Below are 66,197 nucleotides of genomic sequence, written 5' to 3'. Positions count from 1 at the left end.
AAAAATATGTGTCAATAGTTTCTGGTACTTAGGGTTACTGTCAATGGGGAGTCAATATCAGATGGAGGCCAAAGACTTCAAGGAAGAGATTTTGAAGACAGACTTGAAGGACAGGAGAGGTGGCATTTATTGGTGACCATGACAGATGGCCATAGACCCCCAAATGTTGATTACCATTTCCAAATGTTCATGCGTGAGAATAGGAGGTGGTTAATATCATTACTCTCACAGTTTGGCATAAATCTCTCATGCAGAAGCATGTGCACACTCACACAGCATGTATCCAGAAAAAACACCACTTAAAACAGCAGATCAGAGCCATTCACTGCAACATAAAACACAAATTTTGATGTGAACACCACACTTTGTGCTTAATAATTGAAGGTGTCCAGCCCTCCTTGCTTAAATAAGTTCTCCCTGTTGCTCTGGCCTATTACAGCACTGTCTGTCCTCCAGACAGAATCAATTTTGCTCAAGGCATATTCCCCTCAAGCTATACTTTCAAAGCACGCTGCGGACACCGTCAGCAGTAACTCAGGCACAGCTCAGAGGCTCACAATTTCAAACTAATCGCTTGGCTTCAGTGAATTGATTTTGTAGCTGTTCCCCTTTGCAGGTGGCTCTACCCTTTTTCTTAAACAACAGCAAGTATTCTGAGTAGCTCCTGAAGTACTGTGAAAGGCGGGGGGCGGGATTACCTGCCAGTTTCGAAAGAAAGGGATGCAGCAGACATACTCAGATAACACCAGGCAGGGTGAGTCTGTAATTCTGTGTCACAGAACCTGCCTTTACCACAACTGACTTGCCCCATATCTGGATTTGTCTGGCAAACAGCTCCAGATGAATCAGGAACTTTCTGGCCCTCCAGGTGTTACTGAACTACAACTCCCATTAGCTCTGACCATTGACCACGATTGCTGGGGCTGGTGGGAGTTGTAATTCAGCAACAGCTGGAGGGCCAATGGCTCCCCACACCTGTGTTAAATCCCATATTTCCTAAACATAAACGACTTGCCTTCCATCCCCTCCGTATCCTTTTCCTGTTTCTCCTTTATGCAGCACTTAGCTGTGGTTCCTGCATTGCAGAGAGCTGGACTAGATGACTCTAAAATTCTGCAATTCTACTTACACGAAAAAGTGTGGGGTTGGGAGTACTGGGGCCTGGAAGGCATCTTAGTAACAGCACAAGCCTGTACATATATGCTCAGATATAAGTTCTGTTGAGATCAGTGAGCCTTGCTCCAAGGTAGGCAGATGCAGGATTGCAGTCTTAGTGAACCTTTTCCCCTTTCATCTATCTTGCTGCAACAGCGAGAATGAACCAGTGGAGGCTGCTCCACTAGGGTGAATGCAATACTGCCCAGGCAATCTCAGCCTGGCTTTGGTCATTCCCCACCTATCTGTCTTTGTCCAGTCACGTTCCTCCTTCGCAGTCTTCATATCATCCTTGCATTAATTCAGGAGGTAGATGGGGACAAAACTAGAATGAGTTGGCTCTGCCTGTGACTGGCTCTGTCTGTCTCCTGTTGGCTTCTCTGCCTTCTACCCTATCAGTCCTAATAGACACTGGCCACAATTAGGCATCCAAGCACTGTATTGCATGATGTGCGCTACCAGTCCTGTTACTCCTAAACCAATCACACGCTTGCTTAGGGCATGTTTACATTGCACCATTCATCTGATTTCATTGTCATGGCCTCCCCCTCCAAAAAAATATGTAATCTGTGGGCACTGTTTTGTTAAGGTACTGAGAATACTGTTAGAAATCTCCTGATCCCTTTATATAGCACCAGCACTCAGGGCTTCTTGAGTACAGAAGCTAGCTTTGAAATTGGTTTAAATTGCATGAATTGAGGCCATGCAAGGCAGCCTGCCTTTGCTAAGGAAGAAGGCAGATCCAAGAGGCAATGCAGTTTCATGGATTACAATCCCATCCACTTGCAGCCTCTATCCATAAACTAGTATTAAGCTACTTCGTTTGTTTATTGTACTACCCATCTGACTGGGTTGCCACAGTCACACTGGGCATATTCAGTTGAGTTACAGTCCAGGGCTGGCTCCACTATTAGGCAGAGTGAGGCAGATGTTAAAGGGCGTGGAGTAGATACTGCTTTGAAAATCACGTGGCTTGCCTCGCACCTCCCAAGCTAGCATGCCTCCAGCAAAATATAGAAACACAATAAAACGTTAACAACTTCGCTATACAGGGCTGCCTATGTATAGAACTGCAACCTTAATCCATCTTTGTTTCAGAAGAGCTGTGAAATGAGACAGATAGGGCCAACTTGTGCAGTGTCTCCAGTAGGGCTCTCATCCGGGTACAGATAAGGTCCTTGTCTGTTTGCTTTGAGCAATGTCAGTGCTTTTTTTCCAACAGGAACTCACCGGAACTCAGTTCCAGTACCTCTCAGGTGGGTACTATTGCCATTCTAAGAGAACAAAGGAGGCATTCATGGTTAGTTCTGGCACCTCTTTTTCTAAAAAAAATAGCACTGAGCAATGCTACAGAGTGGTGACTGGGGCAACCCAGTCAGATGGGCAGCATTAGAAATATATTTTATTATTATTATTATTATTATTATTATTATTATTATTTATTACCCACTGAATTAAATGAGGTTCAATTTGGAACAGGCACCCCCAGAAGGCTTGTTACTTGATTTATTGCTTGATTTAGGGGTTAACTTTTTATTTCCTGTTCATACCATACCTATTCAGTTATGGCATACTCCAGGCATAGGCAAACTCAGCCCTCCAGATGTTTTGGGACTATAACTCCCATCATCACTAGCTAACAGCACCAGTGGTCAGGGATGATAGGAATTGTAGTCTCAAAACTCTGGAGGGCCGAGTTTGCCTATGCCTGGCCTACTCAAAAGCTTTCAGGAGGAATTTACAGGGTTGAGAAACTCTCACAGCTGCCTGGAGACAACTTTGATACGAAAAGGTAGGACAGTTCCAGTCAGCCCATCAAAAAAACCCAGCAACATAGGTCGCAATCTATAGTGGCATTGCTTGGGTAAAACAATCTTCTGCTCAAACATTGGGGCTTCCATTTTCTCTCCCCACCCCTGCAGCAGCTGTATCAGCCGCTTTCACCCATAGCAGGTAAGAGTGACAACAATGAAATACGAGCTATGATCAAACTAGAACAAAAATACATAAGAACTTAACATCCCAATGGATTTGGGGCTGTTCATGAGCACTTTGTGAAGAGACACGGTGTTGCAACTTCTTCTGAGCTTAAGAGTGACACTTGGGTTGAGTCAGTTTCAGATCAAATCCATACAGCTAGCATCAGGAACAACGAGCCAAATGACAAGATCAGGAACCTCACCCAATTACTCCATCATAGAGTTTGATAGCCACCTCTCCCCTATAAAAAGCTCCTGGCATTTATATGACTAATATGTTAAGGAGACATTTCTAATATAGCTTTGTCTTAGAGCAGGTATATCCAACTCCCAAGAGACTGCGATCTACTCCCACTATAAAAAAAAAACCTGGAAGTGATCTATCCATTGGATTGACCAAGGTTGTTGAGCTTTTTTTATTTTTATTGGGGGGGGGACCCCTAAGGGTCATGCGGTCAACCAGGATCGACCAGGGGCACTCCGCAATCATTAGATCACAATCAACCTGTTGGACAGCCCTTAGAGGATTCTTATATTGGCAGGATGGTTTTGTTTTGCTTCCTTGTATGTTTATTCCAAATGCATTCACAGGTATGGCCCAGCAGCACCCCTCCTTTACTCAAGCAACCCTTAAGACTCTACCCCATGCACTTCAGGACCAATTCCATCTTGCAGCAAAATATGCAAGTCAGTTACGCAGAAACATACCCCTGCAAGTTACTGTCAGGAGCTCATCCCACTCTCGAGTAGCATTACTCATTGTGCAGGATTATAGACTTGCAAGTTGTGCACTTTACAAGGCGTTTTGTTTATTTAGTGAACTGAAGCTGAGGGGAGTGGGGAGAAAACCCTCTTTCAATTCAACAGGTGTTTTTTTCTGATACTCAACCTCAACCTGAACTAGTTCTACTGCAGAGGAACTGTTAAGGTTCTGGGAAGAAGAGTGTGTTACACATCAATGTGAGACCTGAAATTAATTTGTTAAGCAGTGCCAAATGTATAGCTTGGGAAAAGATCTCTTCCCTCTAGCACCATGTTTCCTCCCCTCAAATGAAGTGCCATATTTTATATAAACAAACTCACCCTACTGATGCCTCCATAATACATGGCCGAAGTCATTCATAAAAGAGCAGATCCAGTCTACTTAACAGGAACACATCACTGGGAATCCATAGCACAGAAGTGGTAAAGTTATCATGTGCCCCAAAAGCTAGGAAAACATTACAAAGCCTTTGCTGGGCAGTGTGGGGAAACTGTGGCCCTCACAGATGTTGCTGGACTCCAACTCCCATCATCCCATCATCCAACGCCCATCATCCCACGCTGGCTGGTACAGATGGGAGTCTGAGTCCACAGCAGCCAGGGGCCACCAGACTGGGGAAGTCGGGTCTCGAATGAAATGAACTAGTTCAGCCCAAACTCCAGATTAGGTCTCCTACACACAAACAACACAGAGAAACATAGGAGCTCTTTCTCCTTGAGCCTGTCCACACAATGAAACCGCCACATGGACTGAGAAAACCACACAGATCCTTCCCACTCAGCCAGGACACAATTGGGTAAGAAAGATCCATGCAATGGGTCCCACCCACATAGCTATGATATGCACATTCTTGCTCAGGCCGCAGGGAATCTGCTCCCATGTATCTCTCTCTCCGTATGTGTGAAGTGCACCTTAGTCAAGTGAATCCTATAGTCACGTTTAATCCATTAAAGTAATAGCAAATTGACAGTGCCAGTACACAAGTCCTGCCTATGATAAGTTAGCACTAGGCCAACTATCAGTTGCACCCCAAAATACGACTCAGGTGGGAAATAAAGCAGTGGGGGGGGGGGAGTTTGTTTTTAATGCCAATATTTTCAATCTAGAATTGTTTGAACACTGAAAACATGCACTTTAGGAGGTATTTCCTCAACTGAAGGACCTTCCAAAAAAATGAAATCAAGTCAATGTGAAACACAGTCTGAGTAAACGATGTGGCTTATCGTTTTATAAGGAAGTGAAGGACTGCCCTGCCTTTTCTATGTGAAATTTGTATGTATGTGTCCCATTGGTATGGCCTTAATGCTCCATTAAGGATGTGTTTTGCTACATCGGACCCAGAGAACAAAGCAACTGCTTCCTTAAGAGTAAACATTTTTACATCATGATAACCTGTAACTTATATGAAGTACAGCTTGCATGAACACACACAAGGAGAAAAAGAAAACATTCAGATATCAATGGCAGATTATTTTTTTGGCTTGTAAAAATAAATTTTAAGAGAAAAAAATCTATTTCAGCAGTTTGAAGATGGAATGTAAATTTCTGTTAAGTGTATATAAAAAGTATATTTATTCAACCATACATTCATGCCAATTCCAATTAAAAACAAAAATAAACATTTTCTGACATTTTTGTTTGTTGTGTGTTACTGGCTGTGGTGGCGTCAGCCCAAGACCTAACTATGGTTCTTAAGCAATGTTCTTCTGACTTTTATAAATATGCTGCCTCACTCTCCACACTGGTAATCAGGCAATCTGTATCCTGCCTTTTCAGCAGACAAAATAAGCATAAGGTTTGTGTTTGCTGCTCAACTTCAGACTTCCTTGAAGACGACCCATTCCAGTCAGGCTTTCGGCCTGGATGTGGGACCAAAATGGCCCTGGTTGCCCTAACAGATTGTCTCCTCCAGGAGAGGTGGAGATGGGCTGAGACAGGGGATTGTCCTGAACCACTTTTGATACCATTGACAATGGTAACTTATTGGACAAGACCTGGCAGTTGAAAGCAGTTACATTGGTTCTTACCTACAAGGCCAGTTCCAGAAGACTGCATTGCGAGACATGTGTTCAACTCTGTGTCGGGTGATCATGGGGTCCCAGAGGATTCAGTTCTGCCCACAGTGCTGTTCAATGTCTGTATGAAGCTGCTGGGCAAACACAAATGGGCTTTGGGAGCTGGGTGTTATCAGTATGCGGGTGCCACCTCACCTGAGGGCATCAGGTTGTGGACCAGTGTCTGGCTGCTGTAATGGACTGGATGAGGACTAATAAATTGAAACTGAATCCAGATAAAGCAGAGATGTTGTCTCTTGGATCTGGGAATCAGGTGAATGGTTAGTCTTGACAAGGTTGCACTCTCCTTGAAGGAGCAAGTTCATAGGCCAAGACTGCTCCTGACTTCTACTGTTACTGGAGCCTAAAGTTTCTTCAATGGCATGAAGAAACTTTTTGCCAGTTTGCCAGCCTGGCCTCAGTAATTTATGCTCCAATTCCTGGCTGGATTGCTGCAATAATAGGATCTCCAGTATGGCACCCATGCGCAACACCCTTAGACTTTTCCTGATGTCCACAAAGTCTCCGTGATCCTCTCACCACTCCCCCATTTATCATGTGGGGGTGAGGGTAATTATCTTCCCCGCTCCTCTTTAAAAATACATGGAACTGAAGTCCAAAGAACGACACTCAGATTTCCCGATTTCTGTTTTGTAACTTACGTGCTTCTCAAGGCTCAAATCAGAAGTGGAGTAACCAAAAGTGGAAAGGGGCAGAGACTAGAGGGTATGGAGCAACTAAGAGAGGCGAGTGGGCCATGAAAATCTGAGCATCTATGCCTTGATTTGTGGTGCTGGCAAGCACCAGAAGTGATTTTTACAGAGCAGTGCCATATAAAATCATGCAGATTCAAGTGGATCCATTTTAGTGCCACTGGATCACTTTCACTCAGACCCCATGGAAAGCCCAAGCGTGCACATGTGCACAGATGTGAGCACACTTTCTCACCGCAGGTGGGTGGGGAGCGAAGAAACCATAGATAATGGTGCACATGGTACTTGCTCAAATTTCCCAGTTCCTACAGTATCAAAAAGTTTGGTGACCCTTGCAATGTGCTCTAGAGGCTACTTGGAAACTGCAGCTAATGCAAAATGCAGCAGCACAGCTATTGCATAGAACCACTAGTAAAGAGTTGCACTGCAGTAGTCCTTCAAGGACAGCACTTTGTGCCAGTATGTTTCCAGTTTAAAGTCAAGGCTTTGCGACACAGAAAAGCCTGAACAAGTTGGGACCTTCTTACCTGGAGTACCCCACTTTGGCTGGAAGTTAAGCAGCTCCACAGTAGAGAGGATGCAACACACAGGTGGGCCTTCTCCATGGCAACCAGTCTTTGAACTCCCCAACCCTTGAATTCACACTGGCCTCTTACGTTGCTGTTGAACAGAGGCTTTTGGAAATTGGTGTTCAGTTGAGAATTATGTCTCCTGTTCTACTTGTTCGTGATTTTTATTCTGCGGTACTGTTTTATTGAAGTGACTGTTCCCCAGAGATCTTGAGATTAAGGGGCACAATAGAAGTATTTTAGATCAATTTTTAAAGATGCCGTTAGGAGCACAGATACGGAGAAAAAACACTTATGCACCTATGATGGGACGGCATCAAAGTAAAACAATTCTGCATTGCAGTGTTGCATAGTCAGCCAGCTTTTGGTCCCAGATCTGATGTTAACATTACTCTCAGCTTAAAACAATCGGAATCCCTTGTTGCACCATAAAGAACTAGCATCAGTATTGCCAACAGCAGCTCGGATGGAGGCAGCTAGATGGTTGAAGGCCGCAAAGGCCCCAAAAAGAAGGGTGGTGGGTCAAATTATACGACGTAGCTTCCTTGGAACACTTAATCCATCAGAAATGTAGCAGAACATGGTCATGTTTGATACGATTGTCATTCATCAGCTTTAATTAAGAGAATTAACACCTCCTATCGGTGCCCAATGGGACGCAGGTGGCACTGTGGGTTAAACCACAGAGCCTAGGACCTGCCGATCAGTGAGAGCCAGTGTGGTGTAGTGGTTAAGAGCAGTGGGCTCGTAATCTGGGGAACTGGGTTCGTGTCTCCGCTCCTCTACATGCAGCTGCTGGGTGACCTTGGGCCAGTCACACTTCTTCGAAGTCTCTCAGCCCCACTCACCTCACAGAGTGCTTGTTGTGGGGGAGGAAGGGAAAGGAGAATGTTAGCCGCTTGGAGACTCCTTCAGGTAGTGATACAAAGCGGGATATCAAATCCAAACTCTTCATCAGAAGGCTGGTGGTTCAAATCCCCGCAGCGGGGTGAGCTCCCGTTGCTCGGTCCCTGCTCCTGCCAACCTAGCAGTTTGAAAGCACGTCAAATTGCAAGTAGATAAATAGGTACCGCTTGGGCGGGAAGTTAAACGGCGTTTCCGTGCGCTGCTCTGGTTTGCCAGAAGCGGCTTAGTCATGCTAGCCACATGACCCGGAAGCTGTATGCCGGCTCCCTTGGCCAATAAAGCGAGATGAGCGCCACAACTCCAGAGTCGGTCACGACTGGACCTAATGGTCAGGGGTCCCTTTACCTTTTTATCGGTGCCCAATGACTCACATCGTGCTATAGCGGGGATGGCTCTTGGTGAGACCATTATAGTATTGTTATGAAAATTATGTACTTGGCAATTTCCAGTTGTGCCAAAGCTGGAAATCTTGGTAAGAATTCTGCCATGCTGCTGTTTTCTTAATATTTTGGCAAAAAAAAACCTGATAAAACTTTGGGGGGAAAGAGCACACACAACTAAACAACAGAAAACCTTTTTGTTGCTTGTATGCTGCTTCTGTATTGAAACCAAGTGGCTTATGTTAAAACAGACAAGATAAAAAGTTAATATATCTAATAGAATAAAGCCTGTCAGGAATTAGTGCAATTAAAATGACAACAGGAAACGAACAATTCCAGCCAATGGAGATAACCCAACTGGCAATGTTATTACGACTGAAACTGGAATAGATGCAGCCTTTGATAAAGCAGTGGTCATAGGTCTTTAAGCCCCTGTGTAGCACAGGTAGTTCCACTGGAGACAGGTCCCATGGTCCCTTGTTATTTTTGGAGCCTCAAAATACCACCACGGTCAAGCATTCTGGGTCAAAGCAGACACTACATATTGGTCTGGTTTTGTTTTCATGGGGGGGGCTTGTAATGTGTGTCAGCTTGCAAATTTAGGACACAATTACTAAACACCACCCTGAGATTTAAACATTTTTATTGACTAGTTAAAAGCATTTTGTTAATCCATCATTGTATTATAAACACTGAGATAGTTCAAAACTGTCCTCTCTTATCACTAATCACATCCCATTAACTGAATGTACTAGATCAGATCCAAGATTATGAATGTCCTGTGCTGTAAGAAGCTAAAATAATTAACTACCGAGAGTAACTTTTCCACTGTCTCACACCTTCCATATACTCTCAGGAACTAGCCAAACTCAGAATAGTACAGCTGGATTATATGCACTATACCGAACAGCTTATTAGATACAAAAGCTTTAAAGCTTGAGCAGGAAGTGATTAAGCATCTCCTGGAATAGTACTCTCAGCTTTGCAGAGTGAAATGCAAGAGACTATAGAGAAATTCAGATTCAGATAATCTTTTGAATCACGCATTACGCTAGCAGAGTGAAGCTAGTGACCAAGAAGAAGTTATTTATGAGAGATCTCCAAAGCCAGAGGAAGTGGCTCAACAAAATTTAGTTAACCCAAAACAATGCAAAGTTGGACTATTGGTCCATCCAGCGTATCATCAAAACTGAATGGCAGTAGCTGTTGGGTTTCAGACAGGACACTTTCCCCGCCATACCCGATATACAGGGGACTGAACCTGGAATCTGACACACATCCTACTCCTGACCAAAGGACCTTTCACAGCATAATAATAAAGCCCAACTGCGGCTTCAAGGTGGACTCATGAAGATTTATAAAAGTATTACTTCGTTTAATGAATTCAAGCCGAATTGGGATTAGCTATTCTGTATCAACAGAACAGCTCGAAACACTGAAACCCACGCACATTTGTGTAGCCCATTGAAAAAACAAGTTACTTACCTTAACTGATGTTTGGGCACATTTGATAGTCCATGGTATCCACAAGTTATTTATTTGAACTTTACAGTCAATTTATTAAGCAATAAAATACTCTAAACAAACTTTTGGGTTTATTCAAATCACACAGACCCTAATTTCCCATTAAAAAAATTCTAGTCCTTAAGTTACAGAGATGCTTGAAACAGTTTAACAAAAAGCTAAAAGGTTGACTTTTAACAGAAATGGCTTAAAAGTCTTCTGAGGTTTGGCATTTCTTCACATTATCAATTGCAGAATGCAAACACTGCATAATTCAACTGCAGCACACCACAACTGTGCCATCATATTTGTGTGAAATAGGCAAGTTTGGATTAAATGCAATTTAAAATTGTGGCCCACAACATTGACCCAATTCCTACCTACATCACAGCCAGAGTGCTTCTAAACTGGGAACCCCAGTTATTCACCTAGATGCCTTGCACATTGTCTTGTTCTCATTAAGTTGTGCGCAAGACCATCAGCAACTCCAACAGCTGCAATGATGTTTCTGCATTTTATTTTATTCTGTATATACATTCAACAAAAACAGATGTCTTAGCTTATGCAATACCATGAATATATCACAGTGATAAAGGTTATCATCAGAACCAGGGTTTAATCATTTCACCCTTATTTGAATGGCATTTTAAAGCCAATGATGAGTAACATCATCGCAACATACTACATATACTGCATATGTGCATACTGTAAAAATAACGCACTGTAAAGATTTAGGGTGTCATTTCCCATAGTCACATATGGAAGGCACTCGCTTCAGAGCTAATGACAGTATCAATACATAGTTGGGAAGTCCTCAGAAAGTATTATAAAATGTTACAGAATTCCATGAGGCTATTAAAAAACAAAACGTGCAACTCTAGAAAACATATATACCCATGAGGAGACATGAAGGACAAACAGATCTCTTGAAAGACTTCAACATACTCCAAAAACTGGATAAAGCAAATCTAGACTTTTTTATTTTTTTTTAACAATTTGCCAAGACTGGAATGAGAGATAAATAGAAGGCACAACAATTTTGTTTTCGTTTTAATACAAATACAAACTAAACATGAAAAAAACTTCCCTATTTCAATAAAAAAAAAAAATATCACAAGTTCAGGAACAGTGTTTTAAAGAGTCAAGTTCTAGACATTTAAAACCTATCCCACAATCCTTGTAAGTGGTAAAACAGTAGTGAGAATTCCTTTTCGTGATCATGTACCAAAAGAGAGCATTCTATTGATACCCTTTATTCCACTTTTACAGCGCCACAGAGAAAGGGTAATGTCAATTTTCAAGCGGCAACATCTCCAGACCAAGGTCCAACAGGTCATGTGACCCCACCCCCCCAAAGGGGTGACGGATTTCCCTGCCCTTGAAACGTTTGTCACGTACTAGTTTTTCCTATAGGCTCCTGAACACATGCAGCTGAAAAGGTTAATTCCACTGACTGAAGCGCACCCCATTTCAGTAAGGAGGGGAAAAAAGCGCCACACATTCCATTAGGAAAAACAACAGGTACAAAAAAAAAAAATCCAGTCCACATGTCTGCAGCAAGCAAGGATTCAGTTCTTTTCTTTTTTTAAAAAAATCCACTTTTTCCCGAAATATTGTTCCACAAAGCTGGAATCTGGGACAAAGACTAGAAAAAAAAATATCACGAAACCAAACACAAACAAAATGGGCCAAAATAGTATCAAACGTAGCAGTCTATAACAGGGTAGGGCCACATTCCAAGATACCCAAGGCTGAAATTCACAAATCTGCAGGAAGAAGGGTTTGTCTCATCATGTCATCCATTAATCACTGGCGTTGCCCGATGCCCCTTCCAGTGCCAAATCCTGGTTTCTGAGACATTCCTCCACGTGGAGGCCCTCGGATCCCACCTCCCAGCCCCCCACGGGGGCCACCAGGCCCACGGGGTCTGTTGTCTCGGCGATCACCCTCCCTGGCTGCTCGCGTTTTTTTCTCTTCCACATTTAAACGCACTTCTCCTCTGAACATGATCGGCTGGAAGAGAAAAAGTGGTAAAGTGGAATCAACAAACAGGTAAGAAAGTACTAAATACGTACAATAATACATTGAAGTGAATTATTGCACGGAACAGACATTGCAGAAAAATAAGATCCTGATCTCCCAAAATGAAGCGTCTTTGTTTACTCAAGTTGTGAATTCTTCATCCACCCCACCCATATTTGGCAAGGATAGTTTAGAACTGTTGTGTAGGCCATTATTTTTAACTGTAACTGCAAATTAATATTGTAATCTAGCCAAGAGCACCAACAGCTTTGTCTATCTATTCCCACTTCAGCTGCCACCCCCAAGTTAAACGAAGAAGCCATGCTAATTGGCTTCTCTTGGTTTTTTGTGTTTGCTTTATTTCAAAACATCAGTTTTTAGTACACTTCAGTATAACCTTTATCACTTTAAATATCATTTAATGTACCCTATTGGCAAGGATCTTCTGAACGGGCTCTGGATCGTCAAACACCACAAATCCAAAATTAGGGAGCTTTCCTCCACTGTTGATACGGAGTTCCACAACATTCCCATAACCTGCAAAAGAATTTCCAATTTCTTTGATCACACATTAGACTGTTCTGTAGAAATAGGCATGTACTTTTAGACACAACCCTGAAGCCCCACCACTAGGCAAGCAATATTCAAGACTTACGTTGGAAGAAATCCTTTAGTTCTGCCTTATCCACATCATGAGGGAGATTCCCAACAAACAGCTGGTGACTGTCTGGGTACCTCACAATACGCCTAGTTTCCATGTCACCTGGCTCTCCTTCCCGCACTTAAATTAAAAAAGATAGACATAAATCATTCATCATCTTTTGCTTTCTATAAACACCATCATAAGCTTTGCCTACTGGAATAATGACAGAAGTCAATAGACAATAAAGCTTCAAATAAAACACAAGAAATGAGTGACTTGGTGCTTCCATTCAAAAGCATGTAAGCAGACTGAAGTGTCCACTTAAGATTAAGTTGTGGCACTTCAGACTTTTGAAAGCATCTGGTTTAAATTATTCCCAAATTCTTTCCAACTCTTACGACACACTCTTATTGTATATAGTTTAGCATCTTTGAGTATCACAAAAGTTGACTTTATCTGTTCCAACAGTGAGCGCTGCTTTAGTAGCTATATTGTTATTACCAAGTACACCAGATTTCTTACTTGGTCTAGGGCCTCTTTGTGGTGGGATATTTGTCCGTTGTTCTCTCACCCTCTGGTCTCGCTGAGGTCTCTGCGGCGGAGTCTGGGATTCAGGCTTTGATTCAGGACGGGGCTGCAAAAATGGACCAGCACAAATGTAATGCATCTAAGTCATGGGTAGGCAAACTAAGGCCCGGGGGCCAGATTCAGCCCAATTGCCTTCTAAATCCGACCCACAGACGGTCCAGGAATCAGCGTGTTTTTATATAAGTAGAATGTGTCCTTTTATTTAAAATGCATCTCTGGGTTATTTGTGGGGCATAGGAATTCATTTATTTATTTATTTTTCAAAATATAGTCCAGCCCCCCACAAGGTCTGAGGGACAGTGGACCGGCCCCACTGCTGAAAAAGTTTGCTGACCCCTGATCTAAGTCAAGCAAAGCTTTATGTCAGCATCCTCATACCCTAACCATTCTAAACCTGGGAACCCCAAGGAAAGGGAAAAACACAAGTTTAGATGCCAGAATAGAGGAAGATTTATCGGCCCTTTCACTTGAAATCGCATGCCAAGCAAGGAATTTCAAGAACATTTCCCCTGAAAAGGATGATTTTGCAGAGAAAGAGATGACTGCATCATCAACAAAAAATGATCATGTCCTAAAAAGTAAAAATAACGCTCTACTACTTGAAATACTATCAAATTTGCAATTAACCTGACAGTTGTTGATCCTGGTTCAAGTTCATTAGTTGGCTGGTATATTTTTACCTGTGATGCAGGTAATTTGACAACGTGAGGTGGTATGCCTGAAACTGGAACAGCTCCACTAGGTGGGAGATTCTTACTGGTTACAGATGCCCATGAAGATGTCTAACAGGAAAAAACAAGATTTCATTATTTCTGAGTAACATCAGGTATCTGCGCTCTTCAAAATTACAAAGTTTCTTGCACGTGTACAAATTTTGACATCTTTCTTCAAATTATTCTACAGCCACAAATGTTTTTGTCAGAGACAGCATGTGGGCAGACTGCACCTTACTTAGAGGCTTTCGGTAGATTTTGCTGTGACTGCTGAAACTGCACCCCCCCCCCAATCAAATTCATGCCACCAAATTGTGCCCCTCACTTGCATGGCAAGCTGAGGGGAGCACTGCTTTCACAGGATGGCTCTCCCTGCATGCCTTTCTACCTTAGGAAACTGCACTTTTCTAAGCCCGAACGGGTGTTTGGTGGCCTGGGGGAGTGTGATTATGTCCGTGAGGGTTATCCGTGATGTGTTTCTATCCTTGGAAACTGCACTCCCCCAACCATGCTGTTTGGCATGCTAAGGAAAACTCCATATCCATGGGTAGCTGGAGCACAAAAAGCCCCACAAAGCCCACGGCCTGTGGCTACTAGAAGAAAAAAAGACTGCCCATTCATTTTTATGTCTTTAAAATATTTATAAACTGAACTCACACAAAAATATATTAGAAATGTACAAAAAAAAATCAAGAAAGCAGAAAGGCTATTTATAAAGAGCCTTTATATAAATAGTATTTAATCCTTGGAAATTAAAGTTCCTTTCAATATCTGGAATGCAAACTTAAGGTGTGTCTTACAAACTGTCCTAAAGGTCTACAAATGGCTAAACCTACACAATTTATGAATGGCTGCTATTGTCAGGCTCTTTTTGCCAGCAAGAAACCCAATAGACTAAGAGTATTTTTCCAGATACTACTTAGAGCAGTTATGGGGAACAAAAATAGAGAGAGGTTTTTTGGACTTATACAATTCTTATGCTACAATGTGATATAGGGAATGCTGTAAAGACTGAAGCTCTACAACTTGGCAACTTACAGTACAGTCTGAACTGTACTTGTTATCAAGATACCTGCCACTGACTTTCTGCTAAGAGACAACTGCCTTTTCTTCAACTAAATGTGAGTACACAGGAATTATCTTGAATGTCTTGACAGCTCTTGTAATCTTTCTCACTTCAAACTTAAAAATACACATGAGTAAATGTGAAAGGGGATATCATCATTAAAATCATGCATGTTACCCTTGAGTCCTCTTGCACTACGGGAGCAGGGTCCACAGGGACTGGAGAAGGACTCTTCTCTACAGTCTCTTCGGGTGCTGCTTCCTCCAGCGCTGGCTCAGTTTTTTCTTCCTGAGCCTCTGGTTCAGGCTCCTGTTCAGGTTCAGGTTCAACTTCTTGTTCCGGCTCTGCAACTGGTTCCTCCAAATGTTCCTCCAAGTCATTGCTGTTGGTGGAAAAATATTTTCATTATGGTAACAATGCATTTGCAGAGCTCAAGCACCAAGACCATAAATGGAATCCCAATATTGTGCTATTTCAGTACCAGGGTTACAAACAAGCATCCATCCAATCTGAACCCTCATACAACAATGCTTTGTTAAGTCAGCAATGTTCCCTTTTTAATCAGCATGGATTATACTCATTCATGTCCTCTCTCTCTCACACACACTCCCCTAGAAATCTGAACTTCAATGCTCCCACCTCAGTAAATTTTAAGAAAGGGCTGGTGGACTTTTAGTTATGCAAAAAGACTGCAGCATTGTTGTGTATATTGATGGACACTTGTTAGAACAACAGTTTTGAGATCAGGCCCTAAAAAAAATTTTTGGCAGTAAAGTCAGCACTGATTCTGCAGGAGACCATTATTAAAACAGAAATGAGATTAGGTTTATAGTCTGAAAAAATAGTACTCTACAGAATACTGGTCTCCTTCCTACATTTCAGCCAGCAGTTATAGGCAAACTGGTTAGAAGCAGTAGCATAGTTATGATTGCAACCGTGTCTGAGTTACCTGACAGACTGCTCATAGTAGGCTGCTGAATCATCAGCAACTGCCTCAGGAGTCTGTTGCCTATCCTCAGGTTCCTCTGCTTCCTCCTCAGATTCTGGTGAGGGGGGAAAAAATAGATTTTACACCGATCAAGTACACGACAAATTTCCACATTGCAGTCAGAATGTACACACAGTGGCTGCATTCTCATGTTATAGTAAGCCGTGCTAATGGTTGACCATGAACATGCAGACTGCTTCTATCTCGCTCCTCTCCACTAGCAAACAGGACATCACTAGCACACCACAATGCTTACCTTCATGTTTTGCCAAAACTGGAGACTGTTGCTTGTTTCAATCAAATAAATTATGACTGGTAAGCCAAGAACAAACCTTGGCTTCAGATTGGGTTTGGATTGAAACAAACCTCAGCCCCCAATCTGGACATTAACACTAGGCCAAGAATTTTGATTCGTTGCTCCTGCTCGCTAGCAAGGAGTATAGGAGGGACAAACTCTGCATTCCTGGTCAGCCACTTGCAAATATACTCAATGTTTTACATATTAGGTATGGGGAATTTTGATTTTAGTTTGCTGAAATATCCCCTTACCTTGACATTATTTTAATTAAATATTTAAGATTTATAGCCTGCCCCCCTCCAACAATGCTAATACCAGGCCAGGTACATTATAAAACAGAGTATGCAACCAAATATATACATAACCAACAGTAGAATGCTAATAATCTAGTTGTTCACATCATTGCACAAACAGCTGATCAATGCTCAACACATATTTCAGAGGCACGGTTCTGACTGAAGCTTCTAAACTTCAAGCAAGTACAAAGCACAGGGTTACAAAAGGTATGAATGACAGCTGCTAAAGTTAAGAACTGGTTTTAGCCCCTTAACCAGCAAGTCTGCTTCTATGTCTTGGCATGGCAATTACAGGAGACTGAAATGCTGAAGAGAGTAGTGAATCCCAGTAGTAAACCTAAACCATGACCAGCAAAGGCCATACCTCCAGTGACGTGTTCACTATTTTTTCTTCTGTTTTACCATACAACTTAACAGCTCACACCAGAAGCCATCTTAGATAAGGCAAGTGACAATTTACGGATGGGATTAAAATTACATAAAAATGGCAGTGAAACTTCTCAAGACTGGTCTTCAGTTATTGACCAAGATCAAATTCCTACATTTGGTAACTTTAAAAACTCTTATACAGATGTAAATAAAATTTGGCTGGCTCAAGTTTTAGCACTGCTGCTATTAAGGTTTTAGCGTGTTCTGATGTTGGCTCCCAGTCTGGGGAAAAGGTGGGATATAAATATATTAATAATACTAAGTTTATTATTTGTAAGCAACTTGAATTTGACTGGGCAAATCGTGTTATCATTTTTTCATCACAGAGAACTAATTTAGGAGGAAAACACATTGACAGTCTTGGTACTTACCCTCTGGAGGTTCAGCATCTAAATCACCAAAAACTTCATCCTGGTAACGGAATATGTCATTATGGACATAAAACTTGTTCGCAACAGAACCCTGAAGACAACACAAGGAGAAAAGGAAGTTTAGCCTACTGCATTCAGTACCAGTGTTCATGTTTAATCTGGCAGCACAAACCCACTTTGCTTATGTTTGAAACAATCTAACCCTGCTTTACCTACTTGCACTATGCTACAAATATAGAGGGACACTTCAATTGTTACATAAACATTACTTCCTGAACCATCTCAGAAGTACGCTCTACTCAACTAAAAAGCATTCATTCAAAGTATCAATGATTAGAAGAATGCTAAAAAACAGTTTTTAAAAACAAAAACATAATAGCTTTTAATGCATAATTTATTTATTATGATTTACTAAATTTATATGCATCATGATAAAGGATTATCATGGAAGCAGAGATTTTTAGTAACTAACACAGCCAACTAAACAGTGAGACGTCAGGATTAAGACAATGAGTCTACCAAGGCCAGCAAAAATTTTAGGAGCCGTCACACCCAGACATTTAGAAATTTCTTATTTATAAATTACTGGAACCAGGCCTTATGACAAATAGTGCTTCTCAGTTATGAATGCTGATAATTATCCCTTTGTCTATGGTATGCAACAAGAACAGAAAAAGGACTTAACACATGCACAAATGCTAGGCTTATTCTGGCAGAGCCACATATCCAAACACAAGTGCATCACAGTTGTTAATGACTCTAAAGTAAAGAAGTTCTACAGCCAATGACAGAGGGGAGCCAACTGAACCTTCCTGGCATCCCCAATCCCACTGCACTGATATAAAGTCACACACTGATGTTGGGCATACTGGTTCACAGACTAAGATTCCCACAGGCTACATACCTCAGGAGCAAGGACAAAAGTCTGCATGAATCTCCGCATTGGCTGTGTGTTATTGGAGAGCTCACCCATGACCTGTACAACAACACCATCATTCAGAGTGGCATGAGCGTCCACGTGGTGGATCTTCGTGCGGCAATCCTTAAAATTCAGTGACAAGACCTTCTTGTGGATATCCTACAGAAATCATATTGAAATATGTATGAGCTACTTTAAGGATTCAAGCAGAGATGAACTAGAAGTGTTATGAGTTTAGTACTGTAAAGCAAAGACTTTTAAAAAAACAAAAACCTGAAACCTTGACAGGCCCAGACTACCTGCAGTCTGACTTAACTGAAGTCTTCCCTTTCTTACAACAAATAGTCTTCTATTTTATGAAAGCTTTCTTCATTTAAAAAGGGACTTGCCGTATTTTTCGCCCTATAGGACGCACTTTTTCCCCTCCAAAAATGAAGGGGAAATCTGTGTGCGTCCTATGGGGCGAATGCAGGCTTTCGCTGAAGCCTGGAGAGCCCCAGCACCAGCCCCACAAGCTCAGGGGACAGCGGGGAGGCGGAACGCCGCCATCCCGCTGTCTCCCGATGTGGTTTGGAGGCTGATGGCGGGGAGACGCGTGCTTCTCCCCGCTGCTGTCCCCCGACCTGGTCTGAAGGCTGGTGGCAGGGAGAAGAGCGTTTCTCCCCGCTGCCGGCCCCACAAGCGCCTGGGGGGGAAATAAAAATTTTTTTCTTTATTTCCCCCCCAAAAAACTAGGTGCGTCCTATGGGCCGGTGCGTCCTATGGGGTGAAAAATACGGTAATTATTAAGAACATAAGAAGAGCCTGCTAGATCAGGCCAATGGCCCATGTACGCTAGCATCCTGTTCTCACAGTGGCCAACCAGGAGAAAACCTGGACCCGAGCACAAAAACATTCTCCCGGTCTGTGGCTTCCAGCAACCACTATTCTAAAGCATACTGCCTGTGGGAAGCGGAGCATAGCCATCATGGCTAAAAGCCATTGACAGACCTCTTTTTTATGTCTAACCCTCTTTTAAAGCCATCCAAGTAGGTGGCTATCATCAGCTTCTGTAGGAGCTAGTCCCATAGTTTAACTATGGACTGCTTGAAGCAGTACTTTCTTTTATCTGCCCTGACTCTTTCAACATTCAGCTTCATTAAATGTCCTCAAGTTCTAGTATTATGAAGAAGAAAAAACTTTTCTCTATCCACTTTCTCCATGCCGCATCACTCCTTACTCGCATTTTCTCTAAACTAAGAAGTCCCAAAAGCTTCAACCTTTCTTCGCAGGGAAGTTGCTTCAACCTTTCTTCGCAGGGAAGTTGCTCCATCCCCTTGATCATTTTGGTTGCCCTCTTCTGAATCTTTTCCAACCCTACAATATTCTTTTTGAGGTGAGGCGACACAGTATTCCAAATGTGGTTGCACCATAGATTTGTATAATGGCATTATGCTACTGGCAGTTTTACTTTCAATTCCTTTTCTGATTATACCTAGAATGGAATTTGCCTTTTTCACAGCCACTGCACACTGGGTCGACATCTTCATCGAACTATCTACAATGACCTCCCATTCTATGACTGCTAAGCTTACTCATGAGTCTTTGGTAAGGTACCCTGTCCAAAGCTTTTTGAAAGTCAAAGTACACAATAACAACTGGATCACCTCTATAAGTTTGTTGACACTCCGAGAACTCTAATAGGTTCATGAGACAGGACTTGCTGTTGCAGAACTCATGCTGTCTCCCACTTCAGCAAGGTTTGTACTTCTATATGCTTGATTATCCTATCTGCAACAAAACTTTCCACCAGTTTTCCTGGGGCACATATTAAGCTAACCAACATATACATTCCAGCATCCGTTCTTAAAGACTTTTGACACCTTACCTGAAAATACATGACCTATAGAAATCTAGCAAATATCTACTTCAATCGAAGTCCATTCACTTAATACCTAAGGACTAAGAATTCAGATAGCTGGCACAGAAATCTGATGCAAGTTTCCCACCTCCTCAAATTCTACTTTCTAATTTTAAGTATTTTTCCTCAGACTTTACACTGTATCTTGACTGTGCCTCAGTCAATCATAAAACAATTTTGCAAATGCTTACAGACTGCCCGTGGACTGCATCAGCTGGTTTTCCATTCGAATCCAAGCCACCATGGACATAAGAAGAATTCTTTCCATAGAACCTGTGAAAGAGCAATTTACATCCATTTCATCAATGTACAATTCCATCACATGGTCCTTTGCAGCACTAAAATGTTAGCCATATTGTTGACTTTAGGCGTAAGCAATCTTTTGTTTTGATGTGGGCTGATGGAAAGCCAGCAAGTTATCAAACCAGTTTCTGCAGCTGCTCGTTGTCAAAAACAAGTCTTTTAATCGTCTGTCTCCAAGGAACACAATCCCAACTTTATCACAATTACCTGGCCACCACTGGTAACTAGAAGTTCCCTGCAGGTAACAATCTACATACTGGTGGCACTCAGCTCCCAATCACTACTGGTGACCTTATTCCCCAGTGCCATAATACTGATGTTAAAAAGCATGCGGGACAAGATGAAACCCTGCAGTATACTACAGTCAACTGCTAAGGAGTTGAGTAGCAGTCCTCTGATGCCTCTTCTCTGGTAAAGGTCCTAAAGGTCATCAGCCTGTGCCTCAAGGCTCTTTCGGTTCTGATTTTAGGCCCAAAGCCAGATTGAAATGAGGCCAGATAATCCTTTTCCTCCAAGCACATCTGAAGCTGACCACCACTCAACAACCTTGCCCCCCGCCCCACATGGTTTTCTCAATATATAGTGCCGTGCAAGTGTCTATAGTTCACATAGTCACTTACGCTTCCATCCACTGCAGTATTGCAAAACAATGCGTTTGATAACAAGTGGATTTGCTGTGTCCTGTTGGTGGTTGTTCTGGAGTAAGGTTCCATATGACTGTGAAGCACCATGGCAACAATGAGCTACTATGACTTGCTAACTGAATTGTATTGTTTTGATTAATTTGTTGCTGTTGCTTGCTTTATTTATATGCTATTGTGTTTGGTATTATAATGAATGCAATGTTTGGAGTTTTAAAAAATGTTATTGTGATTAATGTGAGCCACTTTGAGCTCAACATTTGTTGTTGGAAAAGTGGAATACAAATATTAAATCAAATAAAAAACCAGGTTTTCACAGATTGCTAAATTTGCCACCTGAGTCCCTTATTTTGTTAAGCAGTCCTTTCATATTAGAAGCCTCTTGATGTTTGGATAAGAGCTCTGCTGTATGTAGAAAAGAGCTCTGCTTTTTGTGTAGTTCACTGTTCAATAAAGATGATGCAGTCCACATATTGCCTGTAGCCTGATGTGGTCATCGCAAGGAACTCTCATCTCAGGCATAGGCAAACTCGGCCCTCCAGATGTTTTGGGACTACAACTCCCATCATCCCTGACCACTGGTCCTGTTAGCTAGGGGTGATGGGAGTTGTAGTCCCAAAACATCTGGAGGGCCGAGTTTGCCTATGCCTGTCTTGTCTCCTTATATTTGCATTTTATTTGCCCGGAGACTGGATTATAGGGGGAAGATGAGACTGAGGTTTTGCTGATCCTCCAGGAGCTACAACTTCCGTGGAAGAAACCAACCTGGAAACAACTTTTGTATGGAGTTTTATTATTACTATTTTAGGGCAATGCAAGAATAGTGAGTGACAAGAAGAATGTTAAAACTCAAGATTATAGGCAATATCCAACTAAATCATATTCAGAGAAGACTCAATGAGATCAATAGGCTCAAGACCACTGATTTCAATGAGTCTTTTCTGATATTACTAATACTGAATATCAACTTATTACTTCACAGTGGTGATAGAAGAGGGAATCTGGTCCTGAAGCATATACAACTCGGCTCAAATTTAAACTGTGGGGAGGACAGAGAACGGAAGAGATGTAGAAGTTTATCTGCAAAGATTTCATTGTGCCCATAATTTTTGTTTTGCTTTTGGCAAATTAAACTTGTGAAGAGGAGCCAGTATTTCTGTACTACAGGGCCCCTGATTCTGAAATATTATTTTAATTAATTCAAATAGGAGACTTTACCTGTGCAAGAAGTCTGGTGCTTGGTTCAGCAGAATATAATACTGTCTTACGAACTCCCGCCCAACCAGCAGGGGACTTGGCTTCTCCATCACCATTTCTTTGGTCAACTGAAAACTGAAGACCAAAACATTTGTGAAAATATATCCAATACTCATCCTTGCCAAGGAAAGCTTATATGAACTATAACCAATTTCTCACACAGTTGCCAATTTACTGCACACACGGCTAAATTTCTTGAAATATTTCAATGGTAAGGAAAAGAAACAAGACTATAATTCAAACATAGCTTTTTGAAGTGATTATATAAAAAAATACAAGTGCCCAAAATTTCAAGTATAGCAGCAGAAAATTGGTGGCAAGCAAGTAAATCTTGTAGAATTTAACAGGCTATATATGGCTGCACTAATTCCCATTAACCTTGTCTGACTTCAGTAGCTGAACTGAAAGGCTTCAAGAAAAGGTGCAATGACCTTTAAGTTCACATACAGTAAGTCATCTAAGCAATAAGCTGGGACATGATACCTCTTATCCAGGAACCCAAATTTTTACTTGATTGGCTCTCCACCCACCCATTTTGCCAAACTCTTTGTGCGCGCACACACCTCACAAACACCCCCCCACAAGAAAACATTGGAGTCCAGAGCAGAGTAGGGTAAGGTGCACAAAAAGGTTTTTGCAGTAGCAAAATTTGGGCACCATCATTCCTTCACCCACCTTTCAGTAAGCTGGAATGTTATTTTTTGTACACAATGTTCTTCACTTGAAAACACATTATTTTATAGGAATGATCATTCCCCTCCATAACAATACATCTGTTAAAGTCAATATTTAACTGTTTTCCATTGAAAAACAGCCACTTCACAATACAGTACACATATCCTAATGCATAAATTTGAATCCTATGCTCTTGTGTAGTATGAACCCATGTGTAGTATGAACGCAGAGGGAAACTTGATCACTCACTAGCCCACCCCACTGCACATCGATAAGAAGCCTAGCAAGGGCAAATGTATTCCTGCAGACCATGTTCTTATCTTCATCCAGCACAGAGGGAACCTGACCAGCCAAAAGTGAGAAACAGGGCTTTCTTTTCTCAGGAGCGGGGTGGGTCTTTAAAAGCTGAACTGCCATTGGAGCTTTGTCCGTAAGAAGTTACTCTTGTTGACTGAACTGGAAAGACAATAATACATTCACCTTCATGATCATGGTTATTTGGCTGCAGGAGTTGCTGGAAGGATGTATACAAGGTGCCATACAACAGTCTTAAGGACCCCACTCCGTATTTGCGTAGGGTTTGCTCCTTAGCCTTTTCTTCTCCCAAAGACAAGGCAGGGGATGCTTGGGATCAGTGTTTCCCTTCTCCTAGATGGGCTACCTTTCCAGGTTGACAAGCCCCATCTGTCCCTCACTTCCCTGTACAGCAATTGCAGAAACCGCCTTCTTGACAGAGGGACACACTATTTGTCTCATCCACACAATCTGCCACAACCTGTATTTGCATGCATAGCTGAGTGCATTGTGGGGACCAAAAGTTGACGAACTACTCCAAAGGAGCAGTGTCCCCCACCAGAGGTACTACCCCCTCCCCTAACATCCCATACACCAGTAAAACAATTAAATACCAGTAAAACAATTAAAGTTGATGTTTTATTGTCTTATGGCTGTATTAGGAAAAACCCTGTGATCCTATTTGGATACAAATCTAAAAGTGATACAGTCTAAAAGTGGGGGGGGGGACTGTCTAAAATAAAATGAAGATTGAACCTTTATCTCAGCTACCAGCTAAGCAATATATCATAAACTTGGGGGAAAGAGTGGATATAAATACATCAAATAAATAGATAATATCACACACAGATGTTGTAGGAAGAGTCAGAGTGGCCTAGTAGACAAGGCCTTAAATTTGGATCCCCCTTCCATGTTCCAAGAAATATAAACATATTGGTGGTCTTAGAAAACTACAAGTCTGAGTTTTTAAAATGGAAACAATCATCTACCACACTGAGTTATCACAAGGAGTATAAGTGCTCTACAAAGGTCTGGCTACATCAAGCATCAGCACATTTGAGAAAAGCCAGCAGTTAGTTTTATGTTTACACTATGAAAGAGTTTTGATGTATAGTGAAGTTAACCATAAGAAAGAAAGAAAGAAAGAAAGAAAGAAAGAAAGAAAGAAAGACAGAAAGACAAATCTTTGGAGGGCAATAAAGAACTAGGTTTTCTAAAAAAAAAATTAAGACACACCAGGTGGTATCCAACTAAACAGTTCTGCTAGTGCAACCAACAAAACAGAACTTCTCTCCATCTCCTTTCTCCATGCACTCCCTAGATCTGCTCCTGAGGGTTGGGGAACCCCAGAACAAATTTAGTGGCAGCAGGGGGGGTGGAGTCTTGTAGCACAGCCAAAATTGCCTACACTACCATAACTGTTTAGTTGGCTACCACCCAGTCATTTAATGCATAGTCACTAAGAAAGATCACCAGGTGGCTTAGGTAAGTTGGTCTGTGTACAGTACTTGCAATTTGTAAAAATGTTTATGCAAATTGCTCCAGCAAATTATACCTTCTGAATAAATCAATTCAAGATAACTAAGGGTTACTTTTTAAACCTGAACTGCTTGTTCTACCCCCTTAGTTTAAATCTGCAATAGGCTAACATGGCAATGAGAAAAATGTTTGTTTAAGATGGTTAATACCTGCTTTCAAATTTACATCAAACTTTAGTGCATGAACAGTTATGTATCATTCAACCACTATTTTTAATGACTTATCTGAAAACAGGCCATAACCCCCAGTGCTTAAATTACTAATATGCCAACATTTACATTCCCAAGCACACTGAAGTTTGACATCTGTCAGACTTGAAACACATTTGTTTAGAGCTGCTTCCAGAGAGGTGGCTCCTAAAATTAATAATCACCTTTCTTTCAATGTAAGATGCAAGTGGAATTGCAATTGGTTTTCCATGCTATTAGGGATATTGCACTTCTATATGTTCTGTTCACACTAGTGGGCGTGACATAACTGCTATAGATGGGAAGAATGTCCAGTTCACCTGAGCAGCCATCTGAAGCTCAGCACATCTTCACTATGTGTACAATTTTATCACCCAGCCTTTTAAATTGACCTTTAATCAGCATCAAGACTTTTCTGCTATATTTCCCCCCAAAAAAGTAACATATTGTTGAAATGCAACTTAAAAATGAACATGTCAGAGCACTATAAAACCACAAGAAGGAATTAGCTTTGCAGAACATTATTAGTCTGTGCACATATTAGCAGCAGAACAAAGGTCTGTGACCGATAGAGCAGAGCATGTCATTTACTTCCAATACATTACTCAACACTTTCACACAGCAGTCCAAGGCATGCCGGTTGTGGTGGTGATGGGCCGGGGGGGGGGGATTTTTCAAGATAAAATATTGCAGTCTGACTACTGCAGTGCAATCAAATTATTAAGTCTTTCGGATTTCTGGATTTTTCAATGGCCTGGTCTCGTCTTTATCAAACAGTCAATATGTATGTTAAGTTTCCCTTGTGTTGAAGAAGAGTTATCCAGGTTTGGTGACTGTTTAATGTTTTTATGTCTGGAATTATTAACACAAGCAACTCAGAATTGTGGAAAACTAGTATAATCTCTTGCAGCAAGGAAATTACACCTATACAAAAACACACTTAAAGGGAAGGGCATGCTTTTAAAGAAAAGCACATGCTTTCATGAAATACGGTAGGTTCTTGGTTCAATACCTGAATCTCCAGCTTGGGAAGGAATCCTATGAGTGGGCCAATGGGATGGACCAATCATCTGACTCAATTAAGTTAATTTCCTATGTACCTACTATGATTCCCAACTATAAAGAGCCACAAATAAAAGCAGAGTAAGAAAAAAGTATATTACTGTACGTTGCTTCACAAAACAGTGGCAAATATCAAGCTCAGTGAATCCACTGACACCCTAATGCAAATTATTCTTGTATCCCCAGTCCCCATTGCACGTCTGCCAAAGTCACCTTACAAAGACCCTTTTTCCAGGCTAAAAGAGGTCCAGCCATTTAAGCCCTTCCTATTATAGACTGAGGAAGGGGAATCATGTGATCAAAGCTGCTATATTTGAGCTCATCTCCTTAAAGGGAGATGAGCAAAGTCTACAACTCTTCTTGTACAGTATAGCCATTTTATACCCAAATTACACTACAAACTCAACAAAAAACCCTGGAAGCATTCACTTGTTTCACAGCTACATTTCATTTCAGTCATGTTGCAAACTGAGAAATATCCAAGAATCCTTTATTTCTGTCACCTGTTAATGAATGAATCAGCTGGAAGCTATAGAGGGTTCTTATTACCATAAACACTTTGTACGATTAAATTTCACCCTACATATTAAGTTCCAGAATAGGGCTGGGCGATATCTGGTTTTCCACATTGTGATATATCACCAGCTAAACATCACAATATACTGAAATATCATGATGCCTGAAATAAGGATGGAGCTGTGTAATCATTGGCTGGCTTCATGGATTTTGCATTTGATTTTTGCATAGTGCACACGCACACACGCGCGCACACACACACATTAATGCTAGGCAATGTATCAATACATAGTAAAAAAATCGGTTTAAAGTCTACATTATGGTAACAGTTTCATAATATTCAACATAGTGATATATTGTGAATCACGATGTGTGCGCTTTGTAAAAAAAAAATGTGATGTGGGAAAAACCGTGAAGCCAATCACCGCTTCTCTCATGATTCCTGTCGCTTTGTACTGTACTATAAAATAAGTTGTAACAATGTTACAGGTAAGTAAAAATGTATCAATTTTAGACTCCTAAATAGTAGCAGTTGTCAGGACATTACCTCGTGCACCTCTACATAGAGCCTTATTTCAGACATTGTGATATATCGGGTATATTACAATAAGGCTGGTGATATTTCACAATGCTGAAAGCCATACATTGTTCAGCCCTAACACACATCATGATTCGCGATATGCCAGGTCAAAAATTATGAAACTGATCTCAAACGGACTTCAAACTGGTTTTGGATATATCAACATATTGCCCAACGCTACCACCTGTCCTACTACAGCTACCTTTCCTAACCACACAATTATCTCCGGCACACACAGAGGTTAAGTGCCCATGCTGTTTTTGGCAGCACAAGTACCACTTTACACTAAGGTGCTTACATGGCACAACTGGTCATCATCTCTTGCATTAAACCAACTACAATTTGTCTATCATTTGTGTAACATATACTTATCTACAAAGCAAGAGATATGACTTCCCATATTCAGCTATTCTCATTGATTCTGCTTTTCCAATCTCCCAATATTAAGACAGACACTATGAGCAACCCCAGCCAATATGAATAATTCTGGAGATCTCTTGATTTGGACCTACGTTTGGAAGTTGGAACAAACTTTCAGTTCTGCCTCCCTTTTACCACTGTTGCACCTTGGGCTAAATGAAGGACACTGGCTGATGTACAGAAATTCAATATTTACGTGCTCTGTAACTCACTAACCTGGCTCCAACAGATACTCAGAACTGAAGGTCACCCTTTTTTATGACGAGCCTGATTGAGAGAACATTTCACAGTCTAGCAATTACTGCAGACTTAAGACCTATTATATTTCAAAGACTTACAAACTAATTTGCTTAATATCAAATAATGATGCTATAACCACATTAAACATTTCTTACTGCCCGATTCTCTGCATGTTTACTCAAAATGAAGGCCCACTGTGCTGGATGAGGCTTACTCCCTTGTAAGTATATGTAGGACTATCAGGCTGCAGTTGAATACTCACCCAAGAATTAGCCCCCTTTAAGTCAATGTAGCTGAGCACAGGGATGGCACTCCTAATCTCTGTGTTTGTGCCTGAGGCTTACACCATCTCAAACACCAGAATTGATTTTAACTCATTGGAAATATTGTCTATTTTCTCCAGAGTAAAAATATTGTGCTTTGCACAAACAGAATTGGGGGATCCTATGCTCCCAGAGGACGGGGGGGGGGGGGGACTCTTAAGTCCAATAGCTTAACCTCCTCCATATCCTTGGTAGGAGGTATTAATAAATAAGAGGGCAATCTAACACGCATAAATGGTATTTGACTTGGGGGGGATCTAAAAAATAATAATTACCTCACATTAAGTATAGTTTTCTTTGTTCATTTGATAATGTATCTTTATTTTTCCAGCTCGAATAAGTCCACAAGAAGCCTTCAAGGAATAAAGTGTTATAAACCACAAACTTTAACGAAAAACAGGTAAGTCCAGTAGTAGGACCAACACCCTTCATCTGAGTAACCTTAAGTAAGATGCATGTGGCTTAGATTCAATGTGTGATCTTAGTTGCTAAGAAACTGATCTCAATGACTTAGAAATCCAAAGTTATATTTAATATTGATGGTTGGGTAGCAGAACTGTTAGAATTGCCATCCCTAGAGTGTGTGATGTCATACAATTACCTTACACAAATTTAATGCCATGAGAAACACCATTCCAGAGTGCATTGATGGCTATTGTATATTGCTCCAAGCAAGAAACATAGCGACCCAATACTTTTATCTGGCTCCTAGCCAAACTGACAACAAAAATTCCCTCCCAACATTTATACTGAGTCGCACCTTCCTACTGACAGAAAACATTTGAACTGTGCATTCACAGAAGTGAGGCAGCATACAAGAACATAAATTATTAGGAGCTTGTTTTCTTTTGAATAATTTTGTATCATGTGAGAAAGGCCTGGTTCGTGTCACTTTAAACTAAGCATAGGCAAACTCGGCCCTCCAGATGTTTTGGAACTGCAACTTCCATCATCCCTAGCTAACAGGACCAGTGGTCAGGAATGATGGGAGTTGTAGTCCCAAAACATCTGGAGGGCCGAGTTTGCCTATGCCTGCTTTAAACAATAAATGAAACACTGGGATAAAGCAAGCAGCATGCTGGTTCACAGCACTGTGGCGCTCCTCTTCCAATTCTACCCACAGGACCCTGGAGAGAAAGCGAGAAGCTGACTTGGCATTATATGTCAACCAGTGCTCATGCCTTGTAACTAGTATTCTGAACATTCTTGCTATATCACATTTAACTTTTAACAATGATTTACTGTAATGTGCCAACTGGGCCACTGAATTTGCTTTCTTGGGTTCTAAGATTAATGTTGTTGGGTTTTTTTAAAGAAAACTATATTGTTATTTGTAAAGAAAATAAATTTTAAGACATCAATTGACTGTGATTCCTGCTATTTTTAAGCTTTAGCATGAGGGTCCCAACATTAAATAATTCAAAAGCAAAGAAAATATTTGTGGTGTCAATTACAGGTACCACAAAGTTCACACATCTACTCAGAAGTTCCATTTTTGCTCAATTTGTTGGAGCTACAGATGTGACAATGCCAGGCTAGTCTATAAAGAAGTATGAGTTGCTTGGATCAATTTTGAATATATCCCCCGTGAATGCTGACAGTTTGCCATTATGAAAACCACCACATGTACTTTGGCTCTTGAACAGCAGTTGGTGAAGGTCAGTGTCAGCAAACAATGGTCTTCTAGCCAAGACAGTGAATGTCTTCCTGGAGAAATGGAAGGTTTCTCCTTCTTTAAAGAAAGTCCTGACCATTAGTTAAGTAATTTATATATATAGCTTTTCATTTCAGAAACCTAAAAAGCTGCCTTATTCTGAGTCGGATCTTTGGTCCATCTTCAGCTTTGTACATACTATACCTTTAAAGCACACTCAAAGCATATCCTTTCCCTCTAAGAATTCTACTCATGCCTCTGTAGCTTTGCATTTGCTGTGGCTAACCAAACCACAATTTAAAACCATGGTTAAACCAAAGGAGTTGGATTAGCTCATAAGGCCAAATCATACTTCAAACAAGTCACTGTTTATAAACCAACAAACCACGGTATCACATAATGGTTTGTTATCTGAGAACAAACCATGATGAGCTGGCATACTTCAGACATTTAAATCAGACCTCACTTTGACTACCCCAACCATGAGAGTCAGATCTATCTGAGCAAACCTTGCAAACCTTTCGGCAAAATGCTACTGTGTGCCTTCTACTGAATACTGGCTAATACACATTCAACCTGTGTTACAGCAATTTCATCAGATACTACTGTTTCTGAGCCCAATTAAAAGTATTAGTTTCTTTTTTTAAAAAACATTAGTTTCTGTGTTAAGAACCCTTCAAATCACTGTACACCAACTTGGACTAGTTGCATTCAGAAAATAAAGCCCTGTTTTATGTCCCCTTCATTACCTGAGCTTTGATTTCCTGCAGCTAGAAGCAGAGCACTTGCAGCAGTGGCTCTGCATGTATGGAGCCAAGTTCACATTCAGACCTGCTAAGACTAAGTAGTGTATCTGTTCTGATCTTTGTATGACTAATCTTCTGGCAGGCTTTTGAATGAGTTTAGCTGCCATTATATAATGGTTGAACAGTGGATTTCTGGATTTTCAGTGGCTGTAAGCATCTTCAGCCGCACATATCAGTATTGCACTCAAAGTAAAAACCTCTCTTAAGCCAGGGTTAGCTTAAACAATTGCTACCTAATAAAAACAAGAAAGGAAGCAATACAACTGGATTCTTTTGCTAGCTCAGACCTTGATGACCAGAAATATGTAGTCATAAAGCAGCACATATTTACGTAATAAAGAAAATGTTTGCACATAGAATTCTAGGTGCTGTCTTTTTGGGGGAGGGGGACAAGCCAAACAAGTCCCAAGGATTGAACAAAGGGAAATTCATCGTCCCAAAGCCCAATTTTGAACTAAGCAGCCACCTTATTTCAAGGATAACTTGCACAAGTTAAACCAAAATTTTCCCTCCAGAAAACTTTACATGTACCGCTGAAAAGAAAACATATGGGAAGAGGAGGCTTATGTCCATATGCTCAGCTGGTATGATTTCATGTACAGTACTTTGGTTCAACTATTATTTCTGTAGCACTGACCCAAACCCTCCCACAAGTGTATATGTGCTTAGTACACACAATAAAACTAAAAGTACTGTATCAGGACCAATTTAAACAAAATCCTATCAAACTATTTTATTATATTTGAGAAGCAATTCTACACCACAAACTTTATCCTCTCTTCTCCTACATGTTGAAATAGCAGCATCCTATTGAATGCAAAAGGGACGCGGGTGGCACTGTGGGTTAAACCACAGAGCCTAGGACTTGCCAATCAGAAGGTTGGCGGTTCGAATCCCTGCGATGGGGTGAGCTCCCATTGCTCGGTCCCAGCTCCTGCCAACCTAGCAGTTTGAAAGCACCTCAAAGTGCAAGTAGATAAATAGGTACTGCTCCGGCGGGAAGGTAAATGGCGTTTCCATGTGCTGCTCTGGTTCACCAGAAGCGGCTTAGTCATGCTGGCCACATGACCCGGAAGCTGTACGCCGGCTCCCTTGGCCAGTAAAGCAAGATGAGCGCCGCAACCCCAGAGTCGGTCACGACTGGACCTAATGGTCAGGGGTCCCTTTACCTTTTATTGAATGCAAAGGGATGCAGGTGGCGCTGTGGTGTAAACCACTGAGCCTCTGGGCTTGCCAATCATAAGGTCAGCAGTTCAAATCCCTGCAACGGGGTGAGCTCCTGTTACTTGGTCTCAGCTCCTGCCAACCTAGCAGTTCAAAAGCACATCAAAGTGCAAGTAGATAAATAGGTACCACTCCAGCAGGAAGGTAAACAGTGTTTCTGTGTGCTGCTCTGCTTTCACCAGAAGCAGCTTAGTCATGCTGGCCACATGACCCAGAAAAACTGTCTGCAGACAAATGTTGGCTCCCTCGGCCAGTAAAGCGAGATGAGCATCGCAACCCCAGAGTTGTCCGTGACTGGACTTAATTGTCAGGGGTCCTTTACCTTTGTATTGAATGCAAACTAGGAAACTGTAGGTTAATCTCAGACTACAAACTCAGATATCAAACCAGGATCACATTATGGTTTGAAAACAGATTAAGCCAGTTTCCCAGTTCAGATATAATGGAAGACTATGGTTTAACAAACCCCAGACATTGTCAGCTGCCGACACACAAGAGAAAGGAGGACAGAACAGAAGCACAAGGCTCAGTCAAATAAACAATGGTTTACTGGGCAGAGATCATTAGAAAGCTAACTGGGCATCAGTTGTTCCCTTCATGTCTGAAGAAAATCAGAAGACAGATGGGCCTTATTAACCTGGAAAGGTAGCCCATCTAGGAGACCTTAAACTCTGACCTCAAACCTCTGCTGCCTTGTGGCTATACTCATTCGTTAGAAAGGCTTCAGGAGTAAACTCCTAAGGAAAAATCCTTATACGCTACCTTGTGGGACATCTCCAGGAGAAGGAAAGGCTAAGGACTAAACCCTACACAAATCCAGAGTACCCAAGGCAGTAGGATGGCACTTTGCTCGCCTCATTCTGGCAATTCCTGCAGCCAAGCTAGTGCCACATGTACTGTTTTGCTTTCCTTTGAACTACATCAGCAAGGCTGGGAGTGGCAGAGGTGGCGTTGTCATCTGGACAGCTGAGAACTTCCATATATGCTGCCAAGACTTCTACACTGGAGTTTTTCAAATGGTGCATTCTATTCTCTCTCAAGACAGATGGATGCCAACAACAATGTGTCTCATTGCTTCCCATCTTTCACACAGATTAGCAGAATAAAAAAATACATACATACCCTATTTATTCACAAGTACTAGAAAACTAACAGAGGAATTTGTCCTACATCTTCTATCCCAGGCACAGTAATTCTCAACAATGGGCAGCACTGATGTAAGGTAGAGCACTTTCCAGTTCTTTATTTTTCTATGGGAAGTGTTCTAGCCCTAGGCCGGTGGTTTTCAACCAGTGTGATGTGGCACCCTGGGGTGCCTTGAATGATGGTCAGAGGTGCCATGGACAACACTGGCCTCTGTCCCTCTTTCCTTCCCTCGTTCCTATGATGCCCTCGCGTGTCTGCCTCACAAAGGCTTGCACAGCTGTTTACTGCAACAGCCCTAGCTATAACCTCTGCAGGCGAATGGTGCCTCTGGGAAGCACCTGGGGGGGGGGCAGTTCAGAAACCAGGGACAGCGGCAGCAGCAGCTGTCTGGAGGACTCCCAAGGAGAAGGGAGAGGAGAGGACTGAGGGAACACTCTACCAAGGGAGTGAGGCTGCCAGCTCTGCAGGCAAGAGGTGACATAACTGGACTTCTGAGCCCCACAGGGGTGTCGCAGAAAGAATGTAGTTGGTTAAGGGAACCGTGGACTCAAAAAGTTTGAAAACCTCTGCCCTAGGCATCAGAAAACTTTCCAGCAAACCCACATCACTGTCGTGCAGAGAATCTTGAACTTCCTGTTGGGTATCAAGATCGAGCTACTACCAGCATGCTTTCATCCCATACTCACCTTTAAGTCTAGAAATGGGCTCATGTCAAAGAAAGCCATTTGTCAAAGTCCATGTGCAAATATGAGTGTTTTATTATTCTGGCATACCAATATTGATGCCACAGCAGGTGCAGTGTTCGAAACTCCCATTGTTCTAGGCACATTTTGAGACAGGGAATTTCATTAGCACGAGCAGTTTCTGAGCGCAGTATTGTGCCTAAGATTTCAGATTAAAACTGCATAGTGGAAGGAAAGGTGGAGCTTTTTCTGCCTCCCCACTTCCAGCTACTCTCTGAAGACTGGAGGAGACCCTCTTAAGAATATTAGGGGGGTGAGCAGGGGGAGGACTATACCATGTGAAAAATGAACATATTTTAGCTGAAGTTCATTTTTAGCTTGATATTTAAAAAAAACACACCTACACGCGCCTATTACCTAGGTTTAAGGCGCCATTTAGCTCCTAGCTTTCATCTCTGTTTCTAACACTGAGCAGATGTGATAAGATATGCGGCTCTACTCTGTTAAGAGACTGCAACTCTCACCATCCCCAATAACCTTCTGGCTGGGGATGATGGAAGTCATAGTTCACAAACACCTGAAGGACCACAGGTTCACTCCCCCCCCCCCAGGGCTTGCAAGGTTGTAAAGATGTTGATGTAACGGGTAAGAAATACTTTAAACATTAAACGTAACTTTTCTTAGGCAATGTTAACATTTAAGGTGCTGAAAACATTCAATCCTTAAAATTCCTTATTTTACCTAAATGTAAATCATAGTGGTTTTCAAATAGAAGTGAAATGCAACTGCTAAGCTGATTTGCACTTTCTGGATTTAACTCAAGACTTATTTTATAGAGTACATAAGATCCAGAAAAGTGTTTAAACTGTCCAGTCTGTACTTAAGTGTGGTTTTGACTTAAACATCACTGAAGGTAGGTGATATCACGTTTAAAACACAGAATAACATTTCAGAAATGAAACTGAATTCAGAACTATGAATTTGAGTAACTGTCACATGCAAACTGTTTGGAGTGTGGGGAGAGGTAAAAATGTGGTTAATCCTAAACAGCTTTATGTAAAAGCTTTTTCAAACTCATATTCCACAATTATTTCTTCAACAGCAGGTTCGCCGTTTGCGTGCTTCTGGATCCAGCTCTATCTCTGGAGGCTTAGGTAGCCTCAGTGGCTAGAAATGCCTTTTACCAACTGCAGCTGGTTTGACAGGTACAGCCATTCCTGGACCAGGAAAGTCTTGCCACAGTAGTTCATGTGTTGGTTACTTCAAGACTGGATTACTGCAATGCACTCTATATGTTGGGTTTCCCTTGTGCTTGATCTAGAAGCTGCTGTTAGTGCAGAATGCTGCACCATGGCTACTGAGTGACGCCTTGTCAGCATATAACACCTATGCTCAGAAATCTGCACTGGTTGACAATTTGCTACTGGGCAAAGTTCAAGGTGCTACTATTGGTACATAAAGCCCTCAACAACTTGGGACCAGTTTACCTACAAGATCACCTTATCCCCATGTGCCACCCAACCTCTTCAGTCAGCAGAGTGTCACATAATGCCCATTCCACATTTGTAAGAACTTGGTCACTTAATGTGACACTCCCTGCACTTTGGAATTCACGGCATATTGAGATCAAGCACTAATAAATTTATGTATGTATAATCAAGAACATGTATGTATAAATAAATGTATGTGTTGTTTTCTAGTTTGAACAGGAGTATAATTTTCAAACCTACTGTAATTTTGTAGCTGCTTTTCCTGGCTATCTATGGATTAGCTATTGATTACTACAACCCTACATTTTTTCCAATCTTAAAAAGCCAATGTCAGTTTAGTGAAGAGATAGGAAACCTTATGCCCTTCAAATGCTGATGGAACTCCAATCCCCATCAGTTCCAGTTAAGTATTACCAACGCTCAAGAGTTCTGCAGTGTAGAGGGTAGGGTCACAATTTTATTTACTTTATATAGAAGATCTCAGGGCAAGTTACAATTTAAAAACAATAGGCCAATAACACACAGTTAAAATTTTCCAGTACAATTCAACAATGCAACAAGGATTTGAGATGGGATAGTTGAATGTAGTTATACGTAACTTGGATGGCCTGGAAGCAGATAAAAGTTCATTCCAGTGGTTCCTATCCAAACCTCAAGGGAAAGGATGCTCTATAATGGAGCTGCATTGCCAAAAAGGCCTTCCTGGCCACCTTATGGATCCTCTGACCTCAACTCAGTGATGGCACTGCCAGAAGGGCCTCCTCTGATCTGAAAGCCCATACAGTTTGGGGAAAGTAGCTTCTTCAGGTAACCTGAGCCTAAACTATTCAGATCTTTATTTGTCAAAACCAGTATCTTGGTCTGGAATGGTTTGCGTTCTGGTTTAGCAATATCTGGAGTACGACAGATTTCTCACCCCTAAGTTTCCGCAAAATAACCCTAAAATTCTACTGCAACTTTCAAGCAGCGGACTATGAGTGGGTAAATTTAGAGAGCATTAATCCACCACATAATGACCCATCAAGGCATTTCTCTTGTCTTCATGCTTGTTTTATTCCTAGACTTTTAAGTCTAGGTGAGTGAGCAGAAGTACATCGTAAGGAAATTTATCCGACTACCTTATTTTCTTAGTTTGTCTTTGTTAAGGTATTCTTAGCTTAAATGTCAATAAGCCAGTAGAATATCTGAAATATGTAAGGCTTCTCCATATAAAAGAAAGCAGAAGTTTGTTTCATGTAGTTTGTCTTTAAAAATGACCTGTAGGGAATACCTATTATTAACTCCTTTAAATTATTAGCATATGAACAACCAAAAAAGGAATCTGTTAAATCCAACATTTCATTACCCAAGACCCTATTGATTATACATATACAATCTAAAACTCCTGAGATTGTTTTATTCAAATACAAAAAGTTCAGTACACCAGGTGAAAATTTTAGTCTAAAATGGATTCTACCACCAGGGTCTGCTATTTTTAGATATAATAGTTCAAGCAGCACTTCCAGTTAAGTACACAGAAGAGCATGTCTGGACAGCACAATGCAAACTTTACCATTGCTGTTTTGGCTGCTACAAACAGAAGTGCAAAAAAGATTTGATGCCAAGCAATTGATAAATTCATTTAAGTATCATTTATGGATTTAGCAAATTTGAAATGGTTGGCATCTTTGTGAAACCTTATGGGAACACATGATGGTATTTTTCCACTTAACCATACAGAACACCTTAGCAGCGGAATTATCTTTTACTTAATGACTGACCAGAGCCCTGCAAGTGCCCCCAAAACAGTAGTTCTTAATAAATGGGCATTTTTCTATAGCTTAGTAGTCTGCCTGCATTTCCTAAACCTAGCACTGTGTCCATGGGAGAGGCAGACAAAAATAGCACAAACTGGAAACATGGCTACTTGCTACAAATACTCCGCAATAGATTATGATGCAGCCACCTGACACAACCAGATTTCAATTATCAGAAAAACATGCCCGTGAACGATTCCCTTTAAAGCTATTACATAATAATAATAATAATAATAATTTATTATTTATACCCCGCCCATCTGGCTGGGTTTCCCCAGCCACTCTGGGCGGCTTCCAAAAGAATATTAAAATACTATGTTACATCAAACATTAAAAGCTTCCCTAAACAGGGCTGCCTTCAATACAATACAAAAACTAATAGATTTTAGTAAGATCCTGGAAATTACTAGAAGCTCCAGGCATACTCAATCTAGTTTCTATGAACACGTCAAGACTGACCTTGAGCAAGTGTCCTTACTTTTCTGCCTTTATTACTTTATTTTTTACAGGCAAAAACTTGTTGGGAGGGCTTTGTTTTTTGGCTTTTAGGCGTCCACAGCACAGGGTTGTTTAAAACACTGCCGATTTCATCTCTCAAGTGAAAGGCTACGCCACTTTAAAACAAAGCTACTTAGCTCTCTATATTCCAGCCTGCTTTTTTGCCTGCGCGCTAGGGAAAAGCAGGCTGCGTGCGGCAAGGGACAAAAGCTTGCAGCTCCGTCTGCCTAGGCTTGCACAATGAAGCACAGCTCACTTCCGCGGCCCCTTTTCACAAGCGTCTGCCCCACTGAAAAGGAGCACCATTATGCCCCGGTTCCTACGCAGCTACTCCCGCGGACAAGTCAACGGAGCGGCGTCTCGCACCTCCCGTCGCTTTCCTCCTCCTCCGCCCCCCTACACCGGTGGAACGAGCACCGTTCATGCATTTCCGCTCTTTCACAAAGCTCGCGGGTTTTTGTTTGGTGTGGTGGGTGGGAGGTTCTGGAGGCGCGAGAGAAGCGCGGGGAGGGCGGCAACGGCGCTTCAAGAGGGTCCCGTTCCCGCTGCCCACCCCCTCCCTTTTGTAGGCCGCTTTACATGCACGATCAGGAACCTTCCTAGTTAGTTATTCATAGCGCGGGGCGAGCAATCGAGGAGGGAGGGAGAGGACCGCGCCGGGGCCAGGCTGGGCGCCGCCTCCTCCGCATGTCAGAAAGGAGACCCTCGTCGTTAAGCCAGCACCGAGTTCCCTTCGCAGGCCAGCGCAGCGACCCGTTAACAGCCGCCCAGCCGCTCCTCTCTCTGCCCCCTTCTTCAAGATCGCGCACTTCCCCGCACGGGCGGATCCTTCTCGCCTCGCTTTTGCTACCCAGAGGGCTCAGGCCCGGCCACGCCGAGGGAGCCCCGTTATGCCCCAACCTCCCCTTTCTCCCCCCTCCTCAATATACCGCCAGGCCGGCCAGGCAAACGTCCGCCAGCCCCGAGCGCCCCCTCGGCTCAGCGGACACCCCCACCGCCTGCCCCCCCGCCACCGGCGTCCCGCTCCCGCCCCGAGGCTGAAGGCCGCGGGGCGAAAAGCGGCGCGGGACAAGGAGGGGGAGGAGTGCCGCCGGGACCCCGCGTGTCTATGGCGACGGTGGCGGCGGCGGAGACGCCACAGGGGTACGAAGCCCCCTCGACCCCCGTGAAGGACGTGACCCCTCTGCGCCCCTCCCGCACCAACCTGCGGGCGAGGCGGAGCTGGACGCGGAGGAGGAGGAGGCGGTTTCACTCCGTACAAGGCGGGCAGGCAGGCCGAAGGGGACGAGAAGCACCTCACGCAACAGCGTGCTCAGCCACCGGCTAAATATACCCGGCGCGCAACCTAACCCTATGGCATGCCCGCAGCCAGTTAGGAGCCGGCTCGATGCCCAGCTCGGAGAACGATAGGCCGTAAGGGAGGGAGGGGAGGCGGTTGACATCCAGAGAGGCCAATCGCGTTACAGCGAGCGCAAAGCCGGTTAGTAGGACTGACGTCCGTATTAATCAATAGCTGTTGCGGAAAGACTTCTGAAGGCGGAGATGGTCATCGCCGATTCGGACGAAGACCAATGAGGCGACGCTCCTTTCGTTATTAGGAGAAAGGTTCTGTGGAGGTGTGGCTACTTTGCCCGCCAAGGATAGGTGCGCTGCACAGTAGAAACCCTGGAAACTGAGGCCTAGAAACCCCGTGTGAGGAAAGGCGTGGCTCCAGAGCGGCACCGGGCATACAGTCCAATTACGAAGGACGTTACCCTATGACGGGCAGGCGAGGAGCTCTGGCTTATTAAAGAAACACACCTTGCCTTAAAAGAAACAAAAACCCTTTTCTTCAAGATTCCTCTTAAACCTCTCAAAGTCGCATTGCCCACTATAATCCCCCTCACCAAACACCACTAGTTACCCAAAACACACCCACTCTAAAAATAAGTGCTTGAAATCAGCTGCCTTCCTTAATAATCCCATAATTAGCTTCCATAAAGGAGATGAGCCCCGCAACCTCAGAGTCGTCTGAGACTGGACTTAACTGTCAGGGGTCTTTTACCTTTACCTTTTAATTGCCATAACATGAGTATCTTCAGTCACATTGGATTAGATCAGTACAATGCATTGTGTGGGGGCTACGCCTGAATACATTTTGGAAACTGCAACCACTATTGGTACATTTACATTGGCTGCCTTTATCAATCAATCAATAATTTCATTTGTGTGCCTCCTTTCCAAAATCAATACCTTGCTCAAGACAGCTTACAACATATGTTTGTAGTTATGTAACTTTAAAAAACAACAACACAAAAGTAGTCATAATAAACAAAAGACCAAAAAGAACACAACTGAACAATTTCCACATAAATCATAAGATACAAAATAAGACACAAAAAATTGACCACAACAACAACCGTTTCCCAGCAAAAACCTCTAAATAATACCCCAGCCTAGGATTCTGGTCAAGAGCCTCAGCTTTTGTAGCTGGAGTCAGTCAGGGCCTCACCTTCCCAGACCAGGTGGAAAAGGTGCTACTTTACTGAAATTTGGCAGGATTCGTCCCCTCAGAAGGAGATACTCTGCTTGAAAATTTGATCTAATTCTGCTAAAAACAAGAAAGTGAGATTATTCTTTTGTTAGAGGAGGTGTAAATTTTGGAAAGTGTCCAGTACAAAAAAAAAACAACCCTCTGGACCTATTTGTCTATAATTTGGCAGGTCTTACCTACTAAGGAGATGTCTGTATGCCTGCTAACTTCATCCACTTGTGTCAAAAGCAAAACAAGGGATGGAGATATTTTTTTCAGGTTAAGAGTTAGAGGTTGTTCCTATGAAATCTCAATAATATACATTTAAAACAGCGAGCACTGAATCCTAGATAAAGGCAGCCTTCATTTAAATAGGATGGAAATATTGAAGCCCTTTTACAGTACTTTCTCTTTTCCTAGAGTAGCTCTCTAAAGACGCCTTCTCCCTGTGTCAAGAGAACTGCAGTCACTAAACTGGCATTTTGGCATCCTCACATTTTAGTCCTCCCCTCTGCCTAGCTATTTAGGAAAGTGGAACCACTGTGCAAGCTGCCAACTCATAAATCAGCGGCTTAGGCGAAGCTTTTGTAGAACTGATATGAAATAAATGACCAAACAAGAGAGATTCTTTTTCAATAAGCCAACTCCCACACCCAGCTAGTCTTCCAGGAAGAAACTTATTGCACCCAGCCTGAAACAACAGCCATGGTGACACACACAACACATTCCCTGCTCTTGCACTAGTCATCTATAATTCCAGGGAAACAGTATCTTCCTACACTTCTGTTTAGCGGTAGTGCAGCTAAACTGGGAGAGGGAGGAAGGGATCTGGATGGCTTTATGAATTAGCTGAGCTAGCAAAGGCTAGCAGAGAAAGAAACTACTGATCCCTGCCTGTTCATTATGCTTCTCCCTACCCTGCAGATGAAAATGATTTTCCTTCTAAGGGAAAGTTGTTACAGCAGGAAAACTGTGGGGCTCACTAATATAACAATGCATTTCAGGCCAGGTCAGAATCCGATCTCAAGACCCTCTGAAAAGATCTGCTAACACAGTGGTTCCAGGTTAAATAGAAGAGGTGCCTCCCTTTCTTGGAGAGCTGTTTTACTGGGGTGGGGGGAAGCACACACGAAACTGTCCCTGGCACTTTTGCCGGGGGAAAGCACAACATAGATTTCTGCCTGTCACGCAGAAGTCACAGTTTCTCTGAGCGAAGATGGTGGCAAGCCTAGACACTAGAGTCAGCAATGTCTCTCATGCAAAATGAGAGACTCATAGGGAGTCTGGAACTACCATTTAGAAGACAGAGAAGCAAGGAACAAAACTGATATTTTTGTTGTATGTGTCTGCCTGTACGGTGTTCTGTTCTGGTTGCCTCATCTCAAAAAAGGATGTTGGTGAGCTGGAAAGGATAAAGAAAATGAGAACTAAAACTATCAGGGGGCTCAGCCATCTCCTGTAAGAGGTTACAGGTTACAATGTTGAGGTTCTTAGCGCGGGGGGGGGGGAATTTAGGTGGGGGGGCATAACAGAAGTTTATATAACTGTCCATGGCAGAAAGAATGTAGATAGGGAGAACTTTTCTCTTTCAAAAATTTTTTACCACCTGGAGCCATCTTGTGAAGGATGAGAGATTCAGGACAAACAAAGGGAAAAACTTACAACAGTACATATATAGGACTTGTCCACATCTGAGCATTATTTAGCTATAAATCCCCTCCTCCCCCCACTTCAACTGCTACTTCGACTGGAGTAGCACACACCAACAGGTTATTTTGTATATGAGGAACAACTTTGGTGTTTCCTATTCATACTAGTAGCTTTCCCTTTTGTGTTTGTCCATGCCTTCTAATTTGTTAAATCTATTATACCAACTGAATACCAACTGTGTATGGGACCAGATAGGTCCATGTGCACTTTGTTTTTTAAAAGTTTCGATTCTACCAAAAATAAATAAAATTGAGAACAGTAGAGCAGCTCAAACATGCAAACTAATATATATGAATGTTGGCATCTGTCTCGAGAGACAATGGAATGAGCCTTTGGGGATGAGGTCAAACCTCTGTGCTAGCACACTGACGTGACCTTCCTAGGGCACAAGCTTGGGTGGTGTGTATGGAGGGGCTGGGCTCCCAGACAACAAGAACCCCCTCTTGGCCTCACTGATGTGGACCAAAGGAAAGCAGAGCAATATATTTGGCACCAGCCTGGCTGCAGGAGTTGCCAGAAGGAGGCATGTAAGATGCCATCCAACCATCTTAGGGACTGCACTCTGGATTTGTGTAGGGTTTACTCCTTAGCCTTTACTTCTCCCGACGATGTTCTACAAGGCAATGGAGGTTTAAGATCAGAAATTTCCTTCCTGTAGATGGGCTACCTTCCCAGGTTGATGAGCCCCACCTGCCCCTCAGAATGAATGAAGAAGAAAACTTGCACACCCAACATGTTAATTCCCCAAGTTTCTACCATCACTCTCTTACAGATCTAGAGTTAGTGAATGTTAAAAATTAGTAAAATGGTAGAATTTAGATAATACTGTATTTAGGACATTGAAGAGAAAATACAGGCTGCAGCAGCTCTCCTGAACTGTGCCAAACATGGGAATTCCTGGGGTTAACCTATGCAAACTAACCTGGCAGGGCTAGCTGAGTGCAAGCTTATGAAACAATGGTCAGTCATTAACACATTAAAGAAGCACCTTTGGGACTGGGCAAAACAGAGTTGCCTTGGTTACTGTGGAGGGAGAAAGGTTGGGAGGAGGCAGGCAGTGCCCACAAGGAGAAAAAGTGTCCTTTTACACAGAGGCGCATGGCCAGTCGTCCACAAGAGCAATGCAACTGACTTCAATGATATCACTCCTAGTACACCATTAATTATGGTAACTATGAAGTCTGTTTTTCCTTAGCATAATTTTGAAATGTAACACCCCCAAAAAATAAATATTATGCAGGAAACATAACCAAACAATATAAGAATAGTCAAAAAATAAGGAAGGACAAAAATTTCAGAGTTCACTTTCGAACCATTGGCATATCAGGCAAAAGAAAATAAGGATACATTACAAAATGCAATGTTACATTATAAAGCATAATAACCAATATTTCAATCTTTAATGAAACCATTCACCTGTCTCCTTGATCCTTGCCCATCCTGGCTTATAAAAGCTAGCCGGGAAGGGCTGGGCAATGGGCTTTGCGGGGTGGTGAATGCTTCTCTCTGTGAGGGAGCCTTCCCAGACCCGCTGTAAGAGGCGGTTATCAAACCGCTTCTTAAAAACCCATCTTTAGATGCTGCCAATATGGCCAACTATCGCCCAGTCTCAAATCTTCCATTCTTGGGCAAGGTGATTGAGTGAGTGGTTGCTGAACAACTCCAGGCACGCCTGGAAGAAGCAGACCATTTGGATCCCTTCCAGTCGGGATTCAAGCCTTATCATGGGACTGAAACTGCCTTGGTCGCACTGGTCGATGATCTCTGGCGGGCTAGGGACAAAGGTGAGAGCTGTTTCCTAGTTCTGCTGGATCTCACAGCGGCTTTTGACACCATCAACCATAACATGCTTCTGGACCGTCTTGAGGGGCTGGGAGCTGGGGGCACTGTTAGACAGTGGTTCCGCTCCTTCCTCCTGGGCCGTGTTCAGAAAGTGGTGGTGGGGGGATGAGTGTTCAGACCCCTGGGCTCTCACTTGTGGGGTGCCTCAGGGTTCTGTCCTCTCCCCCTTGCTTTTCAACATCTACATGCAGCCGCTGGGGGAGATCATCAGGGGGTTTGGGCTGGGTGTTCATCAGTATGCGGACGATACCCAGCTCTACCTCTCTTTTAAATCAGAACCAGTGAAGGCGGTGAAGGTCCTGTGTGAGTGTCTGGAGGCGGTTGGAGGATGGATGACGGCTAACAGATTGAGGTTGAATCCTAACAAGACAGAAGTACTGTTTTGGGGGGACAGGAGGCATGCGGGTGTGGAGGATTCCCTGGTCCTCAATGGGGTAATTGTGCCCCTGAAGGACCAGGTGCGCAGCCTGGGAGTCATTCTGGACTCACAGCTGTCAATGAAGGCACAGGTCAATTCTGTGTCCAGGACAGCTTTTTATCAGCTCCATCTGGTACGCAGGCTGAGACCCTACCTACCCGCAGACTGTCTTGCCAGAGTGATGCATGCTCTAGTTATCTCTCGCTTGGACTACTGCAATGCGCTCTATGTGGGGCTACCTTTGAAGGTGACCCAGAAACTACAACTAATCCAGAATGTGGCAGCTAGACTGGTGACTGGGAGCGGCCACCGAGACCATATAACACCGGTCTTGAAAGACCTACACTGGCTCCCAGTACGTTTCTGAGCACAATTCAAAGTGTTGGTGCTGACCTTTAAAGCCCTAAACGGCCTCGGTTCAGTATACCTGAAGGAGCGTCTCCACCTCCATCGTTCTGCCCAGAAACTGAGGTCCAGCGCCGAGGGCCGTCTGGCAGTTCCCCCACTGCAAGAAGCCAAGTTACAGGGAACCAGGCAGAGGGCCTTCTCGGTAGTGGCACCCACCCTGTGGAATACCCTCCCACCAGATGTCAAAAAGAAAAATAACTACCAAACTTTTAGAAGACATCTGAAGGCAGCCCTGTTTAGGGAAGCTTGTAGTGTTTAATAGGTTATTGTATTTTAGTGTTTTGTTGGAAGCCGCCCAGAGTGGCTGGGGAAACCCAGCCAGACGGGCGGGGTATAAATAATAAATTGTTGTTGTTGTTGTTGTTGGCATGTGCCTTTGACAGCTGTGTGAATGGCAGAATTCAACAATTGCAATTTCCCCTGGCATACAAATACAATGATGGAGCAAACCACTTCTTGAGGATCTGCTTGTCACACAGCTATTAAGGACATAGGCGTTGGGCCAGAAAAAAATGTAGTAACCTTAACAGAGACTTCTGTCAGTAAAGTTGATACTTTTTCATTTGTCCTGCTCCTATATGCCTCAAATAAGAGCCTGCAACTTACAAAGTCAGGAGGTAAAGCTTTTCCTGGGAAGGATATTACAGTCATACCTCAGGATAAATGTGCTTCAGGCTGAGCGTTTTCAGGTTACGCTCCGCGGTGACCCGGAAGTAACGGAGTGCGTTACTTCCGGGTTTTGCCGCTTGTGCATGCGCAGACACTCAAAATGACGTCACATGCATTTGTGGAAGTGGCGAATCGTGATCCGTGCACACGCAGACAAGGGTTGCGTTCACTTCAGGATGTGAACGGGGCTCCGGAAAGCATCCCGTTTGCATCCAGAGGTACCACTGAAATGGCTGAAAAAGTTTCGCTTTTGTAGAGTATCATCCTGGACATGTTTGTTCCAAAATCAATCCCATGGAGTCTAAACAAACTTGCTCACAGAGTCATAGAGTTGGGGGGGGGGCTTGTTTGCTATCATCTAGTTCAAGGTTTCCCAAGCTTTGAGTTCATTGAGTTCATCAACCCCAAACTAAAAAAATTTCAGAATGTCAAGAAATATCAATATATAATCAACATTCATCAATCACCATTACTCACCATTACCAGATATCATTTTTAAAAATAAAAAAATAGGAATTTGTGAGATGCATACTTTTTCCAGAATGATCACAGGAAAAGATGTGGCAAGTATTAAATCTCCAGCAGATGGCACCAGGTACCTGTCCTTAAACACTGTGGCATTGGTAGTAGCATCTCTCCCTCTAAAGAATAAAGCCTTGCGGTACCAAAAAAAAACATTTATTTAATCAGTTTTGCAAACTGTGCGTGGGCGTGACTATCCAGGTATCACAACCCAGCAAAGTGGAAAAAAATTAAATCAGCAAGGCAGGCCAGACTGGGGTAACTGTGCCCCTGAAGGACCAGGTGTGCAGCCTGGGAGTCATTTTGGACTCACAGCTGTCCATGCAGGTGTAGGTTGGTCAATTCTGTATACCTGAAGGAGCCTCTCCACCCCCATCATTCAGCCCGGAAACTGAGGTCCAGCTCCAAGGGCCTTCTGGCGGTTCCCTCACTGCGAGAAGGGAGGTTACAGGGAACCAGGCAGAGGGCCTTCTTGGTAGTGGCGCCTGCCCTGTGGAACGCCCTCCCATCAGATGTCAAGGAATAAACAACTATCTGACTTTTAGAAGACATCTGAAGGCAGACCTGTTTAGGGAAGTTTTTAATGCTTGATGTTTTATCGTGTTTTTAATATTCTGTTGGGAGCTGCCCAGAGTGGCTGGGGAAACCCAGCCAAATGGGTGGGGTATGAATAAATTATTATTATTATTACTACTACTACTTTTTTCTGGGGAGACACAAGGGTACACATACCCTTAAACATTTTGTGAATCTAAGTTTGGCCTCTTTGAGGGGCAGTATTTCAATATGAGTAGGAAAATTGTTGTTGTTGTTGTTTAGTCATTTAGTCGTGTCCAACTCTTCGTGACCCCATGGACCAGAGCACACCAGGCACTCCACTGCCTCCCGCAGTTTGGTCAGACTCATGTTGGTAGCTTCGAGAACACTATCCAACCATCTCGCCCTCTGTCATCCCCTTCTCCTTGTGCCCTCAATCTTTCCCAACATCAGGGTCTTTTCCAGGGAGTCTTCTCTTCTCATGAGGTAGCCAAAGTATTGGAGCCTCAGCTTCACGATCTGTCCTTCCAGTGAGCACTCAGGGCTGATTTCCTTAAGAATTGAGAGGTTTGAAAATTAGAAAATTAGAGTGTCCCTAAAACACTCTAGGAAAATTAGAGTGTCCCTAAACATTTTCTTAGAAAAAAGCAATGATTACTATACCCAGGAAGAATCTGCTTTAGGAGGCTTTTAATCTCAGAGTCGTGGGTTCCTGCCGCACGCTGGGGCTTGGACTAGATGACCCTTCGTGGTCCCTTTCTCTCTCTTACAATTCTAAGATGCTACAGACTCGTGGAATTTCTCCTCCTAGCGGCGCAAAGTGTGAAGAGCGCGCGCGTCCCCGGCTTCCCCCCGGCTTCCCGACGCCGACTCTGCCGGAGAAGGCTTAGCGCAGGAGGGGGGGCCGGCCAGTGGGAGGGGCGCGAGCTGGTTTGGTGGCCTTTCATTTCGCGGAGGCTGCGGAGGGAGCCGCGTCGTTCAGCTGAGCAGCAGCCAGGAAGGCTTCGGAGGAAGAAGAGGAGGAGCAGCCGCAGCAGCAGCAGCAGCCATGCCGGTGGGTGGTGATTCCTTCGCTGGGCAGTCGCGCCGTTGCCCTTTCCGGACGCAGCATCAGCCTTTCCCCACATCCATCTGCCGTTGTCGTTTCTACTGCCGGGAAAAGAAGGAGATGGACTCGCCTTCCGGGGATTCCTAACGATCGGGCCCAGTTTGAAAGACGCCCGGCCTCGGCCCCGTTGCGACTCGGGAGGCGCCCCTCCCGCAAAACGGGGTGACGATGTGGAAGGGTGCTGCTCAAGGCGCGGGGTGCTCTGCGCTGGGATTGGGGCGTTACCGGATCTGTGGCTTGGCACAGGCTTCTCTTGGCGGCCTTGGTCATGTCACTTAAGAAATGCTGGTTTTAAAGGGATTATCATTATTATCATTATTATTATTAGTTTGCTAGTATTTATAAAGCGCTTGATCGCAGGAAAAAACAACCTCCAAGCAATTTTTAGGGTACTGTGAGGTATGGGCTTAGTCAGGATGGTGCAGGGGGGCATCTCCCCCCCCCCCATCAAGTAAATACTGTAAATAAAAATACTTAACTAACTGATCAGTTGTGTTGCAGATACTGTAACTTGGTTTTGCACCCAACCCCTTAACATAAGGCCTGCTCCCCACCCCCCAAAAAATAACACCCATACTGTGAAGTGGTGTTGGCACCAGATTTGCAACGTGGTTTTGCCACACACATTATAGTGGTTCTTAAACTGCTTCTGCTCGCTGCTGCTATGTGGCCCGCCTCTCTTGATCCAGTTTTAAGTCTTCCATAAGGAGGGCGTGCTGCCACGGTTTGCCAAGCCAGGGAGATCACACTAACGATGAGCTGTTCGTTTTAAATTAAGTCGGGGGAAGCAAATTAAGAGGTTCCCAATATTGAATAAATGGGAGCCAAAGCTGTATGTTTTGCTTCACCTGAGGGTGTCTGTGAAGGTTTAAAGTGTTTTTATCCCTCTCTTAAGCGCAAAAAAGTCTCAAAGCCTCTTACACATATCAGTGATAAGACCAGCCTTTGCCAACCTGGCAACGTCCAGATGTTTTGGACCACAATTCCCACCAGCAGTCTGGTTGTCTCTGAGTAATATCTGTGCTTTAGAGGAAGGGCGGTATAGAAATTTAAATTATTATAATATAATATAATATAATATAAACCCTAAGCCTGAAGCCTTGACCACCATCCCCTGTTGTTTTTCTTCATCGCAACCCCAATGGGTAACCTGATGGCAGCAACCCATTGCCTCTCAGACTGCAGTTATGAAAAACCAAAATCGAATCCTAGTGTTGTATTCCACCCTCACAGGATCACTTTGGGAATTGATCCCTAGGAGCTGATGTTACAACAGGACTACTAATCTGTGTATTGCTTGGTTGTGAATGCCTCCTTCCTTGAGCAAGGCCTGATAGTGGTATAGGATCCTGCACACAGTGCCCCTCACATGCAAGTACAAGAATACATTTTAAACGGAGTGTGAGGATCCCTTCAAGAACATTTTGTGATCTTCAAGTGACGCATTAAAGAACAAGTTGTATTAAGGTCTCCCACAGAGCCTAGGACTTGCTGATCAAAAGGTCGGCGGTTCGAATCCCTGCGACGGGGTGAACTCCCGTTGCTCGGTCCCAGCTCCTGCCAACCTAGCAGTTTGAAAGCACGTCAAAGTGCAAGTAGATAAATAGGTACCGCTCCAGCGGGAAGGTAAACGGCGTTTCCGTGCGCTGCTCTGGTTCGCCAGAAGCGGCTTAGTCATGCTGGCCACATGACCCGGAAGCTGTATGCCAGCTCCCTCAGCCAATAAAGCGAGATGAGCGCTGCAACCCCAGAGTCAGTCACGACTGGATCTAATGGTCAGGGGTCCCTTTACCTTACTTTAGTGAAAGTGTCTCGTTTGAATAAACCTTTCAGCTTCTAGCAAAGATGGAAGTGACTTGTATCCATGGAAAGATTCTAGGGGTTTGGTCCATCTTATGTCATCCAGTTCTGTTTGGCCCATCCCTGATATAGAACAGATTATGTGTCTTGGATTTCAGGCCTCTCTCCAGTTTCATCTTTATGAATTGTGTTTTTAGAGGTGCTAAGAAAAACTGGTTAGTAATGCAAGATCTGGCTCTTTTTGCTCCTCCCTCTTCTCCCTGCCCTCCCCCAGTAGACTCCAGTAATATTACACAGTAAGCCACAGGGACATACAATTCTCTCAGGGCTGGGCTGTTTACGAAGGTTTCAAGTTCTGCCACAACTTTTAAACATCCTGGGTTGGGTACATACTTCATACTATGAAGAGAAAGAGTACTGTTAACCTGTCTACTGAGGGGTGTTGTTGTTTACTATAAAATGGCTATTTTATAACTCAGTGTTGTAAATGTCTCTTTAAAAAAGATAGTCTAGTTAAAATTGAAATACAAATTAAACACACAAGTGTTTTTAGACTGAAGGAACGGCCCTCTATAAAGCAAATAGTTAAAAACTGTTCTTCTGCATAAGCAGAAAAGCAGGAAAAATAAATATTTTGAGGCCAAACATTAATATGGCACAATAAACATTATTATGGCCTTCACTCTAGGACCAATGAAGTATCTAGTCACCTCTGAACTTCATTCCAGACCCAGAAAATGCCATCCTGGCTGATCATCGACTGCATCAACCCGAATTATCTCTTTAACTGTGTTAGCTCTGCGATTTGCTCTGTAGTATCTGTTTTCTATCAATAAGGACATTTCCTTTTCGTCTTATGAAAAGAAGCTGTTTGCTTTTTTTGCAGGGTGGAGAGAATGGGTCCTTTGTTGTCTTTAAATAGACATTACAGGTCAAGTGTGTTTTTGATTGTAACGGATTTTAGCTACTTTCTGTTCTTGTGTGGAAATACTTTCTGTTTCTGGTGTGGGGCACGGCAGGAAAGAAAGCAAAAGTGAAAAAAGACACCCCCACCCCAAAAAAGAGTCCTGTTGGATCAGACAAATGCCTATTTAATCTAGTACCTTGTTGCTTGCATTGGCTATTCAGATAAATACCCCATGAGTAGGACTCAAAGGCAATAACTATCTCCTTCTGTTCCAGTAAATAATATTCAGAAAGCAGCAATACTATAAAATAGTAGTATAAATGTTCCATGTAGATGTAGTGTTAATTACCTAATTGTTTAGGAAATGCATGAAGTACCAATAGAATTTCCTAAATCAGCCTTCCCCCACCCACCTTGGTGATTTAAATTGCCTTGATTTAAATTAATTTGCCCCGACTGAAGAAAAGGAGAACATCATTTTGGCTGACAATGTATTCTTAAAGAAAATGCATCTACAACTTGATCCCAACATTTAAACAAAGTCTCAGCAAGTTATGTTCATGTGCATACGCTCAAAGTCTATGGAGCACAGGTTTATGGGTGCTCCAGTTGAAATCAACCTGAAATTTATTTATTTATTGCATCAATTTCAACATTTTAACAAGGTATCCAAACCCAAGCAGTTAAGGTCAAGCTTTGATACTAACTTTTATTATTGTTTAATAAACTAGTTTTTATAACATCAATGTGCAGTTGCTCAGTGAGAGATATTTCAATGGCCTCTCCATTCTTTCTCCTTGCAATTTCAGAAACATGAATTCTTTGTAGACATGACCTGTGAAGGGTGCTCTAATGCCGTCACCCGTGTTCTCAACAAGCTGGGAGGTGAGTGGTACCTGGCAGACCACAAGACTTGAACACTCAAGGCTTCTTCTTGCACTTAGCGTTATGCTTAAAGTATTCCTGCTTGCATTGTTTGAGGCTCCTTACAGAGTCTCTGCCATGGGAGCATATTCACCCAGTGCTTTTCCAGCTGCACTGGCTCCTGGTGGAGTACAGGGTCAGATTTAAGGTGCTGGTTTTGACCTTTAAAGCCCTTCACGGCCTAGGACCCTCGTACCTACAGGACCACCTCTCCTGGTATGCCCTGCGGAGGACCTTAAGGTCCATAAATAGCAACACCCAAGAGGTCCCAGGCCCTAAGGAAGTTAGATTAGCCTCAACCAGAGCCAGGGCCTTCTAACTTGGTTTGCAGTTGTCAGTGCAGCATGCTAGAAAATGTTCCAACTCATAGTGCATTCATCTTTGCATATCATATTTTCATTGCAGGGTTTTAAAAAGGTTAAATGAGCCACTTAAATGATGTGCAGCTTTTGCTTCATTCTTTGCCCCAGCTGAAGTAGCAAGCAACTTCTAGAGGGCTTGCTGCTTTGCTCCTAATACAGTGGTACCTCCAGTTACGAACTTAATTCATTCCGGAGGTCCTTTCTTAACCCGAAACCGTGCTTAACCTGAGGCGCACTTTCGCTAATGGGGCCTCCCGCTGCTGCCGTAACGCTGGCGCGCGACTTCCGCTCGCATCCCAGGGCAAAGTTCGCTACCAGGAGACCTACTTCTGGGTTAGCGGAGCTCATTACCCAAAGCGTTCGTAAGGAGGACAGTACGTAACCCGAGGTTCCACTGTACAGGTAGTTAGTCAGTAACTAAATATTGATTGTTGCTGGAATGTTTGACTTTCATCCCGTGTCCCTTAGGACTGCGTAATTTCCTCTTCTAGACAGTTGTCCAATCAACTTTATTCTCTTTACAAGATCAAAGGCTTACTCCAAAACTCATTTAAATCATTGACGCATAACTCTGGTTGCTTCTGCTCTGCAGTAGGAGAGCTGAATCTGCTGCTGTCTTTATCACCTTAGCAAGCGTCTAATCTCCTGTCCTCCATTGGTGTCAGCATAACTGTTGCAAGACATGGAAGGTTGCCCCCACGCAAAGGATTTGCTACACATAAATTTCTTCCACGTTGGGACAGAAATGAACCTCATTTGCCTCACAGTTATCTGCATTTCATTCTGGCGGCATATACTGAGAAGCTGCATGGTGCCTTTTTGTGTATATGTGACATGTGGGGTGTGCCTGAAGTCCCCATGTGTGATTCCTTGCAGTTTCCTACCCCGATGTTACTTCCCCGTAGGAAACCACCAGCCTTGATAATGTTCCTCCTTATAAAAAGTTTCCTTGGTATAGAAAGCTAGCATGTGCAAGGTGTTCTTCTTTCACGAGAACGCCTTTCAGCTGTAGACAACTGATGTTGCAGCCAGGGAGAATCCAGCTCCCAACCATCTTGGATTCAAAGCATATGGCCCTTCCTAAGGAAAGATAGTCTAATGGAAGGAGAAATAAGGGTGAAATTCTAAAGGAAACATCTGTCTCGCTACAAAAGCCCAATACAGAGAAGTCCTTGGTCCATCTCGCTCAGTATTGAGAGGCAATGGTTCTTCAGGGTCTTAGGCAGGGCTTTTTCACATCACATCATCTGCTACCTGGAGAGGAATATGGGAAACTCCTTTTACACAGAGTCAGACCATTGGTCAATCTCTCAGTATTTTCTTAAGCTGACCGGCAGTTGCTCTCCAGGATTTCTGACAGAGGTCTTTCCCAGCCCTACCTGGAGATGTTGGGGATTGAAGCTGAGACCTTTTTGCATGAATGCTCTACGAGAGTTTCCCAAACTTGATTATCCAGCAGTTGGTGGACTACAATTCCCATCAACCCTAGCTGCCAATACCAATGGTCAGAGATGATGGGAGTTGTAGTCCAACAACAGCTGCAGGCCCAAGTTTGGGAAACCTTGTGCTCTACCATCAAACTAAACCATCTTTTACTCATTTTTCAATGCTTAAGATGTTTTCATGGCTCTTTTGATGATTTTATCCCTGTACTCCGTCTTACTATAGCTTTCTCATAGTGAAGATTACAAATTTGTAAACAAATAAGCATAAGATAAAGTACAGCCCCACCTCACCTGATGGATATATTGCAAGTTATATAGACTATCCATTTGACATTGCCACTCATTCAAGAAGGTGGGAGAATAAATTGCGGGAAGGAGACTTCAAATTTCCAATGCTGCTTCTGTACACTGTGTCCTTTCTTTTCAGGTGTTCAGTTTGAAATCGACCTGCCCAACAAGAAGGTGAATATAGAGTCAGAGCACAGTGTTGACACCTTACTGAACACCCTGAAGAAAACTGGGAAGGATGCCTCCTACCTTGGAGACAAGTAGCCACACAGGAAGGCTTGACCAGTGGGGCTACTGTGCTTCAGGAAAGGTCAGTTGCTAGGAATACTCTTAAGCCACTCAGGGCAGAATGCTCAAGATGAGAAGTATACTGAAAACAGCAACCCCCACACTGTATAAGAAACAAAATGTATGATGTGACAGAAATCTTGCTAAGAGTTTCCCTCCTCCAGTGACTTCATAGACTGGACTGAAGTGAGGGCAAGGAAACTCTTAACTGGATGACTTCTCTTTTATATATAATATCAGAGGAGGAGATAGATCCTGTGCCATATATAAAAACTTTCCCTGCAAGCCCTGATATTTTATGTCCATTGAAGCCGGCCTCTTCTTTTGCAGTAGAGGAGCTGGTGCTGTATACAAGCTAGGACTCAAATCCAGCAAATTGTGCGTAAATAATCTGCGACTGTGTGTGCCAGGCATTTTGAAACCCCACAAACCAGCTGTTTGGCAAGGACAGGGGCAACTGAATCCTGCGACTCCCAAGGATCTTCTCAGTGGGATTTCAGCCTTGTTTAAAGGAGGGATGTTTCTGGGCTCTGCTCCCATTGGACCCAAACCAGCATGGCCAGCAATAAAAGATGATGGAAACTGTTACTTGACAATATCTGGAAGGCCACAGGTTCCTCAACTGGCTTCATAGTCTATACACGTGGATCCATTTGTGGAACTGATTTTACAGTGCCTGTTTATTCTAGCTCATCTGGGTGTGCATATCTTGATTGGGCCATGATGCTTTGCAGAGCCATGGAGGCCACAAGCTGTGGCCTTCAGTTGCCATCACTTGATGCTCATTTTTCTGTCTTGCTGTGGTGTCTCGTAAAACTTGATTTTTTCCCCCCAAGTTGTATGGCTTAGTAGGAAAGGGGGACCCAAGATTACCCCAGCAGTGTGCTGCAGGAGATATGCATGCACTGTGGTCTGGTGTGAAACTGATAACCCTGTCGCATAGTTTTTTGTAATGGACGGAGCTCTGTCCTTCCCCAAACCTTCACTCTTTCTCAAGGTTGGGAACCTGTTTTTAAACTCTTTAAAAATACTTGGTTCTTGGTTACACGAAATAAGAAATACATATAAGCATATAAAGAGAGAGGGAAACAAGATAAGAGCTCCCTTCTTTTTGAACACTTCCTTAACTTTTCCAGAGAGTGAAATTGCCTAGTCCAGAAATATCTTCTGAGCCTATCTGGTTACTTTCACACCATTGATTGGCCCTGAATTACCAGAAGTGAATTACATTTAGCACTGGGGTAGGAATTAACGGCCTTCCCCACCATCAGCAGCACCAACAAGGGTGCCCCATTAAGTCTGTATGGTTAGCAAACTACCAGTTTGGTTCTGTTGCCACTGTGGCACTAAGGAGAAAATACCTTCAAAAATTATCGTCTGCACGCTGCCAGTGTTTTTGCAGAATTGCTGGCTGTCCCGTGGTTGCATCAATGTGGGAACAATAACAAAGAGGTTTTTTGTGTTGTTGTTGAGGAATGTTCTGCTCCTTGTGCACTGTGAAAATTTAAGCCTTCATTGAACGTACCGGTTGTTCACACAAAAACACTTTATAGCAGTAGGATTGAGTGGGGCATGTTTGCATGAGAGCAGCAGAACCTAATAACTTTGAGTCTTTCCAAAGTACACAGGAAACATTGGTCCGACTCACATTAAATGGACAAGATTTTTATTTTGGCTGTATTTAGGCCCAGTGCTGCATGCCTTTTTCTCTTTAAAACAAGTTCTGCACACTAAAAAAATCAAAATCCTGTGCCACAATAATGATTCTGTACACAACAAAACTGAATTATTTGATGCACAGTCCGCTTTGCACAACACAGCTGCTGCTCATCATGAGAACCAGGGGGGAGAGAAATAGATCTGTAAAATATTATTTGCCTATCTGCTTTTACTACTGAAGATTCTATTCTGCCCTCCTACCACCCTGGGTTCTGAGTTTTAGTAGGCATTGGCAGCGCACTAGAATGCAGGCATGCTAATGCCACATCCGCACCATGATGCCACTTCAAACAGTCACTTGGTGTCCACAAAAAGAATTCTGGGAGCTGTAGTTCGTTAAGGGTACCGAGAAATATTAGCAGACCCCTAGTCCCCTCAGAGCTACTATTGCCAGAGTGGTTTAACAATCAGTCCCTCTTCACAGGAAACTCTGGGAATTGTAGTTTTGTGAGGGGAATAGGGGCCTTCTAACAAGGTGTGGGAGGAATTGTAAACACACAAGTCAGGTAGGTAGGTAACCCACCAAACCATATACAGCCAAACTGCTTGTGGATGCCAGCACACCAAGGACTTTCCTTCCTTCCCACCACCTTTTGTCTGCCCGGAACTGCAGCGATGGGTAGCAGGGGCAGAGCATCAAGCACATTATAGGCCGCAAGAAAAGATTTCTGCCTGCTTTCCACACACCAGGGGGAGCAGCAGTTGTAGTAGCCTGCAGTAACCGGCTGAGGGCCCCCCAAAGCAGCCTTTGTTTAAAATGGATGTTCCTTCTAGGTCCCACCAGCAGATGCTGCCCTTGCCTAACTCTCCACCCTTCCTTTATTTTGCAGCAACGCTTAACATGGCTTCAGTCCGAAGGCTGCTGTTTACACTTCTGTCAATCTTCCTTTGACCACAGTTGCCCTGCCAGATGTTGGAGAAGAGGGGAAGGGTGGGAAGAAGAAGAAGAAGGCCTTTGGTGGGGGAAGGACTATGAGAAATTTGACCGCAGATGTCCCACATACCGTCCTACAGCTGTAGTGTTTCTTCTCTTTGGCTTTGTAATAAAACTTGGATCTGCTATATTCAAGTAAACGCCATGGCTCTTAGTATATATCTCTTAGTATATATAAGCCCTGTTTTCTTTTCGGTGGGGCAGGGGCTGACTTTTAAAAATGAGTACCAATCGTGAGCTGATTTATTTCAGTCCACCAGTGAGATAATATTCTAACGAGATGAACTGAGCATTGCTAGGATACATCATTGGGTGCCAAGGAGTGTAGCTCAGTGCTAGAGCATCTGCTGTGCATGCACAAGGTCCCAGGTTTATTCCCTGGCATCTCCAGTTAGGGCTGGGAGTATCCCACCTGAAATCTTGGAGACCCACTGCCAATCATTGGGGGCAATCCTGAGCTTGATGGACCAATGGTGTCACTCGGTATTAGGCCACTAGGTTACAAACACATATTCTTATTGGACCAAAATTCTCCAGTGGCAACATAGAACCATGTGGCATAGTGGATCGAGTGTCAGACATGTCAGGGAGGTGAAATCTCTTGTCTTATGTGCAGAGTGACACTTGGATACATTTGACGAGTGACCTTAAACAAGTTACTGCCTCTTCAGCCTAACCTACCTGCCCAAGATAGTGGGCCATTAGAAATGGGAGAACCTCATTTGTATTGCCTTGTGCTCCTTGAAGGAAGGTAGGAAGCAAATGTAGTGTGTCTTTGTCCTTGTACATTGGTACCTCGGGTTAAGTACTTAATTCGTTCCGGAGATCCGTTCTTAACCTGAAACTGTTCTTAACCTGAAGCACCACTTTAGCTAATGGGGCCTCCTGCTGCTGCCGTGCCGCCAGAGCACGATTTCTGTTCTCATCCTGAAGCAAAGTTCTTAACCCGAGCTACTATTTTTGGGTTAGCGGAGTCTGTAAACTGAAGCGTATGTAACCTGAAGCGTATGTAACCCAGGGTACCACTGTACTTCCAGAAGAGCATCTGCACTTCTTTCTGCTGCTATTGAGAAGAAACGAGCCAGAAATGGCTGTGGTCACTTCAGTTTAAGATTATGACAAGAATAGAGACGGCCTTTTTATTTTTTATTTTTTTGGTTGAGGAGTGGGGAAATGTTCTCACGCTGTCTGCACCATTTTATTGGGGAATCAGTGGCAGAAGATAGAGCATCTGAGGAAAAATCCAAGAGAAGGTGCTGTGAGCAAATAAGCAATAATAGTTGCGTTAATATCCCACAGCTAGCACATCTCTGGAGAGCTAAGCTAATTTCCCTCACAGGTCTCAGGAGTAGGTGGTTGTTTGGAAACTATAACATTTTCCATCACAACAGTATACACTGCCAAACAGAGGTCTTGAGTAAGGAGAGATGTGCTAGCTACAGAGATGGGTCTCTCTTCTCTCCCCCCACCCTTTCCCAGCTATGAGTTCATGAAATTTCCTTCTCTTTATCTGTCCTAAATGTCAATAACAATTGTCGCAATGCCATGAGAGTCTGTAAAATGAATCTGAAATGTGAATCTGAGAAATGCAACCAAAACAAACCTAACAGCTGGGGAGTGGCTTGTTCATTTCATCTCCCCCCTACCCCGCCCCACTTAATCACAATAGAAATGGTGGATGAGGTTTCCTTGTCCTTTAAAACACACATATACACACACTACACCTTCCAAGACAAACTTTGGCACTCTAAACTCTATCTATCATCTATCTATTTGGATGTTGCCCTTCAATGAAGGATCACAGGGCAGTTTACAATATGAAAACAAAAAAAATACATATAGTAAGTAATGAGAACAATACTCTCCTTTGTTTAAAAGGCCATAGATTCTCTAATTAGCCAAAGGCCTAAGAGAAGATGCCTAAAGATACGTAATGAAGGCACTAGGTGAGCCTGATGCCTAAAGATATGTAATGAAGGCACTAGGTGAGCCTCCCTGTGGAGAGCATTCTACAAGCAGGGAGTCACCACAGAAAAGGCCTGTTTTCATGCTGCCACCCTCTAGCAAAGGAGGCACAGGAAGAGCAACCTCGCATGATGATTGCAGGGTCCGGGAGGTACATATGGGGACAGGCAGTCCTTGACGTATTGCAGTCTTCGTTAAGGCTTAGTAGGGCAAAACCAGCACTTGGAATTGGGCCCAGAAACTAGTTGGCAGTTCAGATAGGATTGGCATTATATACTCAATCCATCTTGCACAGGGCAGAACCTGGCTTCCAAATTCTGCACCAGCTGAAGTTTCCGAACCATCTTCAGAGGCAGCCCCATGTTTCATACGTTGCAGTAATCTAACCTAGAGGTCACCAGAGCACAGATGACAGGAGCTAGGTTATCCTTGTCCATATAGGGGCGCAGCTGGACCACCAGCCCAAGCTGATGGAAGGTATTCTATGCCACTGAGGCCATCTGAGCCAAGGATCCAGGAGTACCCCCAAGCTACATACATGCCCCTTCAGAGGGAGTGTAACCCCATCAAGAGCAGACCACCTCCCATCCATCCAGTCTAACGGACCACCCACTAACAGCGCCTCAGTCATATCTGGATTGAGTTTCAGTTTGTTGGTTCTCATCTAGTCCATTACCAATGCAAGACAACAGTCCAGCACATTCACTGCCACACCTGCAAGTGTAAATGAGAAGTAGAGCTGTGTGCCATCAGCATATTGCTGGCAACATACTCTCAAACTCTGGATGATGCCACTCAGCAGTTTCATGTAGATGTTAAACAGCAAGGAGGATAAAATTGAGCCCTGAGGAACTCAACATTGAAGGCTCCACAGGGCTCCTCAAGCATTAACCTCTGGAAACGACCATCCAAGTTGGACCACCCCAAAGCAGGGCCATCCATCCCTAGCTTAGACGGCCACTCCAGAAGGATGCCATGGTTGATGGTATCGAAAGCCGCTGAGAGGTCGAGGAGAATTACCAAGGACACATTTCATCATCATACAGGGTGACCAAAGCAGTTTCTATGCCAAAACTGGGCCTAAACTCCAATTGAAATGGATCTGGAAAATCAGTTTCCTAGATCAGGTCTGTGACTATCTGCTCAAGAACCTTGCCCTAGAAGGGGAGACTGGCAACTGGTCAGTTATTACAGTGGTACCTTGGTTCTCAAACACCTTGGTTGTCAAACAACTTGGAACCCAAACACTGCAAACCCGGAAGTAAGTGTTCTGGTTTGCGAACTTTTTTCGGAAGCTGAACATGCTCTGTTTTGAGTGTTAACGCTTCCGATTTGAGTGCCACACTTCCGTATTGATTGCCACATTTCCTTTTTGAATGTTACGCTGAGGTCTGTGTTTTTGCTATTTATTTTGCGTTTTCGTGGCTCTTTTGTGTGTGTGTGTGCCTGTGTGGAACCCAGTTCAGCTACTGATTGATTGATTGATTGATTGATTGTGTGACTGTAGTACATTGTTTATTGCTTTCCTTTTATGGATCAATGGTCTCGTTAGATAGTAAAATTCATATTGTATTGCTGTTTTAGGGGTTGTTTTTAAAAGTCTGGAATGGATAAATCCATTTTGCATTACTTTCTACGGGAAAGCACGCCTTGGTTTTGGAACGCTTGGGTTTGGGAACGGACTTTCGGAACGGATTAAGTTTGAGAACCAAGGTACCACTGTACTTAGATTTTCCAAATCCAAGGAGGACTTCTGAAGGAATGGTCTTGCTGCTGCCTCCTTGAACCAGGCAATGGGACTTATCAGCATAATTCTGTATATGTATACTCCTAGTGAGTAAGTAAACTTACTCTCCTGGCTAAGCATGTATAGGACTGCAGTCCAGGTGTCCATAATTCCACCCTGGATTGTGGCCATATCTCTCCCCCTTCGCACACACACACCCCATTATTAAAGCATTCTTATTATTTGTTTAAGCCTTACTAAGAGCATTTGAGGTGTGTGACAGAATCATGTCCATTAATGCTGCCGAAGAATCAATCTTTTGAAACTTTCTGGGTTTCATGCGCTCAGTTTCTCCACTGGATCATTTGAGTTAACAGCTAGTTGACTCTTGTTTACCTATTTAACAGCTTTTCCTTTTAGTTTCTGGCTAACCGTAAATGTATGGAAACACTGGGTATTTAGTTTAAAGCCCTTCATAGCTAAAATTAGAGTGTGGCTCTTCCAAGGAAGGAGAATGAAATCAAAACATACAAACAAAAGGGCTTAACTTTGCTTGCTGGTGGTGGAGTAGCAACATTTAAAGTAGTTCTTGCAGTCTGCTGCTAAACACTTACTTGGAATATGTTCAGGATCGCAGTTGCAGGGCACAGGAGCTCAGCCGGTTAGAGTGTGATGCTGATAATGCCAAGGTCGCAATTTTGATCTCCGTATGGGGTAGCTACATATTCCTGCCTTGCAGGGGGTTGGACTAGATCAGGCACCCCCAAACTCGGCCCTCCAGATGTTTTGGGACTACAATTCCCATCATCCCTGACCACCGGCCCTATTAGCTAGGGATGATGGGAGTTATAGTCCCAAAACATCTGGAGGACCAAGTTTGGGGATGCCTGGACTAGATGATCCTCAGAGTCCCTTCCAACTCCACAATTCTATGATTCTAAGATGATAATGGTTTTGGCAGCTGGACACCTGGGGACTTCATACAGCCCTTCTCCCTGCATTAAATGGGATATGAGGTGCTGTTTATTGAGCATTCGTCTTGATTTGTTTGCCGGGACAATGTTAGACAATGTTGGCTATTTACCGGGCATTCGTTCCAATTTGTTTGCAGGGAGGTTAGATGAGGTGCCAAAGCAAGTGTTATTTTGTACTTTCCAGTGCATTTTCCAGATTTTATTTGTGATTTTACTGTGTATTTCACGTAAACCACTTAGAGGCTTCGATAAACCATATATAAACATCCTTAAATAAATAGGTAGTCAGCCTGGCAGTCACTCCTCTCCAATTCCAAGCATTCTCCCCATCAACTGAAGAAAAGGTCAGGGTGGTCTAATCCCTCTGCCTCCCCATGACCAAAATAAGAATAATAAAAAAAGTTTCTTCAGATTTCATTGCTTAATGAACTAAACTAGATTCTCGGCATACTCTATAAGCAGGCAGTGAATGCTTAGAGTGGAGAATCTGTCCTCCTTTACAGGGCTTATAGCTACCATGCTGCTCCAGAACTGTCCTCTCAGAACCAATAACATATCATTAGTATAGGACTCACAGTTCTCTTTTCCTCTGCCATTATCTCTTAATGGGTTCGGAAAGCCTGTCTTTACTGCACATGTAATTTTCCCGATTCTTTCTTAGTGTGACAGGTTTTAGTTAGCCTCTTCCTCTTCCAGCTCTCTAATAACCAAAATCTTTCGCCTCAGGCCCTTGGTGTGTGGTGTCACTGTCTTGTGCTGCAATATTATGAGTTCATTTTGTGGCGTTTGTTCCGCCCCCCCCCCCCGTCTTTTTCCTTCAGTATTTCAGCTCTAAGGTATGATATCTGCTCTTTAGCCATAAGGAAGCTACAATATGCAAGACTGGCAACATATATTAATTAAAGGCAGGGCTTTTTTCAGCTGGATCTTGCCAGAACTAATTTCCGGCATATCTCAGGTGGGCGCCATTGCCATTCTAAGAGAATGAGGGAGGTGTTTGTGGCAACTCTTTTTCTAGAAAAAGAGCACTGATTAAAGGTATATCCTGACAGATACAGATTGGAACAAAAGATGGTGGAAGAGAAGATATCAGAAAAGGTGGGGAAGCTAGCTCTTCCTTTGCCCCTGTTACTGTCTGGGCACAATTCATAATGTGGCTTTTTTAAATTTCTGAGGACAGTTGTTGATGGCAGTTTCATGGCAATGGCCACCCCGTGTTTGAGCGTTTCCCTTTCTTTCATCAGAATTACATTTGCCTCTGAATTCCACTAAAAACAGAACTGTGCTCACCATTTGTGCTTTTGTTGAATCGCAGAAGCACTTTGATATCGCTGACACCCAATTCTGCAGTGTCTTCAGGAATTTCAGAGAGTGTTTTAGTATTATGACAAGTATTATGTGTTCTCCCTATACCTATATCTTTGTGAGATGTGTGTGTGTGTGTGTGTGTGTGTGTGTGCGCGCGTGCCACTTATGTACTGAACCATCTAATGTAACCTCATAGAAAAACTTTTTCATTCCAAGTTGCCTTTAAAATTATGAATGTTTATTCCCTGAGTTCAACTGGTTGATATTAAGCAGGCTTCCTCAACCTTGGCCCTCCAGATGTTTTTGGCCTACAACTCCCATGATCCCTAGCTAGCAGGACCAGTGGTCAGGGGTGATGGGAATTGTAGTCTCAAAACATCTGGAGGGCCGAGGTTGAGGAAGCCTGATATTAAGTGATCACAACCTTAAGCATACAGTGCCCATGATGCAGTGCAACTGCCAAAGAAGCACACATGTGACAAACCTATAACCATTAATGCAGCTGTAGGCCTATGCAGCTCATGATGAAAATACAGTTGGTAGAGCATTAGAGTCTTAAGCTCAGGGTTGTGGGTTCAAGTCACACTTTGGGCAAAAAAGATTTGTGCATTGCAAGAGGTTGGACTAGATGACCCTTGGAGTCCCTTCCAACTCTACAATTCCATGATTCTACATGTGCATGTAAAAAAAAAAAGACTCTAACTTATTTTGTTACATCAAAATAAGCATAATTACTTGAATTGTTTGGAGGACTGACAAGCCACTTCAGGAAAGGGAAATTTTGAGCAAAGAAGCAATTCCAATGTAATGCTTAGCTCTTTCCTGAGCCACCTTTTCTCCATTCCATTTTGACTCGAAACCACTGTTCCTCCCATGGGGTTACAAGCATATACAGTGGTACCTCTGGCTACAAACCTAATTCGTTCTGGAGGTCCGTTCTTAACCTGAAATTGTTCTTAACCTGAGGTACCACTTAAGCTAATGGGGCCTCCCGCTGCCACTGCGCCGCCCCCACATGATTTCTGTTCTCATCCTGAGGTAAAGTTCTTAAGCCTAGGTACTACTTCCGGGTAAGCAGAGTCTGTAATCCAAAGTGTTTGTAACCCAAGGTGTTTGTAACCCGAGGTACCACTATATTTGTCAGATGTGGAACTTCTGGGGAAGAGATAGTGGCATGCATAGAAAGAGTTAAACGACACACACAGAGCCTGCCACTATTTTTCACTAAAGTGTCCCCTCCTTTTCTTTTAAAAAAACTGGTTTCATTTGTGTGTAATGTTTCATTAGATACCCAAGCCAGCAATTTCAGCTCCCTGAAGAGTCGGACACAACTAAACATCTAAACAACAACAGAAGAAACAGCACCACATGTGGAACAACCCATAATTGCTGAATGGGCAGAAATATTTCCTACAGAGATTTCTGCTCGGGATTAGGAAAGCAGGACTGAAAGCAGACTTTCACACAACCTTAACAGTGGATAGTGGAGGCCACCATCTGTGGTCCAAGTCAGAAACACAAGAGTTCACAGAGTCCAATTGTTTGTGACTGGGGTGGAATCTACACACGTGTTAAAAATGTGAAAATGCTTTTTAAAAACTGTTCTAGCTCACCGTCATCATCTAGTGTCACAATTGTATACTGCACTTTACAACACATTCAAAACATTTTATTTGCAGCTGTATAGCTGAGTCTCTAGCGATGTATCAAGGTTGTGTAATGGAGGCACAGGGCCAATCTTGTTTGGACTGGTTTCTGATGAAGATGAGAAGATAACTGAGTGATTTTAATTTAATATAGCAATCTTTTATTTTTCTTATGGATTTATAAGTTGCCTTCTACATGTGTGTCAAGGCGGCTTACAAACATAGAGAAACAGTTTTAGAAACAGTTGAAAAATAACCGAAATTAGATTTAAAAACAATACACAATGAACATCTAAAGCCAGAGTCCTTTTCATCTGACTGGAAAAGCTTGTCAACTGCATTCAGTTGTTTCTGGAAAGTACAAATTGTGAGCACCTGCCACATCTTGACAGGGGCAGCCACAATGAAAAGTCTGCTCCGAGTTCCTGTGGAAGGGGGTTCTGGTATGTTTGGGACTCTTAGGAAAAACTGGTCTGCAGAATGCATTGACCTGCATGGTATATAAGGAATAAGGTAGTTTGTGGGCATCTATGGGCATTTCATTGTGCTGTGGTTCAAGCTGCCATCACCTGAAGCAGGGCGGGACAATAATATTGAAAAGGGAGAACTTCCAAACTGTTTCTATTGGTGGATGAGATTCAATTCCATATCAGCGAATTCAGGTTGTGCAATTAATGTTGATTTGGGACTCCTCCAGAACAAATGCATTCTGCACACACACATGCCCCACAGTCAGGGCCGGATTTAGGTTTGATGAGCCCCTAAGCTGCTGAAGGTAATGGGACCCTTCATATGTCCAGCTGTCCTTTGTCAACAACAAATTGTCGCAGTTTCTTTTGTTGAATATATTCTATATGGTAATTTATGGACCTAATAGCTATTTGCACATAACAAATAGGAGCCTACACAACACAAAACACTGTTGCTGTAGGTAGGTTTTATTTTATTTGTTTTTTATTTTATATTTTGGAAATGTACATCCAGGTTTTTTTCCTTTACATTTTTTGGGGCCCCCCAAGAGAGTGGGGCTCAAACTATATCTTCTTTAGCTTATACGTAAATCCGGCACTGCCCGCAGTCAGATTTTGTGATGGGGATAATACTTGCTTGACACAATGGCACATAACTTGTGTACAAAGAAATCAAGAGGAACGCTCCTTAAAAAGCAACCAGAGAAACAAAATATGCCTTGTTGCTGCCTTGGCTATTCTTGCCTCATTTCTGCACCCCTTTAATACTCTCGTCTTGCTTTCTTGTGCTCCTTTAAAGTCCTTATTTATTTTTCTAAGGTCTTCTGCGGCAGCAGAGGTGGGTGGGGGGAGCGACCAGCTGTAGCACCGAGGGAATTCGCCAAGCAGCTGTTGAAATACAGAGGCATCCTGGAAATGCTAGTACAAATATGTAACAGATTGTGGAGGATTAGAACTGAGCAAGCAAATCTATCAAAGGGAAGCCAATGCACAGCTTATAGTGATATTATTTGAAGGACCCAGGATTGCTTTATCATTCAGTTATGTCTGCCACCCAAGAAAAGGTGGGTGCAAGCTGGTCCTGAAATGGGACCTGCTGCCTTCTGTTTTCTGACCACATCTACTACAAAATTAAAACTGGCTTTGAGTCATTCTGTCTTCTCCAAGAACTGTAATTCTGGGAAAGGGCAATAGAGATCTGTAATAGTGGGTTCTTAGCATCTCCGGGAACCACAGCTACACCCTACTTCAGCAGCAGCAGCAGCAACAACAACAACATGGAAAGCGAACTGTTTTCCTGGGATTCTCTCCCATGGTGCTGCTGCAATGTTTGAGGGCCCAGCACCTCACGGATGGAGTCCACCGTCACACAGCTTCATCCCAAGCAGTTGCCACATGTCATCATCATGCTCGGCACCCATCGGGAGAAGGGAAACACTGAGAGTGGTGATATCATGCCACATGCCACGAGGGATAAATGTGGGCCTGCGAGGGCCACGCTCCCCCTGTAATTAGGCATTTACTTCTAAGGGAACAAGACTAAGATCGGGCATGCATTACAACTGCTGTTTCCAAACAATGGTCTTTTGTAGGGCTGCTGGTTTCAAGCAATGGGCTATGATTCTATACTATTGCTACTTTCTGGCAATGGTCTATGTGTTGGAAGCATCAGGTCTGTAGTGCTGCTCTTCCCCCAACAATCATGACTCAACTCCACACAATTGGCGTCCTTGGGATCTACAAAGGACATTCGGACTTGGTGCAACTACGTACATCAAAATCTACCACTTGGAAGTGAATAAGACCGGCTGCTTCTAAGCAAACTGCTGATATTTCCACAAATCAGTATCTTTCTGGAAGAACAGGCATGTACTACAAGACTCTTTGTTCTTAATATCCTTTCCTGTCACCTGAGTGGCTTTCCCCCCAGCCGTGAGGATTTATTAGTTAGCACAAAGTTGCTCCCACTATCTAAGGGATAGCTCAGTCAGTAAAGCAGCGGTTCTCAAGCTGTGGGTCCCCAGATGTTGTTGGACTACAACTCCCATCATCCCTGAGCTCTGGCCTTGCTAGCTAGGGGTGATGGGAGTTGTAGTTCAACATCTGGGGACCCACAGCTTGAGAA

The 66,197-nt window shown here is 43.2% G+C and overlaps 2 protein-coding genes across 3 annotated transcripts; one reads left to right on the top strand and one right to left on the bottom strand.

Moving 5' to 3' along the window:
- Window positions 1-10,980: 10,980 nt before the first annotated feature.
- Window positions 10,981-38,973, bottom strand: G3BP1 (G3BP stress granule assembly factor 1). Of its 2 annotated transcripts, none has more exons than XM_080996206.1 (12): window positions 38,795-38,973; window positions 22,418-22,531; window positions 20,447-20,528; window positions 18,341-18,514; window positions 17,437-17,527; window positions 16,004-16,097; window positions 15,232-15,436; window positions 13,956-14,057; window positions 13,210-13,321; window positions 12,700-12,825; window positions 12,472-12,602; window positions 10,981-12,035 (listed from the first exon to the last, which is right to left on the bottom strand). In XM_080996206.1, exons 2-12 carry the CDS (start codon window positions 22,510-22,512, stop codon window positions 11,829-11,831), a joined length of 1,419 nt encoding a protein of 472 aa, XP_080852332.1. In that variant the 5' UTR covers window positions 22,513-22,531; window positions 38,795-38,973; the 3' UTR covers window positions 10,981-11,828. The 2 variants fall into 2 exon arrangements, with proteins under 2 accessions (XP_080852332.1, XP_080852333.1); XM_080996207.1 differs by having other exon boundaries at window positions 12,472-12,581.
- Window positions 38,974-47,081: 8,108 nt separating this feature from the next.
- Window positions 47,082-56,123, top strand: ATOX1 (antioxidant 1 copper chaperone). The gene is made up of 4 exons (XM_080995189.1): window positions 47,082-47,262; window positions 50,833-50,908; window positions 53,182-53,352; window positions 55,880-56,123. Exons 1-3 carry the CDS (start codon window positions 47,257-47,259, stop codon window positions 53,304-53,306), a joined length of 207 nt encoding a protein of 68 aa, XP_080851315.1. The 5' UTR covers window positions 47,082-47,256; the 3' UTR covers window positions 53,307-53,352; window positions 55,880-56,123.
- The last annotated feature ends 10,074 nt before the right edge of the window (window positions 56,124-66,197 follow it).

The sequence above is a fragment of the Podarcis pityusensis genome (assembly GCF_964106645.2).
Source record: "Podarcis pityusensis genome assembly, chromosome: 2".
In the NCBI taxonomy this organism is placed as follows: Eukaryota; Metazoa; Chordata; class Lepidosauria; order Squamata; family Lacertidae; genus Podarcis; species Podarcis pityusensis.
This window is presented reverse-complemented; position numbering and strand designations above follow the sequence as displayed.

Coding starts and splice junctions, on each gene's coding strand:
- ATOX1 (XM_080995189.1), top strand. Junction 50,909..53,181: donor TGTTCTCAACAAGCTGGGAG/GTGAGTGGTACC, acceptor CTTTCTTTTCAG/GTGTTCAGTTTGAAATCGAC.
- G3BP1 (XM_080996206.1), bottom strand. CDS start 22,512: ATGGTGATGGAGAAGCCAAGTCCCCTGCTGGTTGGGCGGGAGTTCGTA. Junction 18,515..20,446: donor ATGCAGTCCACGGGCAGTCT/GTAAGCATTTGC, acceptor TGATTTCTGTAG/GATATCCACAAGAAGGTCTT. Junction 17,528..18,340: donor CTTTTGTCCTTGCTCCTGAG/GTATGTAGCCTG, acceptor TGTTGTCTTCAG/GGTTCTGTTGCGAACAAGTT.